Source organism: Felis catus, chromosome D1 (assembly GCF_018350175.1).
Source record: "Felis catus isolate Fca126 chromosome D1, F.catus_Fca126_mat1.0, whole genome shotgun sequence".
NCBI lineage: Eukaryota > Metazoa > Chordata > Mammalia > Carnivora > Felidae > Felis > Felis catus.
The window spans coordinates 19,298,853-19,370,941 of record NC_058377.1 but is presented as its reverse complement, the minus strand read 5'-3'; the positions used below and the strand labels follow the sequence as shown (position 1 = coordinate 19,370,941).

Sequence of the window (72,089 nt, the reverse complement as noted above, 5' to 3'; positions counted from 1 at the left end):
GTAAGATTGGGTATAGTTATCTTATTGGCATTTTAGGATTGAGGTTTTGTTTAATTCGCGTACCCATGCTGTATTTTCGTGCTCTGTTTCTTTGGGTTGGATTTTGTTTTACCAAAAACGTGAGACTTTGAGGGATTCAGCAGATCAGTTCTCCATCGCCACAATAATGCTGCGTAAATAAACAACACAAAACCTCAGGGACGCACAACAATAAACATGTTTAGCTCGTGAGTCTGGGGGTCAGTGATTTAGAATGGGCAGTTTTTCTGGTCTGGGCTGATCTCATTCATTCTGTCAGCCATAGGACGGGGTCTCTAGGATGACTGAGGCAGTTCAGTTCTGTTCCATATGACCCCTCTTCCAACAGGTTATTCCTAGCCTGTTCTCCTGATAAAGGCAGAGGAACAAGAACAAGAAGGAGCCAAAAGGCTTAGGTATTTTGTGAACTTCTGCTTGCTTTATGTTTGGTAATATCTCATTGGGCAAAGGAAGTCACATGACCAAGCCTGGAGCCAGAGGAGGAGGCACTACAAAATTTCTTGGCAAAGGGCAAGAACTCAGACACACACAGCGAATTGGGACCATTTTTGCAATCACATTGCACTTTCTTGGATTCAATCAAACTGAAAGTAATTGTGCACCCTGCATTCTTGGAAGCTCCAAAGATCGAGGGCCATGTTTGTGAATTCACATTTTGGATTGGGGGCTAAGCTGGTCTTGGTCTGAATGTTATGTATATCTCTGTTAATGAGATGTGCTCCAACCAACTTCTGTGGGCAATTGCCAAGACACTGCAATTGTAATGATGTGGGGATCGACTAAGCTGGAAACAAGCTCGCAGTCATTTCATGGTGATAACCAGTGTCATGAAAGATGGACATTTTGCTTGACCTAGGGCGAACTCACACAATCTACACAGACTGCATGGGTGGCAAAGCAGCACTAGAATCCAAGTCTGTTGACCAGGATGGGGTTGCTCCAAGCCTAGACACTTTTAACACAACATGCAAAGATGTAGTCAGAAGTGCTTAATGGGTTATTTCATCCATGTTATTACTTTCTGGTGTTTTAATATACAACATCTGTAAAAGAGAATGTTTTTTGCACATTTTAGCTCTCTCTCTCTACTTCTCAGCTACACTAAAAAAGAGGCGAGACCCCTGTGTCACCATTTTGATTCCATGCTCAGATATTTTCATGGTGATTTACGGTGATTGTTACGTTACTAAGAGGTTCAAGGATAAGTAGCTCCAATTTGATGATAAAGCGCGGCTAGCAATGTTAGTTTTAGGCCACCCTGAAAGTCTACACTAGAACTGGGAGCGATTCTAAGCCTCCAGTACAGTCTTCATTCCTTCGTTCACTCATTCATCCTTTAGAAAGTCCTCTGGCCTTACTCTAGAAGACATTGCCATGACTTTGTTACATTTATAATGAGTTTGACATGAAACACAGGTATTACCTGTATCTGTATTGGCTAAGAGTTTGCGTATTAAATATCTGCAGCCACTTGACATATGAAGACCTACTTAGTGCTGTTCATACGTTTATAAAGCTTTTTTAAAAAAATCAAGTTATCTTCCTGTATAAGGCAATAAGATCCTCTCTTTGCAGTGGTCAATAAACTTGAGTGGTTTCACACAGCCATGGTTACCCAAGGGCCACGTAGTATTTGGGATCATGCTTTGAAAACAAGCTAACTTTCATATGATTGAATTTCTACTGACTTAGTAATAAGGTGATACCCACCTGAATTTACATAATATCCTCTTTGCTTTCAGAATAGCTGTGGTGTCTAGGAGGGCATAGTGTTGCGTGTTTTCAGCCAGTAGCCCCCATGATAGGACAGGCTTTGGGAACTGCAAGGAAAATACATTATGTTGGAAGACACTTTAGACCCATGTTAGTGTCAGTTTCAGCGTTAAGAAATGGGTAAAATATTCTTCAAAATGAATCCTTTCTTATCTTCATTTTTGGTGAGTATGTGTTCTCTCCCCCAGGGGAGCTCTTTACTGACTTTTATGTCTAATAATCATTCTTAGTCCCAGAAGCCCTAAATACACTGTGATAGAATACAAATAACCATGGTATCTTCTGAGAATTAATTTTAGGATCTAAAAGGAAAAAGTAAAGAGGTGCAACATGCTACATTTTTATCTTTTTTTTTCAACGTTTTGATACATTTTTAAATATCATCAACAACTTATAATATTTCTATGGGTGGTGTAAATGTTACTCTAATTTTTTCATAATCTGGTAATTGAATCCAGCTGTTTGCCGGCACTCTGATAAACTTCAAAACATAAATGTGTTGCTGGCACCTTGACCTTCTTCATCAATCAAGGAACATTTGGCTGACACAATTTAAGGAGACTCCGGCCAGTCAGAATAGTGAGTTTATAAACTTTTCTGAAGACAGGTCGTTTGTACTTCTTTATTTGCAGGCGTCAAATCCTTTTTGACTTGGTGGATTAGTAGAGGCATTTAACTAGTATGAATTGATGGCATTGGTCCCCCTCCTTGTGCTGGGTAAGTGTATACTTCCAAAGATGTTTTTGGAAGGACAAGCCCTAGACTTCTCCAAGCTGGCTTTGGCTCAGTGTCTTTCCTAAGCTTTCTTGAGACCCAGGGAAATGAATAAACCAACGTTTTCTTGTTCAACTAAATATGTATATTTTCTAGATGCTTCATACAAGTTTGGACTGCAATATCTACCTCATTGCCATTCTTGTCCCACTGGACAACTTTCCCTTCACCTCTTGCCCTCCAAATTCTAACCCCACTGTAATGCTTGTTTTTCGATTCTGAGTAGAACCAATCTCTGGTGGTCTTCATAGCCTATTTCTCTAACAGTTATACTTCCAAGTTCTATTGAAAACTTCCTTTAAATAGTATTTATCAAACTTTAATTAATGTGAATCCCCTGAGATCTTGTTAAAATACCAATTCTAATTCAGTAGGTCTGGACAAGGCCTGACATTCTGCGTTTCTAACCAACTCTTATGTGAAGCTGATGCTTTTGGTGTATAGGACACACTCCTGGGTAGCAAAGTTCTACATAATCCAGTGCTTCCGAATCCCAGAATGTCCAGGCTTTTAAGCTAAGGGTAAGAGATTTGGAGACAGCTTTCCATCTTTAGATAAATACAGCAGTTTCTCCTTAAAAATATCTTAGCTCCTTGGGGCACCTGGGTGGCTCAGTCGATTAAGCGTCCGACTTCAGCTCAGGTCATGGTCTCACGGTTCGTGGGTTCGAGCCCCGCATCGGGCTCTGTGTGCTGACAGCTCAGAGCCTGGGGCCCGTTTCAGATTCCGTGTCTCCATCTCTCTCTGCCCCTCCCCCACCCGCGCTCTGTCTCCCTCTGTCTCAAAAATAAACATTAAAAAAATATATATATATATATATCTTAGTTCCTTTCACCAACACAGAACCCAAGATGCAGCCCTATGACAGTTGCATCTTGGAAATAGGGACTCTACGACATTGAGCCATAGTCCTAAAGATTTTTGCATTGCAGTGATCATTCACTCAGCAGAAACATCTTTGAAGAGCACGTGTAAAAAGAATTCAACCAGGGACATGAGTGCAGGTATCAAACCTGGTTCCGCCATACTCCCATCATTTAAACTTTCCGACTTTCAGTGTCCAAACACCTAAGGCCATGGGGTAGAACCAGGTAATTTCTGAGATACCTCTATGATAGAATAGACTGCAGTTCTGGGACTGTCATTCAGGGATCTTAGATGGCAGTGACTAGACTCTTCTCCGCCTCCATATCCTTCTGTTTTATAACGTGGCAGGAGATATTCCCAGTTCTGTCTCTGTGCTGTCAAAGGGACATGAGCACCATGGTAATGGCCGGAAAGTATGGTCACCACAACAAGCTGCCAACGCTGAAGGCCACATTAAAGCGATGGTGAAAGTAGCCTAAGCAAACAGTCGCTATTAATCCTCTTGGTCCTTCCATGTTTGTAGATCACTGGGGTAAGAAAGAGAAGTAAATTAATTTCTGCCTAGTTAATGTCTACAAATGGGGTATGTTAAACCACTGACTATCATTTTCCAGTAGAAGTGATCTCAGTGGTGAACAGAAGGGGGGATGGCGGGCTATGCGAAATTCACGACCTCCTTCCCTGGTTCCTGTTTGTGCTCTTTCTAAACAAAAATTATGTGCTTCGTGCTCCACCGCCAACTGCGGTATGGAGCACACGAGAGCTTCTGTGGCCCTTCTCAACCCTTTTACATCAGTCACAGAACTCCCACTGTTCTGTGCTAATGCAAAATGCAATAACGTTTAGCATCAGGACATCTCTGAGTCAAGAGGTTAACGGAAAACACATCTCCCATTGTGTTCCTGCGGCTCTGATACTGTTAATGGCGAAAACACCATGGAGACAAATAGATCTCTCTTTATTCAGGAAGCTTTGAGTGAAGAGAAAATATATATGACACCTTTACAACATGAGAGCCCTCTCTATATGGTGCATTAAGGAAGGGTGGGGGGGGGGAAGTCCACACAACATCATGTTTGATGTGGCTTGAGACTCCTCTAGATGGAAAATTCTGTCTCCTCCATTTTCTTTCTGTTGCTTTAGTAAATAGTTACTGTTCTGGGAGGGGGAAGTGAGATTTAACCTTTCAAGAAACAAATTCAGGGTAAGAGGCTTTATGGGGTGGTTTCTAACATGGGACCAAAGAGACATGGCTGCCTCTTTCTTTCCTATCCTACTTTTGTGCATCTTGCCTTTATCTGTCGTATGCTTTAGATAGACTGTGGACCAATATGTGTATGGAAGGGATCGAAAGCAGTAACCAGCACATTGTAATTATGCTGAGATTTCACTTGAAAATTACCTGAAAGTAGATTGTTTTGGATGGCCATATAAAGATCGTATGTAAACATATTTTTATGGTCTTGTTTTCCATTCACTTGAGAATGTCTCTCATGAAATCTTAGTCAAGGTCACTTCTTGTTCCTGTAGAACATTTTATCCCCAGTTTTATTGAGATATAATTAACATACACCACTGTGTACGTTGAAGGTGTTCAGCATAATGGTTTGGCTTACACACACATTTTTAAATTTTTTTTTTTTTTGAGAAAGAGAGAAAGCATGAGTGGGTGGAGAGGCAGAGAGAGAGAGAGAATCCCAAGCAGGCTCCGTGCTGTCAGCACAGAGCCCACCGTGGGGCTCAGTCTTGTGAACTGTGAGATCATGACCTGATCCGAAATCAAGAGTCAGACGCTTAACCAACTGAGCCACCCAGGAGCCATATAACATATGTTATACAAATGATTACATTGATAAGTTTAATTGGCATTTATTGTCTCATACAGGTATAATAAAAAGAAAAGCAAAAAACAAAAAAAAAAAGAAAGAAAATTTCCTTGCAAAAAACAAAAAAAAAAAAAAAAAAAGAGAAAATTTCCTTGCGATGAGAATCCTATAGAACTTTAGAAAGAAATTTGTTCTGTAATTTATGAATTGTCATCAGATGCTAAAATTAGGATGTTCCATTTCTTGAGTATTTAAAGACTTCATTCCCTGGTAAAAATATTCTGGTTCAGGAATCCATTTAAGGGGTTATCCGCACAGTTTAGGCACCCCAAATAATTATCAAATTTTCTGTGTTATGTGTAGTCTTTGAAACGTTTGGAGGGTATATGTTATTGATTACCACCCGATCCTGTCGGATGACTACACTGGCTTTGGTAGGGGGTGGAAAGAGCGACATGAGCTTTCAGATTTTACACTGAACTGGAAATTTTTAGACCTGTTTCCCAACCAGGCTGATACATTGCAATACTAGTACTCTAATTGTTGATTCAGTCACATCAAGGGCAGCCAAACTTCATGTAGAAAAGTTCACCAAGTCCAGGAAGGAGGGAAAGGAATTCCAGAATGACTCATTGTTTAATGAATAAGGCCCCAAGTGTTCTGTGGTTGCCATTTTTAAACTTGAATAAAATGTATAGAATTCAAATCATAGCTTGAATTCCGAATTGGGGCAGATTGGGGCTACAGTGTTATAGTGATACGCTGCTTCTAGTCAACTGCTAATAAGCAACTTCAAAACATAAATGGGCACTCGTGATCTGTGCTCTGAATCCTCTGAAGGTTTAAAAGTCTTTTAATCTATTTGTAGCTTTTTATTATTGAGTAATGAAGTGCTGCTAAAATACTGGAACCAATATGCAAAACACATATTAAATCAAGCATCATTCAAGGAGAACAGATCCCCAAAGACTGAACAGAAAGGTACAAAATGAATTTATGGGAAGTAAACTTTTGTGGGTGGGAGGAGAGAAAACTTTATTACCTTTCATGACCAAGAAGCAGAGTTTTCTGGTTAATCAACGGGGTTTTTAACCAAATTGTCATATATAAGGGACACGAATGCCAGTTTAAGAAAGTAAAGGTTATGTTCTGCTTAAAGCTAAAACGGTTTTAAATCCAATGTCATATTTCTTTTAAGATTTGTGAGTTATTTCGTGTCTCAGCTCACATTCTACCTATGATTTATCTTTAATCTCAATTACTCTCATAGCTCATGCTTTGAAATTACCTTGTGCTTCAAGACCAGCACTGCAAAGCTAAATTTATGTTGTATCGTTAGGTGACAGAAGTGCCAATTATAGACCGGTTTGGCAGAATACTGGTTAAACTAGAGTTTACCATTTACATTCTGTGGCTTACGTTGGAAACTCAGGTTAATATCGACTGTGATCTCATCTAATGGAAAAGTGCCCAAAAAATCTGTTGCAAATTAAACCCTACTCTTTTTTTTTTTACCATTGTATTTAATTTATGTTTTAAATTTATATCCAAGTTAGTTAGCATATAGTGCAACAATGATTTCAGGAGTAGATTTCTTAATGCCCCTGACCCATTTAGCCCATCCCCCCTCCCGCAACCCCTTGAGCAACCCTCCGTTTGTTCTCCATATTTAAGAGTCTCTTCTGTTTTGTCCCCCTCCCTGTTTTTATATTATTTTTGCTTCCCTTCTCTTATGTTCATCTGTTTTTTATCTTAAAGTCCTCATATGAGTGAATTCATATGATACTTGTCTTTCTCTGACTAATTCCGCTTAGCATAATGCCCTCTAGTTCCATCCACGTAGTTGCAAATGGCAAGATTTCATTCTTTTGGATTCCCGGGTAATACTCCATTATATATATACCACGTCTTCTTTATCCATTCATCCACCAATGAACATTTGGGCTGTTTCCATACTTTGGCTATTGTTGATAGTGCTGCTATAAACATTGGGGTGCATGTGTCCCTTCAAAACAGCACACCTGTATCCCTTGGATAAATACCTAGTAGTGCAATTGCGGGGTCGTAGGGTAGTTCTATTTTAAACTTTTTGAGGAAGCTCCATACTGTTTTCCAGAGTGGCTGCACCAGTTTACATTCCCACCAGCAGCGCAAAAGAGATCCTCTTTCTCTGCAACTTCGCCACCATCTGTGGTTGCCTGAGTTGTTCATGTTAGCCGTTCTGACAGGTGTGAGGTGGTATCTCATTGTGGTTTTGGTTTGTATTTCCCTGATGATGAGTGATGTTGAGCGTTTTTTTCATGTGTCAGTCGGCCATCTGGATGTCTTCTTTGGAGGAGTGTCTATTCATGTCTTTTGCCCATTTCTTCACTGGATTATTTGTTTTTTGGGTTGTTGAGTTTGGTAAGTTCTTTATAGATTTTGGATGCCAACCCTTTATCTGACATGTCATTTGCAAATATCTTCTCCCATTCTGTCAATTGCCTTTCAGTTTTGCTGATTGTTTCCTTCGCTGGGCAGAAGGTTTTTATTTTGATGAGGCTCCAGTAGTTCATTTTTGCTTTGGTTTCCCTTGCTTCCGGAGACGTGTTGAGTAAGAAGTTTCTGCGGCCAAGGTCAAAGAGGTTTTTGCCTGCTTTCTCCTTGAGGATTTTGATGGCTTCCTGTCTTACATTTAGGTCTTTCATCTATTTTGAGTTTCGTTTTGTGTGTTGTGTAAGAAAGTGGTTCAGGTTCATTTTTTTGCATGTCGCTGTCCAGTTTTCCCAGCACCCCTTGCTGAAGAGACTGTCTTTATTCCATTGGGTATCCTTTACTGCTTTGTCAAAGATTAGTTGGCCATACGTTTCTGGGTCCACTTCTGGGTTCTGTATTCTGTTCCATTGATCTGAGTGTCTATTCTTGTGCCAGTACCATACTGTCTTGATGATTACAGCTTTGTAGTATAGCTTGAAGTCTGGGATTGTGATGCCTCCAGCTTTGGTTTTCTTTTTCAAGATTGTTTTGGCTCTTCAGGGTCTTTTCTGGTTCCATGCAAATTTTAGGATTGTTTGTTCGCACTCTGTGAAGAATGCTGGTGTTATTTTAATAGGTGTTGCATTGAATATATAGATTGCTTTGGGTGGTATTGACATTTTAACAGTATTTGTTCTTCCAATCCAGAGCATGGAATATTTTTCCTTTTTTTTTGTGTCTCCTTCAGTTTCTTTCATAAGCTTTCTATAGTTTTCAGTGTATAGATTTTTCACCTCTTTGGTTAGATGCATTCCTAGATATTTTATGGGTTTTGGTGCACTTGTAAACGGGATAGATTCCTTGATTTCTCTTTCTGTTGCTTCATTGTTGGTGTATAGGAATGCAACTGATTTCTGTGCATTGATTTTTACATCCTGCAATTTTGCTGAATTCATAAATCAATTCTAGCACTTTTTTGGTGGAATCTTTTGGGTTTTCCATATAAAGTATCATGTCATCTGTGAAGAGTGAAAGTTTGACCTCCTCCTGGAAATTAAACCCTACTCTTAACCAATCTCCCAAAATATTTAGTTCTGAATGCAGCATGTACATTATCCTGTGAAATTGTGTGGTTCTAAATTTAGCCACCTCTGATGGCTGTTTTCGGCCTTGTCAGATCTTCTCTCAACTTTTTTTTCATCCTGTTCTCTACACTCAGAGATCGATCTTCAGGGGCTGCCTCAACAGTCCCTTTGGCCCTCTGGCTTCTGGATGTGTTTGTTTGGCCAATGGGGAGGCACCAAACAGGAGACAGAAGGGAAAGTGGAGAGAGAGGTACTTAATCCCCCTGCCTTCCTGCAGGCCTTGGGGTTGACCTGGCTTCATTCCTTACCAAGAATGGGGGCCGCTCTGACTGACATCTCTAGTTCTCAGTCTCTCGCTCACTTGCTGTCCCTCTTCTGATAACCACTCCCCCTCCACGTCCCCTCGGGCTGAAGCTTGGTACTGACTTACTTTCTCCTGCTGTTAGTACTTGGACACTTACACATCTTCAGTGTCTTTCTTAACTCCGCCCAATCTTTGCAAATAATCCTTTCCCTAAACCTCCCCCAGTTTCCCCATCTGAGTGCGCTACTTTCTTGTGTGGACTCTGATTTTCTAGGTAAAGTTAACATAAGCTAGGTAACAGAAATTAGTCACTCCTGTGTGGGAGATGAGGGATGGGAGAGTAGATATTTATCTTTTCCATAATACTGTAAGCTCTGGAAGGGCAGGGACCATATCTAAGACCTCCTTTATAATTCTTTACAACACCTGCAAAGGGTGCTCACAGTGCATGCTCAGAGCATGTGGAGAATCTTACTGAGTTCCACGGAAATCCTCGAATTTGTTATAGGCTTAAATGGAACGTAAGTCCTTGGCTTAGGATGTAGACTTCAAGAAGTCAAGGACCACACTATTTTTTTAAACGGCATTTATAATATAATCTCCCATGACACAAATATCAAACCCACCCTGGAAATTCTAACTCCATAAAAATAGAAGATGTACACCATGGGTTATGTTGGTTTGTGTTTAGTAGATGAGAAATAACTCTAGTTAAAGCATTTGGGTCTAATTTTCCTTTTACAGCACCAACTCACCCTTTACTATTTGTTAGTTTTCCTATTTGTGCTATTTTTTTATGTGTTTATTTATATGGCTTCCACCATGGTGTCGACACTAAAGAGTAGCATTAGCAATATTCTGAATATGATCCGGGTGGAGGGAACATTTGGATGTGTCTGAAATAGGATTTAAGAACTTGAGGATAAAGGGAATATTTACCAGAATAGGTATCTTCACTATTTCTTTGGGGTTCATTTTACCGATTTGCCCTTTGACTTTTACCATAATTCCAAATCTCTCCATACTTTAAATTTCAAAATGACTCCCAGTTTCATGAAATGTAGCCACTGGGAATGGAAAACACTTTGATCTTTAATGTAGTAAGTTTTTGCTGGTATGGGAGTCTATTGTTTTTATTTTCTACTTTGAGCAAATCCATGCTTTAATATCTACTTGCTCTGAAACTTGTGAAAATAGATTAGGAAAAAGTTAAGAAGAACTTGCCTTTGGACTTTCTTTACTGAAAGGAAACTCCCCAGCCAGTTCAAAGAGCAGATCCCTTACTGTTCATATTTTGCAAACAAGAGCATTTCTTCAACAAATGGAGGCAGTTGGAACATTGTCAACTCAGATAAGTTAAGCTTTGTGTCTCCCTGGTAAGTGAAACTGTTTAATGATAATTTTACTAGTCCACTTGGGAAGTGACCGAAGCACTATTAGATAAGTTAAGATTTTTAAAAAGCCTGGAAAATACTTTGCCAACTGTTTCTTCTTGGCCTCTTGGCAAAGATCAACAGTTACGTTCCCTATCTAGGGACTATCTCTTATGGGCCAGACCGGATGATCTAATAGGTCTTTATAATCTCTAAATACTGTGACTTTTATCCCCAAGTGAACTACACAGTTTATTTACATAGAAACACATTCACAGGCTTAAGGAAATGCAGTATGACTAATGCTAAGGAAAGTGAGCCAGAATGACTCAAGTGGCTTTTTTTTTCCAAATAGGATAAGTAAATTAAAATCATAGACATTCTCTCTAGTTCCCTTCCAGCATCTCAATATGTAGATTTTAGATGTCAGAATTCCCCAGTAGTGAATTATTTTTCTGCCACCAGCAAATTATAAACATGTTGTCCTGTTAAATCAGTAAACCTTTGCCGTACTTCTCAAGAAAGCTCTTCAATGGAGATTTGGTTTAATTGTTGTTTTAATTTTACATTCTATCTCAGGCACATGGGAAATTAAAAACGTTGGGAAGGATGGAAAAATAAAAATTGCTAGAAAAATACAAGCATGATAAATAAAGCATAATCATTGTGCATTTCAACTTTATTAAGAACGTGTTTTTGTGCCTTGAGCTACATTTATCAAGACAAATGAAGCATTGGGAGGAATCTCGATTTTTTAATAAAAAAGTCGTTTCCTCGGGATTGTGTTGGCAAAGACCATGCTTTTAAGGAGTCTCCCCTCCCCCCAACCCCACCTTTGTGTTGTACAAATTTTTGATGCTTTCTCCATCAGGTGACACTTTGAATTGTCTATCTGGGACTAAAAATCAAACAGTTTTATTGTTTTGATTTTTAAATCAAATCTCCATAGATGACACTGGACATCCTTAATAAATACAGGGACAGTCAAGAGGTCTTACTTCCAGAGGACTTCGAGCTTCTCAGCTGATTACTTGCCCAACTTACTCTGGCATACACAGGTGAAAAGAATGTGGACATGAGATACCGAATAAGAAGGCAGATGACAAGACCCTGGTATTACCCATGAATTGTGTGCCTAAGCCAACTGGGTAAGCTTCAGGCCATTCTTTGCTTTCCGGGGAAGTGTCTGGATGCTGATCCTTTCTGATAAAAACGGGTAGTAGTGAGGAATTCTGTCCGGGGGCTGGATGATCAGTCCCTTCCATTGTGCTTTCTGCTTCCCCAGTCCTGATTTATCATTTGGAAGTCAGTTCTAGTTCAGCACTGAGGAGAAAGGCCATATAAACACAATGCATTACTCTCCGACAGCCTGTAACTGACTACACAATTGATTAGGTTGCTTATCCGTAAACGAAAGCATTTCTTAAGAGGTGATCATTTTTCTACGGGTTCTCTTATATAGTATATGCTACAAGTTCCAGTAAGTCACTCCCAGCCCCCCACTGCGTCAAGTGAAGATATCTCTTAGGTCACTCCCACAATAAATTCGACATGAAATGTGGTGTATATTCCTCATCCCGCAGTCTTATGGTTTAAGCGAGAGTATCACTCTCCTGAACATAGCTCATTTTACTAACTTATCTCCGTTTGGTGTCTCATCACATTCTACCATGATTTATCTTTCCTCTCCATTACTTTCATAGCGCATGCTTTGAAATTACCCTAAAACTTAGATCCCCGCTGAGGGCCGTGTTCATGGTGGAAGATGCGTTTGTTTGGACTGTTGGTGTCCTCCGAAGTCTAGCTCAAAGGTCACCTTCTCTCTTTCTGTTTCCCACTCACCTCCCTCAGGCAACCCTTCCTTTTGTGCTCAACTAACACTTTGTTCAAACAGTTAGCATACCATTATATGAGTGTTACACACGTCTGTTTTACTGAGAGCTTTAGTGAATCCTTTGATGGGACAGACACCATTTCAATCACCCTTTTATTCCCAAGCAGACACATAATAGTTGCTTAATAAGTGTTGGCTCACTTGAACCAGATTTTCTTTTAGTAAACAATGTTGATAGGCCCGTGATTTAGGGAGTGGTAAACTCAGCTAACATTGGCACCCCACGTTTCCGTTCTGTTTTGCATTCTGGAGCATCTAGGGATTTTTTTTTTCTTTCGTTCTGCTGTTGTTTCAGTGCACAAGATTGACTCTGAAATACGTTTAATAGCCAAGTGAAAGTAGGATGCGGTTGAGGCTTGGCTTTTGAAAAGTTTCCTCAGAATATTGGGAGTTCTCAGAAATGTAAGTGTTCAGTAAACTGTGGCTGCATAGAATCAAGCCCAATGCGAAACATTAATGCTTATCAGAACGCGATTGACCAAATTTTACTACTTAATTTTTATTTCTGAGGGATCACATGCGATTTCCCTGCAATGGGATGAGACTTCCAGGGGAGGAAATCTTCCTTGATGAAATCTACCCTTTTCTGCATTGTTTATTGAGTGCAAATAAAACCATCATGGTCATGAAGATGATGAATGGCTTTGCTTTGATGTTACTAACCTTCCACAGTTGTCGTTGCTTCCTACTGAGCCACATTTCTACTATAGTTTTTGAAGTTTTTTAAACTGAGGAATAGATTTTATGATGGTGGTGGCAGTGATAGTGGTGACAGTTATTTGTTTTGTTAGCATTCATTGTCCAAATGGAATAGACAGTAAATACTGAGTTACCTTTTTCACTTACCAAAATTAAAAAGTCTTTCCAATCAAGTGACATACTATTACGATACCAACTGCGTCTAGCAATGTCTATTCAATTTAAGAATTCAGTGAATAAATTTTAATACATCTCTCTGTCTGAAAGGATTTCAGTACAGCCCTGCCCAGAGAGTTGTGACGATAGTTAACCACTCATTGGTTTTCCCAACCAATTTCATTTCACTTTATCAAATAATTGTTAATCTACTGATCTTCTGTTCTCTTTTCTTTTATGTCTGTTTCAAGTTTTAATTTGTCAATAGTTAATCCGTAATTAACACCAATGATATGGGCCATTCACAATGTGTTGTATGTGCTCAATCTTCTCTGTTATACATAAATTATATATATGTATATATATATGTGTGTGTGTATATATATATATATATGTATATATATATGTGTGTGTGTATATACATATATATGTATATATATATGTATATATATGTATATATATGTGTGTGTGTGTATATATATATATATGTATATATATATACACACACACACATATATATACATATATATATATATATCTCTCACATTTATTCATTCAGTTATTAAATAGTGCTTTACTGAGCATTTATGCTAGGCGCTGTGGTAAATGCAAGATAGATGTGATATTTCCTGCCCTCAAAGATCTTGAAATGTAGTGAAGGGAATAATGTAATTACAAAATAATTACTTCACAAATATAAATGCATTACATACAATTCCAAAATGCTGCAGTGAGTCAGAGGAAGAGGATATTTCCAACTGTAGAATCAGTAGGAGGCTGCATGAAAGATACGTATTTTGTGCTGGGCTTGACTAAGGGGTCAGATTTTGAGGAACAGAAATTAGGGACAAAATATTCCTGATGGAAAAAAATGTGAAGAAGGGGCTTAATTCGCAAGAAGTGGGACCCATTTGGGAATGGAAAGAGTCCATTTGGGCTTAGACGTAGTAGAAAGAAGAGAAGACTTTACAAGCAATCTGGAATCAGTTCACGGAAGGAGTTGAGTGCCATGTAAAGGTGTTTGGAATTTTGCCAGGTAGCTATAGGGAGCAGGTAGGTTGATTAACTGTCCACTTTAAGATGATTAATTAGCGTATAAAGTGGACAGGACAGGGAGTGGGGAGACTAGTTAAGAGCTTATTACCATAGACTCAGGTGATCCCTGTATCAGTCTGAACTAGAGTGTTGGCAACGTGTACAGAGAGGAGGGAATATTTGGCATATCCTGTCCGTGCAATGGGGATTCAACAGTAGATGAGTAAGAATAAGGATGACAAATACTTGCCGAAGGTTGATTAAGTAAATTAATTTATTTTGGATTTAAACAGTATGGCGTTGTGCATTTTTACAGCAGTATTTGGCAGGCCAGGATAGACGCAGAGGAAACAAATGGCGATACTCAAGATCAGAGTTTGGAAAATGAAAAGGTATAAAAGATCAGAAGATTAAGATCCTGGGGTTCTAGTGAAAGCATCACTGAAATGTCTTCACAAATGTTACTGACTAAATAGAGATAGTTTAAGTACAGCTAGAAGACAGTGATTAACTGAGGGGATCAGAAGGAATTTTGAGGTTTCTTCTATCACAAATAGAAATTAAATACATCCAACACAAGTGAGGAGTGGATGTGCAGTAAGTAAGAGATTTCCTGAGGGTGGGGCCATTCCAGATGATGATGAAGTTCAGGTTATCGCCATGTGTACTGTTGACTGTAGTCATGGAAATGAAAGGGGATAAATATCGTTAGACTTTTTTTTTTTTCAGCGTTTATTTATTTTTGGGACAGAGAGAGACAGAGCATGAACGGGGGAGGGGCAGAGAGAGAGGGAGACACAGAATCGGAAACAGGCTCCAGGCTCTGAGCCATCAGCCCAGAGCCCGACGCGGAGCTCGAACTCACAGACCGCGAGATCGCGACCTGGCTGAAGTCGGACGCTTAACCGACTGCGCCACCCAGGCGCCCCAAATATTGTTAGACTTAATGAGGCCAGGGTACTAGAAAGGCCCTCAGACAGCAAGGAGGAAAAGGTAGTAAGCTGAAATAGAACTGAATTATAGAATTAAAACACCCCCAGACAGAATGGAAGTTCAGAGAGAAATCTCACGAATTGTCTCCATCTCTAAGAAAATTGTGCCCAGAAAACTGGGCAAGTCTTAGTGAAGAAGCCCCATTCTTTCTGCTGGGCTCTGATGATTGAAGAATCCTTAGTTACTTTCTAATTTTTCAAGAATTCAATTTGTCATTTCTTTTTTTTTTATTTTCAACGTTTTTTATTTATTTTTGGGACAGAGAGAGACAGAGCATGAATGGGGGAGGGGCAGAGAGAGAGGGAGACACAGAATCGGAAACAGGCTCCAGGCTCTGAGCCATCAGCCCAGAGCCTGATGCGGGGCTCGAACTCACGGACCGCGAGATCGTGACCTGGCTGAAGTCGGACGCTTAACCGACTGCGCCACCCAGGCACCCCCAATTTGTCATTTCAAATGCAACTGTTATTCTCTTATTCACTTAAGGCAGAGGTACATAAGTTCACAATCACTCGATATGTTTTAGGGTACAGTCGATGCTCACTTATGAATTCCATATTTTCAAGTTTGCCAACTCACTAAAATGTAGTTATTTGTTAAACCCAAATTAATACTAGCAATGCTTCTGTGGTCATTTGCAGACACACACACAGCATCGAAAATTTATGTCGCCCATTCACATGTTCCAAGCTGAGGTCAAACAAGGTGACCTCCTTCTGCCTTCGTGTTTCGGCTCTCATACTGTGTCCTTTTTAAGATCTATTTAGTGCCACGTTTTCCCCATTTGTGCACTTTTTGTTGATGATGTCAATGTTTAAAATGGCCCCCAAGCCGCTGTGTAGGTCCTAAGCACAGAAAAGCTGTCACGTGCCTTTTGGGGAAAATACACGTGTTAGATAAGCTTCATTCAGTCATGAGTTACAGCTGTTGGCTGGGAGTTCAATGTTAATGAATCAACAATATATATTAAATAAGGTGTCTTTAAACAGAAACACACATAAATCAAGGTTATGTATTGATCGGCTGATGAAACCATGACCAGAAGCTTGCAGGAAATGCTCCTTGTACTTCCACTGGGAGCAGTTCTTCAGTATTCACTAATTCAGTGTTTGTGGCACCTCTACAGACATAACTACCGCAAATAGCGAGAATCAACTGTACCTTGTTTGTGTTAAAGGTAGCGGTTTTAATTGTTTGGATCCTCACTCAAATTCTTTACCACTAATGACCATTTCCTCTTCAAAGTGCATAAGCTTTTCATAGACGCTATTCTCTGGTTAATTGGTTGAAGAAAACCAAAATGTGATTTGCTTAAATGTTTTATTTCGAAGGAATTTTAGACTTACTAGACAACTTACAAAATAGTACAGCGTTTAATCTAAATTTCCCTAACGTTAACATTTTTTGTAACCATCGTATAATTGTCAAAACTTGGAAATCAACATTGTTTTAATAGTACTAACTAATCCATAGACTTTATTCGCATTTCTCAACTTTTCCCTTTAACGCCCTTTTCCTGGTCCAGGGTCCACACTGCATTTAGTGTCACGTTTCCTCAGTGTCTTTCATGTTGTGAGAGGGGTTCAGTCTTTTCTTTGTCTTCTATGACCCGGATATTTTTAATGGTTACTACTGGTCAGGTATTTTGTAGACTGTCCCTCAGTTCGGATGTTTTCTGATGATTAGATTGTGGTTACTTCTTTTTTTTTTTTTTTTTTAATTTTTTTTTTTTCAACGTTTATTTATTTTTGGGACAGAGAGAGACAGAGCATGAACGGGGGAGGGGCAGAGAGAGAGAGGGAGACACAGAATCGGAAACAGGCTCCAGGCTCCGAGCCATCAGCCCAGAGCCTGACGCGGGGCTCGAACTCCCGGACCGCGAGATCGTGACCTGGCTGAAGTCGGACGCTTAACCGACTACGCCACCCAGGCGCCCCTGTGGTTACTTCTTTTTGGCAAGAAGTCCGCAGGAGAGATGATGACATCATATCGGAGCCAATGATGTCTTCCTAGTCTTTCTAGTGATGTTAATTTTGATCACTTGGTTAAGGGAGTGTCTGCCATGTTTCTCCACTATAAAGTTACTATTTTTCTCTTTGTTACTGTATTTCTCTTTGTAATAAGACTTTTTTTCTTAATGTTAAAATTTTCTAGAGTACGTTTCACTCAACCAGCAAGCACTCATCAGTTATCACTCATCAGTTCAGTGCCGAGCACAGTGATGAGTGGGTGGCTTAATTTTTAAACGGTATCCTTTTGTTCACTGGGGACTGACGTCTAGTTGGGGAGATAGGTATGGCGCTCATCAAACACACACAGTACAAGGAAAGAAATGGAGAACTACATTGTGGCAAATAGTATGGCACAGAATAGAAAGCTGTAGGAGTAGGGGAGGTACCTTGTGGAAAGTGGGAACTCATGCCGGACTTTGAAGGGAGGATTTTCCTAGGTAGAAACTTACAATTGTTAATTCAGTGAAATATATTGAGTACCTTAGTTCCCTGGGAACTGTGCTAGAATCTGGAACTATATAGAACTTCGAGGAGTTCCCAGTCTAGTGAGAAGGACAAGGCAGAGAGAGGTCTGAGCGGAAAGCGTGTATGATCAGTGTTGTATAGAGGTGGGTGAGCACAGTTCAGTTTGTTACCGGGGCTAAGGGGGAGCAATACTGCACCTCAGGGGTTAAAAATCGACAAACTTCAGGTTGTCTAGACTCTCCACACTCTAAGAATGTAAAAAAAAAAAAAAAAAAAAAAGTTCCTGCCTTGATGTCACTGTCTACTACTTGAACACCTTTAGTCATAGAAGTTAACTTCCGAATACATCTCATTCCACCAGTGGGTCCAATTCGTCCCTCTGTTGCTGCAGGGAATAATTCTATTCCCTTTTTTAAAAATGTTTATTCCTTTTTGAGAGAGAGAGAGAGAGAGAGAGAGAGAGAGAGAGAGAGAGAGAGACACCGAGCACCAGCAGGGGAGGGGCGGAAAGAGAGGGAGACACAGAATCTGAAGCAGGCTCCAGGCTCTGAGCTGTCAGCACAGAGCCCGATATGGGGCTCGAACTCACAGACCGAGAGATCATGACCTGAGCCGAAGTCGGACGCTTAACCGACTGAGCCACCCAGGTGCCCCCTATCCCCTATTTTTTTAAGGGTAGTCCTAAAAGAAAAGACATTACATCTTTTCTTAATGTCCCCTTTTCAAGAGAAACATGGATAAGTCTACATACTCTATGCGATTTCTAGATCCTTCACAACTCAGTGTGTTGGCTGGGTTCGTATTTAAACCAAACCTTAAAAATAATCCATTCTCTTGTACCCTGTTCCTCACGTTCTCACCCTTATGCTGGTCTCCTCCCCTGGAAATATTTTAAAAGAATTGTTATGTGAGGTCTCCCCCACCCAGTTCAGTTGGAGTTTTGAATCTAGCATTCAGAACTTATTTATTTCTGTCACATTCGGTGCTCTTCATTTTGACCTCTTGCCGGAGTTCTCTTTGAACTTTGATCTTGTTGGCTGGCATAGCTTTTATTTCCCCTCACCTTTGATATCGGAAGATTTGATAAGAATATAATCTTTTTTTTCCTTCAAGGATTTAATAAAATAAACAAGACAGGGTCAAGAACAGAGCTCATGGGCAAACCATGTATGTCTGGTCATTTCACCGTATAAAAAGCTCCCACCTTCACTGTCAGGAAGCTTCCAGGTCTCCCTCTGCAGGGAACACGTGATAAAGGTCATGCTTGTTGGCAGCGTGGAGCCTGACCCAACTAGAGCCCAAGGTAACGTGTTGGCCAGCAGTTTCAAATCAGGTTACGCTTCAAGGAAGATGGGTTACATTATGTCATGTCCTAAAAGCCAGGAAGAGTCATTATTGCTAATGACAGTGATTCTCTCGTGCTATGCTGCTTGTGAGGTTTTCTTAGATGCATGGTCTTACAGATACGAGATGGCATAAGTTGCCAATGAAGACTTTGGGTTAGAGAGTGACACAATGAAAGCAGAACTTAAATGGAGCTCCAGGTGGACCGGAGGGGGAAGAAACCGGAGAGAGGGAGGCCAGTAGGGAAACGGCTGGAGTTACCCAGGAGGTGAGGAGGCGAAGAACTTGGTCAAAGACAATAGTGCAAAGTGGAGAGGAAGGAACAAATAAAAGACCCGGGTTCACAGAAGAGCGACAGACTTTGTAACTTTCGTAAAAAGCGATTTGGGGGGTGGTGGTGGGAGGTGGGGCGGGGGCCAATCGAAGATAACTTTCACATTTTAAATCTGGGAGAATGATGGCTGGAACCAATAAGGAGAATCCTGTTTAGGGGAAAGTTGGGTTTCCTGTTTTTGTGTGACTCAGTGGTGATGAGAGGCAAGAGTATCTCAGACGGGAGCCTAAGACTATAGAGTCATCATCCACTAGCGTGGAGAGAAGGGTTTCTGTGGAATGCTTCCTTTGTGGTATGGCAGAATCATAGGACCACAGTAGCTGTCAACTCCCCTTGGTTTTCTGGCTCATCGGTGGATGGTTGCGAAAGCACCAAATACCGTTTCTGATTAAAACAAGGATCCCTTAATTTTGCAGATCCTCTTAATATGTTGCAAATGGTAAATGCGGTTATGAACATCTTGGAAATGGAAGTGTGCGATGATAGATTATGTCCACGTCATAGAATGAGTCCTGGGAATAAAATCTTGGAAATCCTATTCTTTAACCATCAGCAAATATTCTAGCAAAGCAATCCACATACTTCCAAATCGAACATTCTACTTTCTTCTTTCAATGAATGTTCAATTTGTCATCTCTCTACACCCACTGAAGTACGAGTGCCAAGAGAGAATGAAATCATATTAACTTGAAGCCCCATTAATCAGCCTTTAGAGAAGACCCTGTTATTAAGTTCTTGCTCATCATCGTCACCAGACATTCATTAAGCACCTGACTGTGCTTATGCACGAGGCCAAAGTCACATAGGCTTGCCCTCCCTGGAGACCCTACACGCAAGAGCAAGGGAGAAAAATTGGTAAGCTGGCCCCATAAAAGGGCTAAATGAGCCCCTCGTCAATTACATCAGCAATTCCTCAGCTACCTGATTTTATCAAGGAGCAAGGTCTGCCGCGGAAGTAAATTTTTATAAGAATAAAAGCTTACCTACCTGGGCATCACAACACTCTTGCCTGCTTAGCCTTTTAAGGCAGTCTTCTGCCCCTAACCCACTTGGTGGCTAAGGGTCACCCCTTAGCAGAATGGGCCATTGTTGAATTCCACACTCTCATCAGGTCTTTCTTCGCTTTTTGCTTTTTAGTCGTCTTGGTATTGACGGTTGGCAGTTGCCCCTCCTGCTCTCTTGTGCTTGCCTCTCAACTGCTTCCCCATGCCACCTGCAGCTCCTTTCTCTGAAACACAGTCGGGCCTGGCGAAACAGTTAACCAAAATGGCGGTACACTATAAGTGAAATGAGTCACCACGCGGTTACGAGGGGGGCTCTAAAATCAAGGCGTCGTGTATTGTGGAGACATTCAGCTTGCCACGCTGAGTGTCCAAAAGTGGGTGGTTGGCTCACTGCTGTCTCCCAGGGTGGGCGCCAGGAGGTCGAGGTTGACCACATACTGACCGACTCAGAACTGGTGGGCGGGGTGCGTTGCTCTAGGTACAGTATAGATTATTAGGTCACGAGTTAGTATGTGTTTTAGGGACGGAAAGCAAAGTCTCGTGTCTGCAAAGTGGAGAAAGGATAAACTTTTCTGTAATCGAGCAGCGGCAAGAAAAATTTAGCTTACCGTGGGATTATAAAAATAAAAATCAATATTACGCTGCCGTATTGGGTGTCTTCTTCCAAGTATACGCATATACACACACCATTTTGTCAATTTCACTGGTGGCCATTTTATTAAACCAGATAAAGTGGTGTTCGTTCACTAATGGGAATGCGTTGTTTTCAGTGCTTCTGAAGAGTATTGTCCCCGGTAACCATGGAACAGCGCTCTGAGAGCCAAGCACTGAAGAGTACGCTAGACACACAGCCCTAGGGCAGAGACAGAAAAGGGAAACAGTCACTTTGAAGATCACAACTATATTTTATTATTGAAAGGTTACGAAACAGCACGATTAGCTCAGAGCTTCAGGTTTTGTGTTAAGCTTTTGAGGATTATTTGTGCGTCTTCCTAAGTACCTAGGTGGGGGGCACCTGGGGGGCTCAGTTGGTTAAGCGTCTGACTCCAGCTCAAGTCATGATCTCACAGTCTGTGAGTTTGAGCCCTGCATCAGGCTTCGTGCCCGCAGCCTGGAGCCTGCTTCGGATTCTGTCTCCGTTGCTTTCTGCCCCTCCCCCACTCGTTCTCTCTCTCTCTCTCTCTCTCTCTCTCTCTCTCTCTCTCTCTCTCTTTCTCAAACATAAGTAAACATTAAGAAAAAAATTTAAGTACCAAGGTGGGCTTTGCATATGTCAGGTGATGTGTAGCATTCTTTTCTTTCTTTACTATTTTTAGCTTTTTCTAAAAATGAACATGTGGCCGTACTCTTCTCTCTCATACTATTTTAGAGGAAAAGTATTTTAAGTTTCAAATTTATGATAATTTCTAGATTGGCTATTTAAGAAAAATTTTTTTTAATGGTTATTTATTTTTTAGAGAGAGAGAGACAGAATGCGAGTGGGTTAGGGGCAGAGAGAGAGGGAGACACAGGATCAGAAGCAGGCTCCAGGCTACAAGCTGTCAGCACAGAGCCCGACGCGGGGCTTGAACCCTCGATCCGTGAGATCGTAACCTGAGCCGAAGTCGGACGTTCAACCGAATGAGCCACCGAGGCGCCCCAAGATTGGCTATTTTTTTAAGTTTATTTATTTTTGAGAGAGAAAGAGAACACACAAGGCAGGGAGGAGCAAAGAGAGGAGGAGAGAGAGAATCTCAAGCAGGTTCTGCACCATCAGTGCAGAGCCTGAAGCGGGGCTCAAACCCACACACTGTGAGATCATGACATGAGCCAAAACCGAGAGTCAGACCCTTAACTGACTGAGCCACCTGGGCACCCCTAGATTGGCCATTTTAAACTGATGCACAAATAGTTTGATTACAACCGTCATTTAGATTGCCTTTAGTAATATCAATATTAAGATAATCTGGGGGTGCCTGGGTGGCTCAGTCAGTTAAGCATCCAACTCTTGATTTTGGGTCAGGTCATGATATGACAGTTCCTGAGATTGAGCCCCACGTCTCTCTAACCCTCCCCCATTCATGCTCTGTCTCTCTCTGTCTCAAAAATAAATAAATAAATGTTAAAAAAATTTTTTTTAATAAAAAATAGAGAATCTGTTATGCTTGCAACTTAGTGTTCGTATCCCCATTAGTGACCTTTCCATTTGTCTTTAGTAGATCTGTGCAGAGAACCTGAAAACATAGCATTCCCATTTTATACATGGTTGAACTGGAACCCAGAGAGGACTAAAGACCCAGGCTCACCCTGGGATATGGATAACATGAGACCAGTGCTGTCTGGAAGGAACCGGAGAAGAAGTTCAAAGAAGCAGGAAGGGTTTTCTGACAGCAGACTAAGGTTCAAGTACAGAGGAGTAATTCACAAAAGACGAACAAGTGGGAGCCAATAGAGTCTCAGGTTCTAAAGGTCAGGTGATAAACGAGGAGAAGTTAAGCAAAAATGAACATCAGTCTGAGGAATGGAAGGTGTCCTCTCTGTCCAGTTTTATGTTGTTTGCTGGCACAGGTGGTTCTGGGGCCTCAGAATTTAGTCATGGCCAGGTAGAAGTCCGAGGATAAATCCTGCCCCTCAATGAGACAACAGAGAAACGCACATTGCCTCTTAGTTGGTTCTATGTAAGTGGCACCCTGAAACTGAACTTCTCTTTCGGAGTCCATTGCACAATTCCGTCCATAAACTTATGAGATGGGTGGCAGTATTTGAAAAGCCTTTCTCTCATCTTAGCAAAATGGTTTCAGGCAAGAGGGGGGAATTCAGTTTTAAAGAGGATCCCACTAACACCGTGAGAAGACAAGACTTTCTAGAGATCCTTTTAGAACAGCTCCCCTGTTCTTGATATAACATCGATGCAGATGGTCCAGTATCCAGATCTAACTTTGCATTAGAACAGGAGGCCATCAGACTTTATCTAGAAAGGGCCGGAGAGTAAATATTTTGGGCTTTGTCGGCCATAGGGTCTGTGTTGCAACTACTCAATTCCACCATGGTGGAATCCCGCCATTTTTCATTGTAGTGAAAAACAGCCATATCAAGAGTAACCAACGGGAGCAAGAAGATTCTAGTGCAACAGGAAGCAGGATGGATTTGGCTCAAAGCCTCTAGTTTGCTCACCCCTAAACTAAAAGAACAAAATTTGTGGGGCACCTGGGTGGCTCATTCGGCTTAGCGTCCAACTTTGGCTCAAGTCATGATCTTGAGGTTCATGAGTTCGAGCCCCGTGTGGGGCTCTGTGCTGACAGCTCGGAGCCTGGAGCCTGCTTCGCATTCTGCGTCTCCCTGTCTCTCTGCCCCTCGCCCGCTCGCACTCTGGCTTGCTCTCAAAAATAAATAAACATATAAAGAAAATTTTTTTAAAGAATGAAATTTGCTTACCAACAAAAATGTATTTAAAAACAACCCACATCTCCCTGTATGTCACGAAGAGTGTACAACAGAACGTGGAGAAATAAAGCTCATCGGAGGTTTTCAATCTCAGAATTTCTCAACGAGTATAACTGTTCTCGTCTATAATTTGCCATTTCTATCAAACGGTCCTATGAATCAACCAGCCTTTGACAGTGTGATTATATTATCCATTTTATTTTGGGGACAAGGGATGCCTGCATGCTCCTTACTAAAAGAGTCTGGTTACTTCTTAAAGACAATCTCCTAGCAATTTGCCTCTTCTAAGCAACTGGGTTAAGGAGCCTCCTTCTGCCTTAATTTTCTTTAATCATATGCCCTCGCTGTATCTATTATTCTAGTTTCTCCTTGAAACCTTCACACTGGGACCACATTTACCCATGACTTGTTTATCTTTTATGTGTTTGGTTTTTGTTTAGACAATAGTTTGCTCTCCATTGACTGCAGTACTCAAAGCAGTGGCATAGAAAATCTAGAAACAATGCATAATCCCCAGTCACTTCTATTGTGGAATGCTTTATGTGATTTTTTTTTTAAGGAACACATTTACTTTGGTAATTGTATCCTGCCCAATCTAATATTAAAATCAACTCTAGGGGTGCCTGGGTGGCTCAGTCGGTTAAGCATCCGACTTAAGCTCAGGTCATGATCTCATGGTTCGTGAGTTCAAGCCCTGCATGGGGTGATCTTGAACCCTGCTCCGTCCAGGTGAGCCCTGCTTCTCTCTCCCTCTTTCCCCCTTTCTCTCTGCCCCTCGTGGGATTCTCTCTCTCTTCTCTCTCTCTGCCCCTCGCTCGCTTGCGCCCTCTCTCTCCCATAAATCAATAGAGAGATAGAGAGGGAGAGAGAGAGAGAAAATCAACTCTAATTTCTGGAGTACTTCATTGACCAAAGCGACGTAAAAGTACGTCTCTGACTGGGAAAATCGTTTGACATGGAAAACACGTATGCAGATAATAAGAGATTTGAGTATGTGAACAAGCAAATAACAGTCGAGATGTCAATCAACAAATATGTTTGGAAGCCCCACTGTTTCACGCATATGTAGCATGTACTGGAATATTCCTGGGGACTCTCGTAGGTATTATTTTAATCTTTACAACAACTGTATTGTGGGGATATTGTTACGTTCATTACGCAGGTTTGGCTTTGAGAGGTGAAACGACTTCCGCGGGTCTCAGCAGGATGAAGGACTGGGATTTCTACCTAGTCTTCTGGTAGTCGACCTGTAGCACTCTCAAAACAGCTGCCTGTGGGCATATACTGAATAATTCCATGCAACTCAGATGCATCGTTACCCTCCTGATTTCTGGACACCGAGAGGACCGTAGATAAAATACAAGACAGGGTTGCTGCCTGGAGGGAATGTGTAAACTATTTTCCGAGATAAGGCGTAGATGTCTTCTATGTGCCTTGTTCCTATGCTTCTCTCTGCATGCCCTGTCTTCCCCCCTGTCCAGCTGCTATCTTTCTACTCCGTATGTGTAGCGAATTTATTGAGATATAATTTACACGCAGCAAATTGTATCCATTTAAAATATACAGTCAGGGGCGCCTGGGTGGCTCAGTCGGTTAAGCGTCCGACTTCGGCTCAGGTCACGATCTCGCGGTCCGTGAGTTCGAGCCCCGCGTCGGGCTCTGTGCTGACGGCTCAGAGCCTGGAGCCTGTTTCAGATTCTGTGTCTCCCTCTCTCTCTGCCCCTCCCCCGTTCATGCTCTGTCTCTCTCTGTCTCCAAAATAAATTAACGTTAAAAAAAAATTTTAAATATACAGTCAGTGAGTTTTGACAGACTCACATCCACAACACAGCCATGACAATCAAAAATCCAGAACATCTTCATCACTTCCACAAGTTTCTGTGTGTCCCTTTGTGGTCTTTCTCTCACCCTGGCCCTAGGCACACTCTGATCTGCTTTTTGTCTCTATAGATTAGTTGGCAATGTCTACAATTTTACAGAAATGGAATCAATATAGTATATACTCTTTTGTTTCTGGTTTCTTCCATTCAGTATAAAGATTTTGAGACACACCCATACTGTTACATGTGTAAGTCATTTGTTCCTTCTTATCAGTGAATTAATTAATTTCCACACAGAGCCCGATGCAGGGCTTGAACTCATGAACCGTGAGATCGTGACCTGAGCCAAAGTCAGATGCTTAACCAACTGAGCCACCCAGGTGTCCCCCTTCTGGACTCTTGAGGGAAGAGTCTGTCCTATGCCTAGCTTCTGGAGTCTCCTAGGTGTTCCTCAGCCAACCTTTCTGCCTATGTCTTCACATGGCCTTCTCCTTCTAGGTCTCAGTGCTGTCTCCTTTTCCGTCTCTTACAAGGACTCTGTCATTGGACTTAGGGGGCAGCCTGTTGCAGGATGACCTCATCTCAAGATCTTTACCTTAATTACATCTTTAAAGGCCCCTAGGTCACATTCTGAGGTTCCAGGTAGACATATCTTTTGGAAGTCACAATGGAACTCACTCTACGCATATTTTAGAAAATTTCCTCCTAAATATTGTGTTTTATGATGCTGTTATAAATGGTTTAAAATTCTTCATTTCTAATGATTTGCTGCTAGTACCTAAAAATATAATTAACTTGGATATGTTAATCTTGTATTTGCTAGAGAATAATTTGCCAAATGCAATTATTCTGGCCATTGTTATAGAGATTATTTTAGGATTTTCTACTTAAACAAGCACACCAATTACAAAAAGTTACATCAGTTACAAAAAAAAAAAAAGCCATGTTGGTTTTTCTAGTTATGCCTTTTCTTTTTCTTGCTTTATTACAATTACTAAGATAGATGTCCAGTGAAATGGTGACTAAAAGTAATTAGAGCAGGCCTTTCCCCAATATTATGGGGAAATGATTTTATAATTAAGCATTAGGGATTTTGTTTATAATAAGTTTTTGTAGGATGTGTGTTATCAGATTGAGAAAATTCCTTTTTTATCCCTAATATGAGAGGTTTTTTAATAAAAAAGAGTATGAATTTTTTTCAAATGATTTTTCTGCATCTATGGAAATAATGGTGCTTTTTCCCATATATCCTACTAATATGATGAATTACTTTGATTATTAGATATAAATCCATCTTATGTTTCTGGAATAAATCCTAGTGGGAGACAATGCTCTTTAATATGTTGCAAGATTTGATTTATTACAATTTTGTTAAGGATTTTTGCGTTTATGTTGATCAGGTATATTGGTCTGTGATTGCCTTATAATTTATTTGCCCAATTTTGATTTCAAAAAAAATCAGTGAGGGAAGTATTCCCTGTTCTTCTATTTTCTGGAAGAGTTTTGTAAGATTAGCATCATTTCTTACTTGGATATTTGATAGGAATCACCAGTCATACCATTTGGACCCGGAACTTTCTCTGTGGGAAAGTTTAGATAATGAATTTAATTGCTCTTAGAGATACGAGGCCATTTAGATTTTGTTTCATCGGTGTCCATTTGAGTAAGTTGTATTTTTTAAGGCATTTGTCCATTTTATCGAAGTTCTGACCTCGTTATTTTTAATATGTCTACCCTAGATATCTTCTCCTCTTGAAACTTTCCCTGACCCTTGCAACAGAAGTGATTTCACATTCTTCGTGCCATTACTTTATCTAGTAGCCCTTGTACTCCCCACTTTCCTATGCGGCTGTGTGCCCATATGTCTCTTCTTATGCTAAGTGAAGGGCCTTAAAGTTTCACGATTGCATCCTCTTTATCTCTGAGTCTCTGCCACCTTGTATGGTGCTTGGCACATAATAGATACCATCTACCGCCAATGTTTCGTCAACCTGTTCCACTTATCATGGTCTGATTTGTAGCTACACATGCATGTTTCTGACTTCCTCAGTAGATTAGGAGCATCTCTTGCAAAAATGGCAAGTCCATGTTCATATTCCTTCCATGTGTTAGATTTAGAATAATTTAACCTCTAAAATAACACTAATCTTACAAAACCCTTCCAGAAAATAGAAGAACAAGGAACACTGCCCCACTCACTTAAAAAAAAAAGTTTATTTATTTTTGAAGGAGAGAGAGACAGAGCATGAACAGAGGAGGGGCAGAGAGAGAGGGAGACACAGAATCTGAAGCAGGCTCCAGGCTCTGAGCTGTCAACACAGAGCCCGACGAAGGCCTTGAACTCATGAACCCCAAGATGATGACCTGAGCCAAAGTTGGACGCTTAACTGACTGAGCCACCCCAGGGTTTCTTCCCTCACTCATTTTTAATCAAAATTGGACTATTAAATCAATCAAACTGTATAGAAAGTCAGTGTTCTATAAATGCACAAAATAGGTTAAATGGAAATCAGGAAAGCATGCATCAAAAAAAGGGAGAGAAATAAGGAAACTAACATTGTTGAGTGCTTACTATAAGCCGGACATTGTGATAAACAATTTATATTCCTTATCTCATTTAACCTCAAAATAAATAGGCATAGAAAATACAATCATCCCCAATTTTGCACGTCAGGAATCTGAGTTTCCAAAAAGTGAAGTACTTTGCCCAAGTCCACAGAGTTATTAAGTGGCAGATCTGGGCTTCAGATCCAAGCCTGAATGATTCCATTATCCATCTTATTGGTTTCAATTATACTTTTGCCCATTTGATTTTCTACAAGGCACTTGATGGATTTTTTCCCAGGTTACCTCTAAATTTTGCCAGAGTAGAATATTATGTGCCCCCCACTTCCAACTGAGTGTTGGAATTACTGTAAGTTTAGAAAAACACCCAAGTATTCCCTGAATACTTGTTCATATATATATATATATATATATATATATATATATATATATAAAATTTGTTTAATGTTTATTTATTTTGAGGGAGAGACAGCGTGCAAGCCGAGGAGGGGCAGAGAGAGAGAAGGAAACACAGAATCAGAAGCAGGCTCCAGGCTCTGAGCTGTCAGCACAGAGCCTGACGCGGGGCTCGAACTCACGGACCATGAGATTGTGACCTGAGCTGAAGTCAGACGCTCAGGAGCCACCCAGGCGCCCCTCTTGTTCAATATATCTTGATAGTAGATATATGAAAGACCAGATCCAATCGCATAGCCTCTCTGCTATTGCTAACTAAGATGCTTCTACCTTAAGTCTCTTGGCTCTCAACACAATAGTACTCTACAAATCACCTAACCAGGGTTCTCATGATAATCAGGCTTTTCCCAATGAGAAATAATGACTAATGCACCATTTTCCCAATACATTTTAGCCAAAGAACTAGGAAGGGGAGGCAAGTTTTTCAACAATTCCAGCCTATCAGTCGAAGCAAGATGTTCTGAGGTCTTCCCAGTGTGGAAAACAACTACAACATAATGGCATTTGTTTATTTATTATTTGTGTACAATACCATGGTCAGGAACTTGCCGTTTCACCAGGGAAATTATTGCAATACATCTTTTTTTTAATGTTTATTTATTTTTGAGACAGAGAGAGACAGAGCATGAATGGGGGAGGGGCAGAGAGAGAGGGAGACACAGAATCCAAAGCAGGCTCCAGGCTCTGAGCCATCAGCACAGAGCCCGACGTGGGGCTCGAACTCACGGACCATGAGATCATGACCTGAGCCGAAGTCGGACGCCCAACCAACTGAGCCACCCAGGCACCCCAGCAATACATTTTGGGGAGATGACTTACTTCACACTGATCATTCCCTGTAGTCTGCCATGGGGAGGTTGATACTTTCATGCATTATAAGCACCAGTCAAAGTAGCTGGATAAATTTTCTCTCTTGAAATTCTAGTCTCGGTTGGAATGACTCCCTCGGGCATCCACAGCTCTAGGTTCTTGCTGACTAAGAAATGAAGCAAATACTCCCAGGGGTGTTCACATTTGGGGAAAAAAAAAATCTAAAAAAAGTATCCCTGCTGTTTAGATGTCAGAGATCAACATGGGGAGATTTCTTACCTTTAGGTAGAAGATAGAGCTTCTTTGTAGTCCGAGCATCAAACTTGAGAGGACATCATCAAGACTTTGTATTAATTAGTAATGTTTATTCACAGAAACCTAGATCAAATGATATTCTAGGTGGAGGCAGGTTAGAAGAGGTTGGAATGAATACGTGAACCCTTGGAAGCTATTATCGGCTGAGGATTTTTGATGAGTTGCCACTTGAAATCAAGGAAAATACCAAGGATAGTAGGAGTTGAGAAGAAGAGAAGGGCAGGATGTAATCTTTCTTCTTCCACTTAACATTGTGCATAAGGAGAGCCCAGTCTATATGAGCTGCCCTATAGAAACTTGCTGAATGAATGAATGAATGAATGAGTGTTTGATTCTGAACTTTCTTACACTGTAACTTAAAATTATGGTGGATGCGTTGTGTTCCATTTGGGTGTTGCAGGAAGCCAGGAGGGACCTTTCTATTTGATCTTGGAAACTGAGAGTGACTTTGTACTGCCTGGTTAGAACAAGCTTCTGGCCATTATTCCATTTATCCAGCGGCAGAAGGGACCCTCTTGCCTGTCACTAGAACACAGTTGCCAGTTTCAACAAAGAGCCTATATTGTATTGCCTAAGGAAACAGTGTTTCCTCTTACAAGGTACAATCTTGGCTCCTCTGCCACGAGGGGGGGTGTTCTTGAAAATGTGCTCCAGAGACCTTCCTATTTAACCAGGATGCAAATTGCATTGCTACATAATTCCCCCTGCTGAGGCCCTATGAAAGGAAGAAGTTGGGACAGATACAGCAAGATATTAGGGCAGATTTCCCCCCATTCTTCCTGCTCTACTGCACAGAAGTGAACTTGATTTCAACAAGATGACCCAATTCTTAGCATGCTTTTCTACCCACTTTTACCCATAACGCTTCCAAATCACTGTCTGATTCACATTGTGCAGAGAAACCAAATGGAAAAGAAAAGATAAACTGGCCACGAAAAAGTAAAATGGCATTTAATTAAAACTAAGCTTCCAAGTTAATGAGGGGGGGGGAGTGGGAAATGGTATTTTGTTAAAAACACACGCACACACACAAAACAAAACAAAAGCTCTGTGATTAAACCTCAGGACAGCATAGCACATCACTACCCTTTTGTGGTTTTGAGTGCCTTTTATTTGTGCACTGGAGGCAGATATTTGTCATGTTGTTAATAATTGCTCTACTAAATTGTACCCAACAGTGTACATCACCGTAACCTTGTTTATTCGCAGACCTTTCATTTCCTTCCTGTACTTTCCTTAAGCTTGTTTCTGACGGGTGATGCGTTCACATGCGTTTTCAATTTTAAAGAACACAATCCGTTCATTTCACTAGGCATCTTTATTTGCCTAAAGTGGGGGAGGAATCAAATCGCAGTTGTGTTGTAAATAAGTCCATCCGCTTCCTCCCCTTTGCAGAAAAAGCTGGGGGTGGCAGCAAAGAGAGCCCAAAGAAATAGAAATTCGACTAGGTTTTTATGAACTCAGGCCTTAGAGCAAATAGAACTAAATCTGTGGAGTTGGTGGAGGGAAGTGACAACAATGCAAACGGTGTTTTGTTAGAGCTTTTTACTCTAAGGCATTCCAGTGTTTCCCTTCTCTTCCTTCCACTACCCTGACCCCACGCCAGCCCCATGGTCAGAATCGAGGGCACGGGGCGCTTCCGAAGCCAGAAGGAGAACAAGAATGAGGCTCTGGGTTCATCTGTCCGGGTCACCGTGAGAGGTGCAAGCAGAAAGGTAGCCGAGAGGGCCTCGTTTTTTGACCTCTCGAAAGCTGCCATCAGAGAAACTCCTAAAGAACTTTCTGATTTTTTTTTTAATTTTTTTTTAACGTTTTATTTATTTTTGGGACAGAGAGAGACAGAGCATGAACGGGGGAGGGGCAGAGAGAGAGGGAGACACAGAATCGGAAACAGGCTCCAGGCTCTGAGCCATCAGCCCAGAGCCCGACGCGGGGCTCAAACTCACGGACCGCGAGATCGTGACCTGGCTGAAGTCGGACGCTTAACCGACTGCGCCACCCAGGCGCCCCCTTTCTGATTTTTAAAATACTGAATCCTAAAAAAAAAATTCTTTTAATTAAATAAGATACTTAATCTTGTTGCGAATCTTTTGAGGTAGGAAAATGTGATGAGAAATAAACGTTCGCTGTATTCCTATGCACTGGGTAGGCTCCTGGAAACATTGGAGGGATTGTTCGCCAGAAAGCCTTGGCAGTTTTCAGAGCTGGCTGGCCAAGTCATGAGAGACGAGGAGAAGTGGTTTGTGTAGCATTGAGTCCAGCATTGTGTGCAAAACACAGGTTTCGATGTAAAGAAATCTGTTGCACAAAAACCTTGGAGAACCTAATCCTCCCTTGTCTTTACAAGTACTCTCTCCTGCTTCAAAAAAAAAAAAATCTTTTTTAGAAAATCTGAAAAAAATATAAGAGAATCAACGTGGTCCTAAAGGAAGTGTATCTCTTTGTTTTAATTTTCTTTTCTTTTTGCTTTCACATTTAAGAGTTAAGACAACATTTCAGCAGAGAAATGTGGAGAAGGGTAAAGGGAAATCAATAAAGTTATTCTGTGACTTTTCCCAGGAGGCGGCTGTGTTAATCGAGAAAGGCCTGCTTGGCTATATATCAAGTCTGAGGAGAGAGCAGGAGTTGATTTTGAAACAGATTTTCCCAGCTAGACTGAAGGAGATATATATATATATATATATATATATATATATATATATATATATAAAATATACTATATATATATACTATATATATACACTATATACACTATATACACTATATATATATACTATATATATATACTATATATATATACTATATATATACTATATATATACTATATATATATACTATATATATACTATATATATATATACTATATATATATATACTATATATATACTATATATATATAATATATATATAATATAATATACATATATGTACATACATACATGTGTGATGTTTACAAGAATGGCATGTATCTGCATTACACTATTCTATACATTCTAACATATATGAAAAGTAGATTTAAAATTTAATTTAAAAAGTAGATAAAAATAATTGCTTTAGATAATGAGTGATACCAATATCAAAAATTCCTCTAACCGTCGTTTCTGCATGGTGATCTAGGATCGTTTTACACTTTATGAGTTTCTCTAGTAAGTTCTTCGACTCCCAAAGAAGGAGCGCGATGTACAAAAGCCTAAGGTGACAGATGGAAGGGATGGAAACCGGATAATTTCCTGACGCAAGGCCAGTGGAAGTGTCGTGGACCGTAGGGAAACTTCTAAAGAGTCTCTCTGGGTTATTCATGTGGTCACTTTCTCTAGTGATCGGTGCTATAGCAGGTGTGATTTCAGCAGAGCTTTTGAAAGCCAAGTTGGCCAGGACACTACCCAGTTACGCTGGGTCACAGCACCACATTCTCGCGGTCACTGGAAGCAGTGGTGGGTTCTTTCTGAACAGATTTGGGCAACATAATTGGGTGGGAGGCAGGATACCTGAGTGTCAGGCCTGACTTCATCTTCACAGTGATCTTGGGTGAATTACCTCTCCTTTCTGGATGTCAGTTTCCCTTTGTATGAAATGGGATGGACAATTCTTGCCTCTTCTGGACAACTTTCTTATTGCCTAAGAATCTTGTCAAAACTTCTTTGATCCAGGCAATGCTCAGGAGATTTGGGAGACCGTTAAATGGGGATCTCCTTTTCATGACCCGATCTGCTGTGATCAATTCCTCCATTCTGAGACTCTTCACGTTTTTCTTCTTTCATTTTGGACGTTCGGATTCTATATTGTTTTTAACATCAGCTAAGATGCTCTATTTATTTTCAAAAGACAAATTCCGTCTGTATCATAACTGTTAAGAAAATAGTTTTGTAAGAAAATGGAATCTAGACAGACAGAGGGACTGTGCAGTTCTAGGATTTTCCTGGAGGGGATTTAAAAGTTCATCTAGTCTCATCCTCTCATTTTATATTCAAGGAGGAAGCTAATGATCCGAGAGGAAAAATGTCTTGTCCAAGGTTGCTATGACAACATTTTTTTAAACTTTTAAAAAAAATTTATTATTTTTTAATTTACATCTAAATTGGTTAGCCTATAGTGAAACAATGATTTCAGGAGTAGATTCCTTAGTGCCCCTTACCCATTTAGCCCCTCCCCCCTTCCCACACCCCCTCCAGCAACCCTCAGTTTGTTCTCCATATTTAAGAGTCTCTTCTGTTTTGTCCCCCTCCCTGTTTTTATATTATTTTTGTTTCCCTTCCCTTATGTTCCTCTGTTTTGCCTCTTAAAGTCCTCATATGAATGAAGTCATATGATATTTGTCTTTCTCTGACTGACTAATTTCACTTCGCATCATACCTTCCAGTTCCATCCACGTAGTTGCAAATGGCAAGATTTCATTCTTTTGGATTGCTGAGTAATACTCCATTGTATAAACATACCACATCTTTACCCGTTCATCCATGCTGTGACAGAATTAAGCGGAGAACCCACATCTCTTTAACTTTCAGTTCTATATTGTTTCCATTAGTTCACGTGCCTCGAGACCACTATAATTAGAAACAGTACCTGAAGTTCAAATAAGCAGTCCGGACCAAGATTTGTCAACCTTTGGCTTTCCCCAGGGCCATATTCTAATTCTCTGTGCATAACCTGACCAATGTGGCATTAGCATCCTCATGGAGGATGGATTCATGGTTGCCAGAGCCTCTTCTTTGTCCCCTCCTGTCCCATAAGACCCAGCCTAGACTCTGGATCTAATTGAACTCCTACTTTTCCAAGCTTACTTTGGACATGGTTGCATTTGCACTTTATCTGACAGCTCTTAAATTTTATCTTTAAGTTGACTTTACATATTTTTTTAAATTTTTATGTTTATTTATTTTTGAGAGAGAGAGAGAAACAGAGCATGAGCGGGGGAGGGTCAGAGAGAGAGGGAGCCACAGAATCCGAAGCAGGATCCAGGCTCCGAGCTGAACTGTCAGCACAGAGCCCCAGGCAGGGCTCAAACCCACAGACCGTGAGATCATGACCTGAGCCGAAGTCGGATGCTTAATCTACGGAGCCACTCTTGTGCCCCAACTTTACACATTTTTTATTCGACCTTTACTGAGAGTTTACTGTGTGCCAGTCATGGGCAGTGGGCCGGAGATCCAGAGCTGGATCCCACAGTCTCTTAAGTACAATCACGGTGTAATAGGTCCTGCATGAGACATGCTCATACGAGATGTGCTGTGTGGCGGCGGGAAGCGATGAAGAAGGAGAGACTGGGATCATCTGAAGAAGTCCAAGAAGGTGCTAGATCTGGTGATAATTGCCTTTACTCTCTCCTCTCCTTCTTTATCAGAGCCAAGAAGTTAATGTTAGACAATAGTATTTTCCAGAGCCATCTCTGCCTTGTGTTCAGCAAAAGAGAAGTAGCATGTAGGATTTTTCTTTTACTTCCTGGCTTAGATATTCTCTCCTTCCTCCATAAATTCTCTGAACAAAGCAGGTTTCCTGATACTTCAGTCAATTCCTCCTGTGCTACAGAAAGCAAGTCCTCTGGGCCCAGGGATGCACACAGATGTAGATTCGTTGGGGGAAGACGATGTTATTCACCAATCATTTCCTCTCCAACTTTAATTTTTAAATCAGTTCTCTTTATTTACTTTGTTTTTAAAAAGACCTTGACAGGTTGACACCTAGGTGCTTACTAGAAACACCCAATAGCTCTGTTAACGTTTTATAACAGAGCCCCTAGCCAGGTTTTGTTTGTTTTATTTTCAAAGTGCGTCTCCTCCTTCCTTACCTTAGAGTTGTTCTCATTTTCCCATCAATTTGAAGACATGGATTTGGGGTAATTGAGCACATGGCAGGAGAGGAAAATCATCAATTGAAGACTGCTTGCCTATGCGTAATCCGTTGATTGGTCTGTGTTCATAACACTGGGACCCTAGATTATATTAAATTCCCAGCACAGGACAGACAGAACAATAATTTGTAAAGCACCTATCATGCGGCAGGCACAGCACTAACCATAGTAAAATCATAATCAGCACACTTCACGCAGGAGGTATTAAGTATCACGCAGAGCTAAGAGACCCACGGGCCCATAAACCGAACAATTTTCCAGACTTGGGGTAGGTCGTCATAATATCACGGTGAATCTTTGAAGACTTAAGAATGCCAGAAAGTTCACTTAACCTCCCTTCATTTGGGAGTGCAGGTTGGTTGCCAACTCCAGTTGGTTTACTCTGTACCTGCCTGGATTGGAGAGTGTGCAGTCCAACATTCCTGAAGGGCAAAGCATCGGACCCCGGAAGGCTAGCGTGGCTCCCTGTGACAGAGTTCCCTGTGGTCTTCCTTTCATTGCTGTTGGAAGCATGGAGAAACTCTTTGATGAGTGTTGAGTGCGCCACATTTAAAATCTCTGAGTTAGCAGTTTCCACCTTGAGAATATTCCTGGGTTTCTCCCCCAGAGTGCTCCCCATGCATCTATCTCCGTTTGAATCTTAGCAGGAAGTCTGGGGCTGCCACGGCACCTCAGTCCCCAAAATGTGTCTCAAACAGTGTTTCTGTGTTCTTTTAAGTTTATTCATTCTGCACACTCAGTGCTTTTGAAACTCCTCCATTTCACAAACACTCAAGTAAATGTAATTGTATCTTTTTGAAGCTCTTCCTTACTGTGCTGTCATTAGTAAATAATGGGGGGTAGGGGCGCCTGGGTGGCACAGTCGGTTAAGCGTCCGACTTCAGCCAGGTCACGATCTCGCGGTCCGTGAGTTCGAGCCCCGCGTCGGGCTCTGGGCTGATGGCTCGGAGCCTGAAGCCTGTTTCCGATTCTGTGTCTCCCTCTCTCTCTGCCCCTCCCCCGTTCATGCTCTGTCTCTCTCTCTGTCCCAAAAATAAATAAACGTTGAAAAAAAATTTAAAAAAAAAATGGGGGAAACCAGGCGGCATAGGGTATGATTATTAGTAACAATACTTTGGATTTGCACAAACTCACTCTCAACGAACCCTAGGCAGTTCCTACACATTAGCTCATTTTTCCTCACCACAGCTGGGCCGGGAGACCTAGATTCTATTCTTGGTGCTTCAACAACCTTCTTGGGAAAAGTATTTAGCCACTAATTGCCTCAGTTCCCAACTATGAAAAGGGAATAATGATATTAGGATATTTGCCTCTCCCTGTCTTTATCCTAGACCTTTAGAACCTAACTAGTAAAAAAAAAAAAAAATGTTTTTAATCTGAAGAGCCTAAAAAGTCTAAAAGAGGAGTGTGGCTTGACTTTATTTCCATTAATGAAAAGGTGAGATACAGTCTTAGGAGTTTGACTGGAAACCTTGAAATCTGAATTGTAATCCAGTATCTGCTTCATGATAGACCACTGCTTTGGATACCTCTCTCCTTTATATTGGAAAGCACTTAGCGATCCAGCAATGGTGAATACTATAAAAGGGGACTGATCTTCTAAGGAGCATTAATTTGGTCAGCAAAGATGTCTCTATGAACCATGGCATCAATAAGACTGAATTTAAGATGAGAACACTCTTGGCTTCCAAAGCCTTCCCCTCCCCCCACCTCTCTCCTTCTCACAACCTCCTGGCTGTGTAGCTGTTTCAAATATATAGACAAATAACTCCAGCCCAAGTCCCTGGCCTATATCTTTGGTCTCCTATCATCTCTAGACTCTTGGCCTGGCAATCTCCATCTTCAAAAGTTCCAGGGGCAGAAATAAGCCTTTTTGCTTGCCAGCCTAAACCTAACGACTGAATGGCAGGGAACCTAGACCAAAATAGAACTTGGCTCTTAGATGATATGCGTCAGCCAAGAATAATGCTTCTTTTTTAACGTCAGGCTCAATTCTATTAGTGCACAGGTAACAGGGATCTCATCCTTTAGAAGGGCCTTGATTTTCTCTATTTTCCACTCTCAGTTTACCCACTTATTGTACAGGAGTGAAAACTCCTCTCTTTTACCTGCCTACATCCAAAAGGCTACTGAAATGTACTACTTACAAATTGGTCAAGTCAGACCCCAAGGCGGTGGGCCATAGAGTACCTTCCAGAGGGCTTCATAGACAACATGGGCTCGTCAGATAAGCGACAGTCCTTGTATGGAGTTAATCTAGAAGCCAAGAAAAGTCCTCTGAAGCTCACCCAATGAAGCATAAGGAGGCAACAGAATTAGAATACATACTCATATCAAAAAATATTATTAAATAATATGCTGAAGACTTCTCTCACCATTGATTTCCCCTAATATCCTAAAAGGCTAAGGAAAGCGAAATAATATTTTTTTTTTCTTTTTTACTAGGCAAAAATTCAAGTCTTTAGCCTGACATTACTTAACCTGACACTTGGAACTCTTACAGATTTGGGGTATAAAATCTGCCAGATGACTCCTTTGGAGACCACTGGAGCTTAGACTGCTTGCACCAAACGCTGCTCCCTACTGGCTCAAAGTCTCATTGCTTCCGGAAAATGGTTTTGCTGATCAATGCAGAAGGAAGCTTCGTCTTCCTCCCCTTCCTGGGAATATCTTTTTGTCAGTTAATGAGGGACTCTTGCTGAGGGAATTTAGATCGGTCCCATCTAAAGTATGTTTAGAGTTTGGGGGCTGGAGTCGGGGGGACTGTGGTTATGCATCCAGCTGTCCCTTGAGAGTCACGGTCAGCCACCAAGGATGCATCTTTAGAAACTTGAGTGGTGTCAAAACTCTGAATGTGCATCAATGCCTGTCAAAGGACGGATTGAGCGCCATCATATTCTCCCCGCCCGCCCCTATCGCCCGGATGAGGTCTCGGATGGAAGCTAGCCTGCCAAGGATACCACTTGTACACGCTTCAATACTCTTTCCTTAGGCAAATAAGGACTTGTGAAACCTTTTTTCAGAATACATATTATGAAACTCTGGAGCCTTTCGGTCATATGGTCACGAACGATTTCTAGCTTCTCAACCTCTTTTTTTCTGAAATGAGGGCATCTGAGCTCGGTTGCTTATCTCAGATCTGGACTTACCCACACACTTTAAAGTGCAAGAGATCTCCCTCCCTCCCTGCGTGTAGCCCAGAATAGGCCTTCACAGCCACGTCATCCTGGACACTTTATCACTTGATATTACCTCCTAATCCACAGATCAGTGAGATTTCAGACAGAATCTGTCTGGCTCTCAAACAGAAACAGCATGACTTCAGAACATTTAGAATGAATTAAGCAGACCAATTTGTTATTTTTCGGAAACACAAAGGTGGCTATAAGTGGGACCTCAGCCAGAGTATGGTCTTAGAAAATAAGGTTGCAGTTCACCCTTTATTGAATGTTATTTTATGTGGCATCGTACTAAGCGTTCTTCCGAGGGTTATTTAGACATGAGCTCTGATCACTCAAAAAGTTACAATCAAAGCCACATCAGCATAAACGTTTATTAAAAACTTCTGCTATGGGGGTACCTGGGTGGCTCAGTCCGTTCGTTAGGCATCCAACTTCGGCTCGGGTCATGATCTCATGGTTCGGTGTGTGGGGTCCTGCCCCACGTAGGGCTCTGTGCTGATGGCTCAGAGCCTGGAACCTGCTTCGGATTCTGTGTCTTCTTCTCTCTCTGCCCCTCTCCCGCTCGCACTCTGTCTCTCTCTGCCTCTCAAAAATAAATTAATGTTAAAAAAAAACTTTTGCTATATATCAGGTGCTGAGCTATATACCAGAAACACAATAGCAATCATGTGACAACCACCCTCCTCGTTCATCTTGGAATTTGGAGCTAGAGACAACATAGTCTATGGATAGTGCCAACACCAGAACATCGAGTTCTTTCCTGTAGCTAACGGACTTATACTGCCGAGCACAGTGCCTGACATACAGTCAAGTACTCAATAAATATTCCTTGGCGAAAATGAGCTAATGAAAAGAATGAATACATGTTAAAGTGGAGTAAGTATAGACTGCTATGGAAACCACATCGGAGGAGAAACCAGGCTCGTGGGAGGGGATGAACTGTGTGGAAAGTGTCATTTACACGGAGACAAGAGTCAACACAATGATCTAAAGGAAAGACCGGGCTCATGGAGTTCGACCTGGTTCGGATCCTAGCGCTGCGCTCAGAGCTGGGCAGTTCCAACTATCCCAAACCTTTGAAAACACTGATGGTGGCTTGGGAAGACAAAATGAGATATTATTTGCCTGTAAGTGTCTGTCACATCGAAGAACTCAAGAGCAGCTAGTAAAAGGAGTAACAGAGAACAGAACTGCAACGTTAAAGCAAGAAAGACCTGAGGAGTAAGGTTCAGAGCACAAACACTTTGAGGGATGGATGGCAATGACAAGCTTAATTTAAAGTCACGGTGGCAGCAGGGAGAGGTGCTCCCGAAGTTCTTAGCTTCTAAGCCCAGACAAGGCTGGGGGAGGGTAGGTGTCTTACGGGATTTATCTTCCTCTTCCAATCCGTCTGAAGGCTTTCAAATTCAGCTTTTAGCTGCAAAGCACGTGGGCCCTGCCCGTCACTGTTTACGGTATGGTAAATGCCCTTTTCAGATCATCAGATCCTCTTAAAATATTGTGACGTGTCGAAGCTCGAGACAGACCATGTATGTGTATATGTTTATATACAGAGACATAGAAATACACACATACAAATATAACCCTTTTCTCTAGAAGGCCTTGCAATAATTAGCTTCTGTTGCTTTTATCTTAAATACCCACAAATATACCAGACCCCTTTCTTCTGTGCTTCCTTCCCTACATGTCCATCAGGCCCTTTCCCACTGCATTCATATAGTTAGATCAGCGCGCGCGCGCGCACACACACACACACACACACACACACACACACACACGCACACACACACACACAAACACACACACACACACCTGTTATCTACCAGCTTCAGCTTTTTTTAGGTGAGCCTTTGGGAAGTGCCCTGATCTGAACTGGATTGTCAAATATGTTAATATGGGGGCGGGGAGGGGGGAGGGGGAGGAGAAGATGCTGGCAGCGGACTTTGGGTTTGGGTTTTGGGTCCGTAACAGGAGATACAACTATAGTTTGACATGCCCCCCCCCCCAAAAAAAATGTCAGACAAGAGAACGCGAGAGACCAAAGAAAGGGAAAGGTGGGGGCCAAAAATGAAAAAAGCTGCTGGACAGGAGAACATTCTAGACATAAAAATTGGAGGAGGGGAGAACTAGAGGTGTTTCGAATGACAATGGGGGAGGGAAAGCAGTTGGCTGGGCCTTTGAAAAGGTGCCAGGAACCAAGAGCCAGGGGCAGTGGCAGAGGGGAAGGCCAGGTAGGACAATTAAAACGGAAATCTGGCTCCTCACAGCGCAGCTTGAAGCGGGGCTACAGAATTTGCTGCAGTGGGAGGTGGGGCCAGTCTGGCACAGTCTGTGGGTTTGAAAGGAGCTGGGCGGGTTGGGGAATGCCAGTCAGCCTTTGTAGTTCTGGGCTTGGGGAGGGGGTGCCGAATCCTGGGCTTCAGGTCAGAAGCCTGGCTAGGGTGGCTTTGGAGAAATTTTCCCTCTGCTCCCAAACTCTTAAAATGCGCTCATCACTTCACTGGCCTCCAATCACAGCGTAAACACGTGTCCTGGAGGCTGTCCTCCAGGAGAGGTTCCAGCTCTGGTACCTGTTGGCTGACTGATGGGGTCCCTCTCCTGTCCGATTTCCCTAGATACCCTAAACGGGGCTGAATACGATATCTCTACATATGTCCCTTCATCCTGCCCAAATGCTTCACATCTCCCAGACTCCTAGGGTTAATCCCAGGGACAACCTTGCTTTGAAAGAAAAAAATGTGGTGAGCCTACTAGAAGATGTGGAACTCAGAGGCCTCTGTCTGTCCCTGCTTCAGCCAGACCCCAGACAGCCGGCTCAAGGAGATGGACATTTACAGAGAAAGAAGCAGTAAGTTTATGTTTGTTGCTGTTTGTTTTCAAGGCTTGGTCTCTCTCCCCAGAATTAAGGTCCCTGACAGCATGAAGCTTTTTCTTTTTTCTTTTCTTTTCTTTTCTTTTCTTTTCTTTTCTTTTCTTTTCTTTTCTTTTCTTTTCTTTTCTTTTCTTTTCTTCTTTCCTTTCCTTTCCTTTCCTTTCCTTTTCTTTTTTCTTTTTTCACCCCTCTCCTTTCGTTTCTTTTCTTTTCTTTCTTTCTCAGCAGAAGTAAATGATATCCCCTTCCCATCTTGGGGGATGATTCAGAAAAGCAATCGAATTAGAAAGGGCTTCTTCACTGGTGTTCCTGTCTTGGGTTAAAAATATCTGAAGCTGATTTGTGCGTGCTTATTCTCAACACTGTAATATTTTAATGTGTATCTGCATTTGTTCAAGTAATTTGTAGTGATTGTTCTTCTGCAGAATAAATACTATATATCTGGCTGATTGGTTGTCATTAGGATGAATTTGTCCCGGCACTTGCACGGATGTCTTCTTTGAGGATTTTTGCGCACATTTGCTGCTCATCAAAGGGAAGGCTAGAAGGACTTTGGAAGGAGGGTGTGGTCGGGCTGATTCAGCTTCCTTCCAGGCCCATCCCTGACTTCTCTCTGCTCCTCCCTCTCCCCATCTCCTACCCCGGCTCCACGCATCCTTCCTGAGCCAGCTGTCAAGGAAATGGCATATACCTTTCTTTTCTATCACCGCCTGTGTTAGACGGCTAGGTAGGCGACCGGTCCCTGCAAACAAACTCACTGCATTTGTTATCTGAGCGTATTTTTCCAAAGCAAGACAGACACCGGGCTATTGAATCTACTCCCTAAGCTCCTCTCACCCTGGGATTCTTAGCCAACACAGTAATAACAATAATAATACTGTGCTTAGAAACTCTCCAACACATTTCCTCTCTGAGAGTCTTACAGATGTTAACTAATTAATTTTCACAACGCTCCGTACGAGAGAGGTAAATATTATTAACCAGGATGGAATATACATATGTACATACGCGAAGGACAGCAAAACAGTTCACTTGCGTATCATGGTTCACTTGATATAGTAACTGGTATTTTTAAAACACCCATCATAGATACAATAATTAGAGATGTGCTTTTGTTAACAAAGCCACTACCCACTTCTAGCGTACCCTTGGGTACTAAATAATTACCCACTTTGTGTGGTTATCTAGCTCACTAATTACCCACAGAAATTGGGGTCAGGCGTTAACTGCTTGAAGTAAGGATCCTCCAAAGACGTCGCTGAGTTGTGTAGAGAACACGATGTGTTCGTAGCAAAACTTTCGTAACTCATACATTTGTATATCTTTGTAAGCAGAGTGAATACAGACAGGGGCGGACTCGCTGGGCGTGTGACAAACCGCGCTGAACTGCGGCTGCACACAGAGAGAGGTTTAGGGGAGTCTCAGAATTCCATTCTCTGCTTACCTTTCCTTTCTGAAGATGGGGGCACTGACATGATTCCCATAATCTGGCCTTCGTGTGCAAGCACACTGAGACAATTGACGACTCTGGTTAGGAATGATTCATCTTGGCGTTACAGGGAGGCACCCAGTGAGTCAAAGATTTTTTTCTTTGACAGCTCCACCCTTTATGATTATTCTAGCATGTCTTTTTTTCTCATCAGTCTAGTGCAAACACACTATTAGCCAAATCTGAAAAAGATTCTAACCCAGTCCCCAAGCCTGCCAACCATGTCTTTCTCCTTCCCAATAACGACACACACACACACACACACAAAGTATTAAAGGGAATCCAATGCTATGATTGTAAGTCTGTCTGGTTTTTTTTTTTTTTTTTGCCTCTGTTTGTTCTCCCCCCCCCACCTCTCCCCTCCCCTCCCTTCCCCTCCTCTCCTCTCTTCTCCTTTCCCTTCTTCCTCTCTCTGGGTCTCCTCATGTGTGCTTTTTCTTCTCCTTTTCCTTGGCATCCAGCTGCGTTCCTGCAGGTCTCCCAGTGAGAGACAAAGCACAATGTCTGAGTTGAGCACAAAGAAGCCACCTTTAAAAAACATCGACTTAGAGGAAACCTGTGTCCTCAGATATCTCCCTCCCTTCCCTGCTATTTACGGAACCCAGCGTTATACTTAACACAGCACTGCCTGTTGTCTGCATGATTCCGGCCAGCAAACTCGGGTGGAGATGGCAATATACCCACTGTGTGTGTAGATAGGTAGAGACCCCGATTTTCAGGAGCTACCTGCTTTCCAGGATCGATGTGTAGCCGAGCTCCGAAAACGCGTGCCACCAGAAATGATGGGAGACACTCCCCTACTCAACTCAAGATGTCTTTCATTTTTATCTTCTGCCACTTTTTTGTCATCTGAATTATTGCTTATCATTACCAAGGGGCTGTAGGCTGATCAGTGGAGTGTGCGTGGATCTGATGGACATTGGAGGAGAAATACTTCAGAAAGAAGGACAATGTCTGCGGTAGAAGTAAAGGGGTAGGAGAAGCCACAGTGAGTGATGAGTCCATTGCAGAAGCCAAGTGGTAAATCAGTGCATATGGCAAAGATAGTCAAGGAGCAAAGCCTGCCGCTGGAAGGAAAGAGATTTTTAGCGTTGTCGTCATCTCATGCCTGAATAGAGTGCGTATTTTAAATAGGGCTTGGAATCTCTGCTCTTCGTGCCTCTAAACGCCGACTGCAAGGAAGTATTTGGGGGCTGTTGACTTTCTGTCCGTAAAGAAAACCCAGCAAGGCTCACAGAATTCTCCACCTGCACGCATACAGGCATAGGTGCCCTAAATGCCCGGTGGGATGCGGAACCATTAGGCGGAGAACTGCGCCCTGGTCTCCTCTTCTTCGCTCCTTTCTCTCCCCCCCCTCCACTCCTCCCCTTTCTTTTACCCCTTCTAGAAAACGTGATACCTGATCTCTGGGTCTAGCAGGCTGAGGGGTTGTTTTTTTTTCTTTTTTTTTTTTTTTTCCTGTATTCGTATAATACAATGTCTGGCCTTCCCCCTGACCTGCTGGTGTATTTTTGGTCTCATTAGCAGTCAGGGAGATGCCTTAGTGCATCCGGGGCTGCGAGTCAGGGATGAGACACTACAACGGAGAGAGAGAGAGCGAGCGAGCGCGAGAGGATATTAGAAGGGAGGCTTGTCTCCAAGATATGGAAGGAAGTGAGAAATGACAGGACCGCAAGCTTTGTATGTAGGAGCCTGGCAGGGCGGGGGAGCGGCGGGGAAAGCCAAGTGGATTCTCAGAAAAGGAGGGAAGCCGTAGATAGAGCTAACGGTGATTAGAGGGGGGATATTGATTCCTTATTCTGCCAGAGATTTAAGCAGGCATGCGAGGAATCTGAACCATGGTTGGCAAAAGGAGCCTCTGTAACCAGACACTCGGGCTTTCCAGGAGCCCAGGGAGAGAGCTGAGAAGAAAGGGGGCAGTGTGGTCTAGGAAAATTCAACTTGTCGCTGATTTGTGCCTGATGCTTGCTGTCCGTCAGCAGCCTCCCTTACAATCTTTTTTTCTCTCTCTCTCTCCCTTTTTTTTCTTGCCTTCTCCTTCTTCACTGAAGCCTAGGGGAGCCAGCAAAGATTAAATGTGCTTTCTCAAAGGCGGCCACTTCACGCTGCTATGTCGAAAAGGCCATTATTATTATTATTTTTAATAGTAAAAGAAAAAGGGAGAGAGAGGTTGAGACAGGGAGAGAGAAGCAAGGTAGGTTGATGACGGACTAGCCTTTCTGAGAGGAAAAGGAAAGTGAGAGAGAAAGGAGAGACCCTGAACTGAACGGAGGATTGTGCCTGCGAAGAACCTACAGAGGTGAGAAAAAAAAAAGTTGTCTTGGAGATGGGGGGGTGGGGGATGCTGAGTAGACCCTGTACAGAGGGAAAAGAGGCATCATTTAGCTGTCTTGCTGTTATGATTCTATTTTGGAAGAGTGGGGGAGAAGAGGGGAGAGCCTGGAGTTTTAACGGTTTCTAGTTGCATATGGAAACATCTACCAAATATTTAGCATTTTTACTAAGTGCCCGGGGCCCCTCCAGTGTCTTCCTTGGAGGGGGCTGCTTTGTCATTCTCTTTGACTAGCCAGCCATCTACCTTGCTTAGGCTGGAATAAAGGAAAAAAAAAAAAAAGAGGAAGGAAGGAAGGGAGGGAGGGAGGAAGGGAGGAAGGAGAGAAAGAGAAAGAAAGAAAGAGAGAAAGAAAGAAAGAAAGAAAGAAAGAAAGAAAGAAAGAAAGAAAGAAAGAAAGAGAAAGAAAGAAAGGGAGAAACACAAGGAGGAAGAAAAATTTTAAGAGTCTTTCCACCCACTTCCCCTCCCTTTCCTTTCGGTTTTGGAGGCGGCACAAGAACCCCTGGCTTGGGGAAAACTCAGCTTCCAGGCAGATGGGAACAAGCGACTATCTCTCAGGTACAGAACCAGTAGCTTCTGCGACAAGAGAAGGCAATTATGCTTCTGATTCCTCTGAAATATTGGCAAGAGGCTCCAAAGGTTCCGCGGCGGCGGGAGTGGGGCGGGGGAGACGGATCTCCCCAGCCTGCACCCACCCCTTCCCCACCTCGCCTCCCAAATGACAGCCTGGTGCTGGCTCTGGGTGATTTGGCCTTGGCCTCAGCCAAGCAGCTGATGAAGACGAGGCCCCCGTTTGCAGGACTGGCAAAGTGCACGCTAAAGAAAGAAGCAAGGAATTTTTTAAAAGCAGCTCTTGGGAGGTTTCTCATTCTTAAAAAAAAAAAAAAAGAGAGAGAGAGAGAGAGGGAATTAAAAACGTTTTTTTTTCACTGAATATTTTCAAAATTTGATCAGTCCCAGTCCCTCCCTCCACTTGCACCAAATTGCCTTTTTTTTCTCCCTCGTCAAAGCATGAGCTACAGAGTTACAGTCTCGAGATTTGGTGTATCGCTTCCTGCCCCCGCCTCCCTCCCCGCCCCGATGTCGGTCCTCTGTTGAAACACCTCGCCCAGGCTAGCGCACTGCGAGCTCCCATTTACCCCCCTTGCTCGGAATGGTGTTGCACGAGAGCTGCAGCCCTGCTCCGCTTCCAATGGGTGAGTTTAAAACGCTATTCGTATTTGTACTTCCACGGCCTCCAAGCCCTGTGCCTCGGGTCTTCTCCCTCCGAAAACCTGATTTTCTATGATTTTGCATGCGGCATGCTTGCCCAGGGGGAAAGAGATGCCTCCTATTTTCTTTACCGTCATTTGTGCTAGTTGTAAGTTAAAAGCTCCAAAAGGACATTTGATCCTTCTTTTAGACCTTGGTTTTGAAGACAGGGGCGTTCCTGGGTCTATGCATATGATTTTCCTTGTAAAACTGGATTGCCCAAAGCGTCAAAGAGTTTTTTTTGTTTTGTTTTGTTTTTTTTCTCTGATATGCTCGCGATCGTATGTTCAGGTACGTATATGTGTCCACAGAGAGTGCGTGTGTGCGTATGAATGTATCGTATTTACGTGGGCTCTAAATTTTGTGACCTGAGGAAGCTTCGAGAGTGAGGGAATACCCTGCCACCTGTTTGTGGCCTTTTTGGTCATGAACCTGGAACAGAACCTGGCTGTGGTTCTTGCTTTGCCTTGCTTTGTCTCAAGAAAGAACAATTTTCCTGCGCTCCTCTCAATCCCTGAGACCCTAACTTGTGATGTTTACCGTTTAAATCCACGGGTTAGGCTCTTGGGAGCTGTGAGTCGTGCTTGTGCATCCTGGAAATTGGGTGGAACTTCTTTCTTTAAAGCAAAAACAAAAGAAAAGAAAGTTTGTCTGAACTGACGGAGCACGGCTCAGAGGTTTTCATTGTTAGATGGGGTCAGGTGAGCCGAAAGTGGCCGCTCTCCTGGATTTCTGGTGAAGGAGGTATACATTCTGTTAGAGGAGCGTGTTGGCTGCTGTGCGTACGAATGTGTATCACTGATGCCCAAGGCTTGGGGAACTCATCTACCGTGGTCTGTTTCTTGAGAGCAACACGCAGTACTATCCGAGCGTAACAAGAACAGCTCAGTACCTGGTGCTTGACCTCAGAACATAGCAGCTGAAGTCCCAGCATGCCCCGTGCCTCCAACTTTGAAACTCAACAGTTAATCTGAAAATCACGTCCAATTGAAACGGGCATGTGGACATGTTACACACTCAGTCCTCACACGTATGTGTCACATATACGGCCGGACAGTGAGCACACAGACGCAGATGGGGGCAAACCAGGAGTTTGGGCTAAAATAGTAGTAGGCTAAAAATTCGACTCTTGCTACATACGCTACAGGGAGGATGAAATTGATGGTGTTCATGAAGATTACATCTGTGGTACTTTGCGAGATTTTAAAAATAAGAGAGACAGAGCCTGCGTGCTTGGCGTCCGTTTTAAAATGTTACGCGCTGTGAGTTCAAGGGTAATAGGCGTTGGAAATATATTTTCTGAATATATGAAAGCAAAGAAATAGCAGCATGCGCACAATATGCAATTATTGTATCTTTTAGGAGTAATCAAGGGGTGGAAAAATTTATCAGGATTTAAATGTAATCCAACAAAGTTACTTATAACACCAAACTGTACCTTTAAAATAATCTTAAGGTAATTTGTTAGCATTACCTCGTCTGCAGTTTTCAGAAAAACGGAACTTTCTGTGACAGAATAATTTTAGTGCTTTAGATCTATCTCCTAGTTGAAGAAGAGAAACATTAACTTACCTTTTCTTTGTTGTGAAAAACTCCCATATACAATTTTATTTAGACAGTTTTGGTATTCGTGGGCCAACACTTGTCTTGTATTTTTGGGAAACACCTAAATCACCCCTGACTTCAAATGCTTTCTTCTTTTAAAGACTTTGTATTGGCTGTAACCTCATTTTATACGTGTAGTCGAAGGTTAAGGAAACTGTTCTTTTCCTGTGTGTGTGTGTGTGTGTGTGTGTGTGTGTGTGTGTATGTATGGGGTTTTTTTTTTTTTTGAGTGTTTATTGCAATTTCAGTCATTGACTCCAAACCGTAGTCAAGAAACCATTTTGTATCAGAAAACTGAATCGAGAAAATGAAGCGTGCAACAATTGCACTACGTCTTTTGTTGCGACCTCTCGTGCAGTTGTACTATTTAAATATTACTTTCCAGCCTTGGGGAGCCTGAATGGGCTTCAGAGAAAAGAGTTATTTGATTTTCAAGTCACCTTCGGTTTCTCCACAATGGATTAATGATTTTTTCCCCATCGTAAGCTGGTGTGTATGCATAGGTATTTGGAAATTATGGAAAGGGATCTATTTAACTTAAACTTATGGATCTATATTACCACATGATGCATATCAAATATTTGCAAAACATTTGGTGCTTTACTAAGTCAAAATCTATCTGCAGTCAGTTCTAAAAAGATAGACTCGTGGGCCAATAAAAACATGCTGGATATCATTCTTCTATGATTTTAAATGGGAACAGGATAGTAATTTAATACAAGTGATACAGTTTGTATTCCAAGGCTCTCTTTTGGTTTTTGTTTTTTTTTTTTTTTAACATGTTTTCAAGTGGATTGCTCATGCCCTGAGGTTGCCATCACAACTGATCACACGGGCATTTAGCAATGCACAACGACGCACAGGATTTTGAATTTCAGCAGGGGACTGCTCGAGTGTAAGGGCAGGTTTCTCAACACCCCTTCTTCCTCACCGAGCCCATCAGCGAAGTTCAGTGAAATGAATAACATAATTGGTGGTTGGTTCAATCACTACCAGTCTAGACTAGCCCAGACGCATCAATTAGAGAGCGCTGTCTTTTAAAGGGGGAGTGCAACCGAAACAGGCCGGGCATTATTGATACCGATCTTTAAAAGTGCAAATCCAGCTTGGCAGATAAAAAAAAAAAAAATAAGGCGGGGAATTGGGGGGGGGGGCGGTTTGCGTTGCAGGAAGAAAAGAAAAAGACGTGAAGTGGAGCTTTCGGACACAGAAGGACAGGAAGCTTGAGAGAAAAGGAGTGGATAATGAGTGAAATGCAATGCAACACCTCGTTGGAACACACAGTTACAATTCAGTTCACAGGGCATCCTGGTTCACCATATTTTTAACTAGATTCTCCCCCTCCTCCTTTTTTTATTCCTTTTTTTTTTTTTTTTTTTGCCTCTGTTTCCAAAGAAATGCCAGCTCTACACCAAGGCAGTTGGAAATTTAACAGCTTTAGGAAGCTCTACTGAGAAGAAGGCCAAGTAATACGAACCAGCCAAAACTCCTTTTGCAACATTTTTCCCCAAAAGAAAAACACACAAGATGTTTATTTTTGAGTCTCTAATTCTACCTTTAAAAAAAAAAAAGAAAAATCAACTGTACTAACGACCAGACTCATTTTAAATCCTGCACCTGGGAACTGATTTTATGGGCAAGACACCTTTAGGTAAACAGCTCATAGTTTTCTGTTGAATACAGTAAAATGATGAAGAATGTAACAAAAGGCTTTGGTAATTTGGTGGTTGGTGGGGGGGGGTTGATGGATAAATACCAGATGATTTAGAAAGCGTTAGGAACACATCAAGCCCCAGGGAAAGAAAATGTTTGATTGGTATTAATTAAAACACTGCTAATATATTCTAATAAAATCAAATTTAACATTCTAAACTAATCCGCTTGGTATGTCAAAGGAAAAGAAAAGTATTATCTTATTTGCATCTCTGCCATCCAAACGCATTTGCTCATTCAGCAGAATTAATTTTTATCACCAGCCTGTTTAATCTCCTCACAGATTTAGTCAAACTTATTCTTTCAAACTAAAAGGGATCAGGGGAGGGAATCCATGGAAGGTATTGGGAAGACTAGCGACTGTATTTAGTACTGGCTTTATATTTTACCGCGTCCTTTCCTCTTCATTCCCTGTACTGGGGTGTGGAGGAACCCACGATGCTGCAGGGTGGGGAGGGGGGGTGAGGGATGGTTAATTTTCCTCCCTTTCTCTTCTACCTACTGGGTTATTGGGGAATTTCAGTTGCCAGATTATTTGAGTGGCATTTATTTCCACGACCGATGTTGCTCCGTTGATTAAGATCTCATTTATTTCTAATTTCAGAATCTATTTTGTTACAAATTCGTGATGCGTTGGGGGGGGGGAGGGGGGTTGGAGAAAAGGCTTTTGCACTACATGCCAATTTCCTCTTCTCAATTCTTTGCAACTGTAGTCCTCCTAGGAGAAAGTGGGGAGGTGGATGTAAAATTCTATTTACTAAGAGCTGAGTTCTTTGTTTCCTTTTTAAGTCGGAATGTCTGCAGCAAAATGTATATTTTCTGAAATGGCGAGTTTTGTGCTCTTGATTGTTAAACTCTCACAATGGATAAAACTGTCCCCAAATGACATCACGGCCAAAATGTTTCTCCTCTCATTAGCCTCTCATGACTACGATATCCTATGGAAAGATGTGCCCAACACAAAAAAATGAATGGGCCGTAAATATGGAGGGCCGCGTTGGCGTCTTTCAAAAGTGGGGGATTTTGCCCACTTATCAAGGGGATGGAAACTACCAGACGACAGTCCTGATGATGCTGCCTTTTTTGCTCCATTGCCTTTTTCAGTTCTTCAACGCAAAAGAGCAGTCGCAGTTCGGTTTCACATGTATTGTTCTATAATCCAGGCAATAAATGCTAATTAGTAATGCTCAAGGATCCGACCATTCAGAGTAATTATCATAATTTACTTCTTCCTTGTTAAAGACATTCCTTGCTGATTAAAAAAAAAAAAAAAAGATTAAATCGTTTTACCATTGCACTGCAGTGGAAATGCAGTGGGGAGAGGTCCAAGGTATAGTAATATCATCCTGGCTGCGTTTGAAGTCGCCGACATGTGCCTTTTAACTTATTCCAAACGGAATTGCAACTTAATTGCTAAAAAGAGATTCATGTAAATGCATAAAGTTTTGCATGGGCACCAGGAACGTATGATTTTATTTTACAAACCCCAGGCTCCTCCTTCCCGGCCCACCCCCTTTCTAAAACCACTTACTGAGTAGAACAAAGGAAACTGGTTAACTATAGAGGCATCATTAAGTGTGAACAGCAGTAGCATGATAAAGTATGTGATATGACAACATATTTCATTGCACAAAAGTGCAGATAATTAAATAATTCAATAGTAACCCTGACTAATTAGCAGAAAGATCTTCAAGGAGGAATCAAGAAAATGGATCCAATCAACTCGAATAATACGCTCCACTCTCCAAGATCACAAATATATATTTGGTTATTCGATAATCGATTGATTCATACAGAAAGATGAGGACAAAAGCCTGTTCCTCAAAATGGAGCTTTGATCTGGCCTCCTTTTTCGGACAGATTAATCGTATGTTCTATAAGAGTGGAATTTAACGGAGGGCCCTCTGTTTCCAATCAAAGATATAATCCGCTATTCAGTTGCCTATTTCTCTTTTATCAGGTGCTCTAAAAAATCGTCAGCCCCTTAGCTTTTTGTATCACTGCCTCAGACTCTACATGGGAAGCCTCCCCCACGTTTTGTAATGAGGATTGTGTTTAAGTTTGTTTCTTCTTGCTGGAAGCAAATAAGGATCCTATGCACAGAAGGCAGAGGATAAATAACCATGCTGAATATTATGTTTGGTGGAATCTCCCCCCTCCCTTGCCTAATCTATCAAGGTAATATTCCCAGTTTCATTGTTCATTGGTCCTTTCAGGGAGAGCTTCAGCTTTTACTTGAGGGTTGTAAGCACATTAGAGGAATCATTCTCTCTGGATACTATGGAGAAGGAGCCACCTGCAAGATGTTGATGCTGTTATTGAAATCTCAAGTGGAGTCAGCTTTCAAAAAATTAGATATTAGATACATCCGATATAATTTGCAATGTGTAATTATACTAATGTGCATATAGTTGTGTGTGGCTTTACATGTTGCCTACTTGAGATTCCCGCCTCCCCCCCCCCCCTCCCTTGGGTATTGCTCATCATTTGAAATGGCTCCTGACTAGAATGTTCTTAAAATCAGCTTTAAAAAAAATTCCTCGCTAATTGATCTAAGAGAAAAAGGGCTCCACGGTCTGTGTTCCCATGCAAGAATGAATGGATGTGTGTGACCTTGATGTTGGAAAGTAATGGTCTCTAAGAGGGTTATCATTGTGGACATTGGGACTAGTTGTAAAATATTTGCTACTCTTTACTGATTTACTCTTCATCCAGACTGGGGACAATTTGTGAAGTGAATGGAGAATATTAGAATGGTAAATCTTACTCGTAGGAAATCCATTTCCTTTACTGGGATGAGATAAAATGCCAGGGAAATGGCTTTAGGCAGAGGTAATAATTTGTTGATTTAATCAGAGTAACCAAAATCATAACGATAATAACTTCTTTTCCATTTTTCCTCCATTTTGCATGGCACACGATGAATAACTAAAACTCTGCCTTCGGTCATTTATGCACTAACCTCAACTTCCCTTTTGGTGTCTCGACGTGGTCTTCTGTTGGACTGAACACCCCCTCCCCACCAAGGAGCTGACCCTCGAAGATCTAGCCATTAAGGAAAAAGCCAGACAGTGCAACAGTGAGTTTGGTCAGCCTGGTGCGAGGCACTTGCTCTACGCTCCGTAGGTGAAGGTGCTCTTGATGCAAATTTGGAGAATCATTACCATCAGATCACGGAGGGACCCTGAGCGAGGCTACGCAGACGTCCCGATTTATGCTTGTATGTTCGGGAGACAAAAAGGAGTCCGAGGGAGGCTCATGTTGAGATGATACAAGAGATTACTCATTCCAATTAAGTAGGCAGAGGCCCCAAAGAAGGCTGATTTGTTAAACATTTGACTCATACTGGACACCAAAATACGGTGGCTCATATTTTTATACCATTTGTTCCTCAACAGTCATTTTAATAATGGGGCCCATATCATGAAGGAGGCGCTCTGCATGGGCCATATCTATGCAACACCAAAGCGATGCGTTGTTTTACTTCTCGTGTGCTCACGTATACAAGGACTTGCCCTTATTAGCTACCCCCAAAACTGTGCCAAGCGTCCGTCTTGACTCTAATAGCATTTTAATGTATTCACAAGTGAGTCCTGCACACGTGTGTCAGGGGCTTTGCGACCCCCGTCCCCAACGATGTTCACAAAACACTGAGTTCTAAAATACAGACCTCTGTAAGATACATTTTCAATTACTCTTCCGGGATCAGTTGCTGCATGCTTGCTCAGCACAGAAAAATACCTGTTAACAATATGTCATACAGGGTTATATTTCAGGTTTTAGGGAAAAAAAATATCGTCCCTGCTATCTAGAGACCCATCGTCAACATATCCAAAGTGTTCAGGGCAGATATGTGGCAGTATATCAGTGATACGTGTTAGTGTATCTCTTTTGCCGTGCCTAACTCATTATGCACCTTCATTGTGCTGGCATAATGAAAAGGCTGACAGTAAGGGCTTTCGTTACATCAAAATCCACCTGCAAAGTATATTTCATTCATAATAACTTTTGCAGAATAAGAGAAACACGAATACAGCTCTTCCCGAATATCCTTATCTGCAAAACGAGTGGGTTGGATGAGTCGGTCTCTAAATGTTTTTGCAGCCTTAAGGATTTTTGAAGTTGCTCTGAAGTATAGAAATAGAAAAACCATTCCAGGACCCTGGAATCCAGAGTCTGTTTTTACCAACAGTTGTCCTTTAAAGTTATATTTGATTCCACCTCCAGGTACTTTATTTACTAACATCTTTTGCCTTGCTGCTAAAACAGTAAAGTCTGAAGTTCATTTTCAGGAAGGGCAGAGACAAAAAAGAGGAACAGCTGAAGAATGAAAAAAGCTACACAGTGGGAGAAGGAAATTCTTGATCTGACTTCTAAGCCCATGTCCTTCAGCATTAACACAGAAGAAACCCAGACAAGCACCTGTCTTTCTATTTTAAGACCATAGTCTTTGGTCCTTCTGCCTTCATTTAATTTCTTGCAGCATGGTTTTGTTTTGCCCCATTGGGTTGACGGCTTTGAGTTTCACATTTCCCTTTCCATTCGATTTATCTGAATCATGTTAATATTCCCTTCAAAACCCACAAAGTCACATTAACACGCCACGTTTCCCAAATTAAGTCTTAACATGTTCAGGACCTCCTGAAAATTGCCCTGCCCTATTTTCTAGAGCCACTCCGGATGTATAATCTCTCCTTGAATTAAGCAAGCCTGCTCTTCCTGGCTTCCCAGTCTTTGAATGAGCTCGCACACTGCTATTCCTCCCCGCACACTCTGCTCTCCACCACTGGTACCTTTCAGCAACCTTTCTCTTCTTTCTTTCTTTCTTTCCTTCTTTCTTTCTTTCTTTCTTTCTTTCTTTCTTTCTTTCTTTCTCTCCCTCCCTCCACCCTTTTTCTCTCTCTCTCCTTTCCTTCCTTCCCTCCTTCCTTCCTTCCTTCCTTCCTTCCTTCCTTCCTCCCTCCCTCCCTCCCTCCCTCCCTTCCTTCTTCAGTCTCTCCCTTCCTCCCTCCCTTTTGTTCTTCCTTTCCTCCTTTCTTTCAGTGGGCACCGTATGTCGTGCTCTGAGCCAGGCACTAGAAATACAAACACAAGAAACTGACATTAACTCCTAACAATTTCAGTGACTTCATTCACCCCTGCGTTGCTAAGCACTTCTGTATCCACAATTATTTTATTTTGCCTTTGGTCTTTAGATTTATTTGAATTTGTCCTTAATGTCCTGTGTTCTTTTGTTGTTTTCCTACGTGTCCTATTTCAGTAAGTTGCCTGTTGGATAACCCTGAAGCTTTTCTGACGGAGCTTTTTCTCCCAGAGTGATTAGCGTGGGGTGCTCACACGCTCAAGCAATGCTGTTGCTTGACTGGTCCTTGAGCGACGTGAAGAGCGAGAAAGTGCTACGTCTTTCTGGTGATGCAGCATTTCACGTGGAGTTAGAAATAGCACGGCCCCCAAAGTATCGTTACGTTTACTTATTTTTATCGAAGAGTCAATGTGATAACTTTCTGTGACATGTTCTGTTATTTTTTTAGTTGTGTCGATGTTCCTTTCAGCTGGTCCTATAGCCCCCCTCCTCAGGAAGGTCTCCCCAGGGCAAGGACAAAAACTTCAGAGACACAGCTGCACTGATGGACGCTCAAGCCAACAATGGAGTTGAAACAAAGAAAGAGATCACCTGAAGACACCTTCCCTGCTAAGCAGCACACCCCAAATGGCGCAGTTGCAGGCAATAGAACTCTCAGAACAGGAGACCATGTTTTCAAGAACCAGACAAAATTTAACAGTGACATCTAGATTTCTAAAGAGCCAAGGACTTTCCCTTCCTCGTGTGTATTCCTCTGTTTGTATTTAAATTCAGTGTGACATTCATTTCTAAAATATTTTCCCGGGATGAGTATGCTCGTGAAGGCATTGATGGTTTTACAACAGAAAATTGCACACAGGTGTTCACGGGGTAAGGAACAACATTAGTGCTATAAGAACATCGATTTTTAGCCACACACCGTTTGATCTTAAGAGTGACCTGAAGGAACATAAAGTACTTTCGAAATACCAAAGTAGTCAGAGGCAATCCAAAGGATAACATAGTGGACATTATCCCACCTGACACAGACCAGTCAACCATTCTTTTAATCCAGCAAAATAGGTTCGCTGAGACATGATCCCTGCCTCTAAAGAGTTTAAATTTAATGAGACCGAGAAACACAAACTTTTGAAAAGATAGTAACCAATCAGGTGCATCGATGTTAAGACCACAGTAAAACTCAAGAGATAATAAGCAAAGAGTTCAGAGGAGGTCACCATAATCTGGGCAAACCTGGCCTGTTTAGGGAAGAAAGTTTCCAAAGGAGGAAAACACAAGATGAATCTTAAAGGATAGTAAGATTTAGGGGCACCTGGTTGGCTCCGTTGGTAGAGCATGCGACCCTTAATCTCAGGGTTGTGAGTTCAAGCCCCACATTGGGCGTGGAGCCTACTTACAAAAAAAGGGGGGAGAGGTATTAAATATTTAGATGAATGGAAAGGAAAGAGAGAGTAGATTGCTTTAAATGAATGCAATGTGAGCAAAGCCATGGAGGAAGGAATCTATGTGGTGAATATTGGGAATTATGAGTATACGTGTCTAGTTGACATTGAATGCCAGCATACATAGACATATACGGTAAGGACTTCGCACACACACGTCCCCTCTCCCACCTTGGGTGTCACCTAGAAATACCATCTTATTTTCCACAAAAGCAAGTGGGAGTGATTGGTGGTAATATGAGAACTTACGATTTTTCTTTTCACTTAATAACAATTAGTATTTATCGAGGTCTTAATGTATGTTAAGCATTTGACGTATGAACTCGCTTAAGCCTACAGCTCAGAACAGCCCTGCAAGATAGGTACGATTATCCCTGTTTGGAAGCTAACAGTTAATGAGATTAAGTAACTTGCCAAACTGCCACGCACAGGGTCCGCACTCAGAATTGTGACCTTAAATCTCATGATCTGAAGCACGAAGTCCCAATATTGTGATCAGTGTTGCAGTGTTACCACTTCCGTATTCCCCGATAGTTCTTTATGGTGAACAAATGGCTATGACATTCAGTTATCCCCTCAAATTTTTCAGTTTTCTGCTTAAATGACATTAGAACGATCGAAAGACTTTTCATGGGAGAAAACTGACAGAATTGGGGAAGAGAGCTTCTCAGCATTTTAGGGTGTTGTTTGTTTTTTTGCCAGACGTTGAGGAAACGGTTCGCCTTGTTCTGCACAAAATCTAAAATTCCTGAGGATTAATAAAGGAGGGGGGAAACTCAAAGGTCATCTGTTGCAACATGCTTTTCTACAGACGGCAAATCAAAGTGTGAGTGGCTTACAGGAAGCTCACACATTTGAGTGTGGCAGAGCTAGGTCCAGAAACCAGGCTGTCCAGTCTCCTCTCCGAGGCTCTTGAACTACCCCACCCTGCCTACATGAAGCATGAACTTGAATTTGATCAAGGAAAGTGTTCTGTCTGGGTGATCGGGGGGGGGGGGGGGGGGGGGGAGGGGGGACTGCGCCTAGCAGGTTGTTTCCATTTTGCACCTGTTTCGCTTCCCACCTCAACGTGAAAACTAGCCAGTTATGAACTGACATCTTCTGATGTAGACATTGTCAATGGTCCACCCCCAAAGAACACATAATGGATCAAATTATGTGCACCATGTCTCCAATGCTATTCTTAAGTTATTTGGAATTCTTAGTTCACCTAAACCAATCGGGTCTTCTGATGAGCATTTCCCGATTTTATGCGCAGTATGTATTTGTCAGTGCTTCTGCATGAATATTTATACACGACTGTTTCAATAGTCCTTATGTTTTTGAAAATATCAATGGTTATTTGCTATTTTAATCCTCACTTATCCATGTAACTAACTCAAGAATACTTCAGCCATAAAAAGCTAGAAGTGAGGAAATCTCACTCTTTTTCACCGGATCCTTCGCATTTAATTGGCATTTAGTAATGATTAATAAAGTGGTCAGCTGGATGACACAGTTCCCAAATGCAATTCTGTCTCGAAGGAGTCCGTTAAACTGCATCTACTTAAGGACACACATCTAGACATTTGGAAGCACCTGAATATTTGTGGTAAATTTCCACTTCAAAATCTGGCATTGCCAGACCTAGACCTCCTTGTGGCTCAGGCCGTCCCGTTTTCAAAATGATGATTATTGGCCCTGTCTCACACAGTTCTCATTAAGTGAGTAGCCAAGCACAAAATGTGACTTTGTTGACATTTTCTGAGACTTTGTCGTGTGTCCCTTGAATCCCCAAATAAAAGCAACGTTGCATCAACTGTGAACTTGTGTTGATTTCTTGGAAGAGCGTGCTCTCATAATTTGTCTGTTTTCACTAGTGTTTATCAAAGCTAGTTTCAGGATCCACGAGGAGCAATTAATCTGATGCGATGGGAAAACGTAAATTTAGAGACCGTTGCTAACAATCCCATATTGCCTTTCAATAAACAGCCCTGTCATCTACCCAGGTCAGAAAGCAAGGTGTGGTCCTTGTCTTTTCTCCTTTCAACTGCCACGGCTAATCAATCAGGAAAGACACGTACCTTTTCTCTTCTTCTGTTTCCAAGTCCGTCTGCTTCTCTTCATCTTCTGCGCGACTGTAGTTAAGACAGCTCTCGTGTTTCACCTGGACGATGGCGGCATGCCTCCAGTTTTTCCCTCCACACCGCCAAGCAGCCGCCAGGGAAATCTCTCTACATGACAAATATGGTCATATCACGCCACGGTTTCAAACTTTTCACGGCCTTCCCACTGCCCTTGGAATAGCGTGATACCTAAAGCCCTTCATGTTCTAGATCCTGGCCCCAACATTCCTCTCTGAACTCACTGAGTGACTGTCTCCCACTACTGGTCTAGGTTCCTTGCCATGCCTCTTTGCCGTTTCTTAACATTCTCTTTACCTTCAGGGCTTTCTCAGACACCTAAACCTTCTGCGTAGTACTTTTTCCGCTACCCTTTCCAGAGCCATCTCTTGTCCTGCTGGTCTCGTTCTGGAGGTCATTTCTTCTTGGAAGTTTCCACCCCTGTCATCCACTCCCCTGACCCAGGATGAGCTTCCTCAGGTAGGAGATTTCATAGCATTCTGTGCTCACTTCACCCAGATTATGATCATTTATGTGCCAGTCTCCTCCCTTTGGATGTGAAATTCTAGACCTGCCTTGTTGGGTAGTTGGATACGGTAGCCGCTTGCCACATGTGGGCTACATCAATTTAAATGAACTAGTATTGAAGAAAATGCAAAGTTAAAAATTCGGTTTCTCAGTTGCACTGGCCATATCTCAAGTGCTCGATAGTCAGATGTGGCCAGTGGCTACCCTGTTGAGTAGCACATATACAACAGTTCAATCATTGATAAAGTTCTATTGGACAGTATGGTTCTGAAAGACAAGTATTGGGTTTTGTTTGTCATTTCATCGCCTAGACTTGCAGCCTTTTTAAACTTGTATTTGTTTAGGGGCGCCTGGTTGGCTCAGTAGGTTGAGCGTCTAACCTAGGCTCAGGTCATGATCTCGCAGTTCGTGAGTTCCAACCCCGTGTCAGGCTCTGTGCTGACAGCTCAGAGCCTGGAGCCTGCTTCGGATTCTGTGTCTCCCTTTCTCTCTGCCCTTCCCCCCCCACCCCACCCCCCCGCCTCTGTCTCTGTCTCTGTCTCTCTCTTTCTCAAAAATAAATAAACGTTAAAAAAAAACAACTTGAATTTGTTTAAAATTCATCTGAACCACAGAGCAGAAAATTGAGTGACTGTTTTTTCCCCAATTTTCCCAAGGATGATATGTAACTAAAATGATACTATATGCATAGGAGGGAAATTAATTCATGACATGTTAAGACGCCCAGGATATAGAGATTTAATTCTAGCATAAAATCCTCGAGGAAGTTGACGACGGGCTATCCTAGTGCGTGGCGCAATGTAAGTACTTCATAAATATCTGCTGAATGAATGCATGACACATTTGGATTCTTAGGCATCTCATCTTCCTCATTTTCACCTAGCTGCATGGACTCATGTAAGAGACACGTCTTTAGATTCCGGAGGGCCACTTCTCAGGAGGATGTGGTGATAGATGAGGTCCTCACTTTCATCTCAAGGATAGTTGAACTGTAGCAGGGCCATGGGATTGCCCGTTATTTCGCTTTCCTTCATTGTTTACACTGGCAACCAGTAGTAAAGAATTGAGTTCCTAGTCAGTGAATAAGATCAAAGTGAAAATGATCAAAGTAGATACCAGATTTGATAAGCCCTCTTTCTCTTAGGGATTGGCCAAAGGGCACAAAAAATGTTGATCCTTTCCTGAGCACCTACTATGTCTGAGACATTTTGTGAGGTCCTGAGGATGCAGGAAGTGACAAGACAGACACCGTTCCTATGCTCAGAGTGAAGCATTAACGTTATTTCAGTTCCTCTCCCTGCCTTGTACCCAAAGCAGGAGTTCTCAACATTGACTGCGTATTGTAACCACCTGAGGGGTTCAAAAAATACTGATACCGGGGGCGCCTGGGTGGCGCAGTCGGTTAAGCGTCCGACTTCAGCCAGGTCACGATCTCGTGGTCCGTGAGTTCGAGCCCCGCATCAGGCTCTGGGCTAATGGCTCGGAGCCTGGAGCCTGTTTCTGATTCTGTGTCTCCCTCTCTCTCTGCCCCTCCCCCGTTCATGCTCTGTCTCTCTCTGTCCCAAAAATAAATAAAAAACGTTGAAAAAAAAATTAAAAAAAAAATACCGATACCAGCGTCTTTCCCCCAAAAGGCTCTGAAATAACTGGTGTGGGGATGGCCTGGGAACCGGGAATTTCGTAAAGCTTCCCGGGTGACTGTCAAGTGCAACCAAAGTTGAGAACTATTGATTTATCGGGACATAATCTTGGAGGGAGCTCAGAGATTAAGAGCTTTTGGTATTGATAATTGATAGCCTATTTGAATCAAAAAGGGAAACTGTAAAGTCTTCTGCCTAACATATCTACATTCTACCTTTTATTCCTCAGAATAGAAGCTGGTACTTAAGAGTCACTAAGTTGTCTGGGTCAAACAGCCAGTTTATGACTTAGGTAAGACCCGATCCGTGCTCTTTGATAACACCATGCTCTTTCCGCTCCGCTGAGCTCTCTCAGGGAAACAGAAAATATCATCATCTTCAAGTCAAGAGACAACCAGCATCCACCACGGCCATAATTTTTTAAAGCAAGAATTGGAGTTGGACCAATTTGAATCCCATGGACTCACAGCTTTCTGCTCATCAAAAGTCAGCACCATAGATTCATTTTGTTAGAGTGCAACATCTTTTGGGGGGGGGGAAACATACAACATTCTATATATAATTGTAAAGAGAGAGTTCAGGTTCCCAGGGGCCATAACCACAGTCTCACAAATTCCGAAAATCAATATGCATGCGTTCAACTCCACATGTAACCAGGAAAGACATTTTGCCTTTAAACTTGAACTACTTAATGGCAAAAATGGTAGTAGGAGGAGAAAATAAGAGTGCATTGTGCTCCCACATTGTCTGTCTCCACCCACCTTGTCACAGGACATTCCACTGAGTTGAACGTTTCACAGCACAGGTAAAAACTTCCAGTCCGTCCCCATGAAAAAAGCTGACTTCAAGAAATAAGTACCATTAAAAAAAAAGTTACCCCTCTTAGCTACCACCCGGTTTTAGATTCGGCTCCCAGATCAAGAGAATCCAGGAACCAGAGTCCCCTCTTCTTCGTCCGTGGAAGACCACAGAGTGAAAAATGTGCCTTTCCATTTTTTAGGGTTGTCAAAATAAAACTCACGTTCCCATACATCCTTCGAAACATATTTCAGTGTTTGAGAGCCTACACAGTTGGGAAATTCTCTTTTATTTCGATCCCAAATCCCTCACGCTGTAGTTTAATCCCATTTTCTGTTGTTCCCTGTGGAGAGAAAGAACAGCTGGTCTCCGTTCTCTCTAAACTCAATTCCTTCAAGTCCTTAAAGACACCTACCACCCAGCCTTCTCTTCTCTGGAATAAATAATAACAGTTCCCATCAGGAAAATGTCTCTCTTGGATTGTGCATATTCGCTGCCATATCACATATATTCATGCTTCTCACATAATGTTCATAACCAAAACAAGCCAAGGCCAAGAGCAGAAACAAGCTAATGTATCATTGTTTTCATGAATGAAGTTACAGATCCAATAATAGATGCTGAATACATAGCTGTGAACGATAATCTTCCAATAATTATGTGCCCAAATTATCATAATTTCTTTTAGAAAGTATTGGCGATCTGTTGCTTTTGGAGAGGTGAATTCAAAATTCGGTGATTAGGTTTCAATTTCTTTCATGCAAGTTCTCCCCATGCCCTGCAATGGAATATTCCATTCAGCATTCCACAGCAGGAGCCACCATTGCTTTGACAAAAATAGATACAGTATTGGAACGTTCAGTCAATGGAGTAATCCAATTGTCTGAACATTCTTTTCTGCTTTGTCATTTACATTTTAATAAATCCCAGAATATGTCAAGCCGTGTCGAGTTGTACCAAGTGTAGCTAATAACATGCAGTTACCAGATGCAATGAGGAAATCGTAACATGCAAGTCCTGAAATGCATCAACATTTGGTTTGTGTATATTTTTAGGTTCCGACATTTAAATAGGGACACTCTTAAAAATAAAAATGGATATTTAGCAAAATCCTTGCTATTATCAACATTCTGTTAGTATATTCACTTTTCATAAAGGAAGCTATAGGGAGGGGATGCTGTACTTAATTGATCTCGGAATGTTGGCATCTGTTAACCACAAGGGTGACCCCATATCACCAGCAGAATCTGGAATGTTAAATCGTCATCTTATGCCTATTTTTCTCCATTCAGGAGGCTCTCCGTTCACTGCCTCTCCATTCAGGAGGCTCAAATAATCACATTTTAAAGTCACTTGACATTCCACGAGGCCAAGATTTGAGGCAAACCAGTCCTGAGAAAGATTGTGTGTGTGTGTGGGGGGGGGGGGGCGATTAGTATTATTGTCGATCACACATAACTTATCCCATATCTATATTGACCACTGACTATTTCAACACTTTGAGAGATTTATTATCCTGACGGAACCCCCTGAATTTTATAATAGGGCAGAGCTGTAACGATAGTGGAGTGGGTCTCAGCGTATTAGGGATCCCTAGACAGGTATGTGCCTGGGGAGGAGGGTTCTTCAAGGATGAGACTGTGTGGAGTCATGTAAGAGACACGTCATTATTCAGATTATTCCATACTAGCAAAAACTCAGGTGGGCTATGAGGCTAAAATTCAGCTCTGGTTATCTCCTTTGTTTCTAATTCCCTAAGTCACTTAAATTAGCACATCACAAAACTCTCATGTGAGGCTTCTTCTCTCGAACTTCTGATACATACCTTGGGTTGTTAGTTGCCAAAGGGCCAGTGTTATTTTCGGACATCAGGTAAATCTGATTAGTGTTATACTTCTAATAAACTCAACAGTTAAAAGGAACCAGTTGGTTTTTGCTGACGTAGAGAGCAGATTATATGCTTGCCGTAGGGACTGTGAGCAGTACACCCCCATGACCCCATGGGGTCAACTATGGTGTTGAGGAGAATGATATCATAGCTTAGAGCAGTGCATTGGAGAAAACGAAAATGTGTTGGCATTGCATCGCCCAAGTGAGGTCATCAGCATTTCCTGAGTCCCGGAGTTTTCTCTTACTCTGCCCACAGTGCGATAACTGATAGATTCAGGGGGAAAGTATGACCTAGCCAATAGTTGAATCATCACAATACCTTGAAGACCCCTAGACAAGGATCCTTTACAACTTTCCCGTTCACTTAGAATATGACCGAACACTTGCTCTCATAAAATACTACATGATTATAGAATAATGGTTTACAGCGTTGGATTGCACTGGATTGAATCTATCAACTAATGATCTCGGCCAACATTAGGGAGAATTTTAGAAGGTATGCTAGATAGTGAAGGTTGAAGGGCGCAGCTGACAGTTTTATTTTCTTGAATAAAGGTCCCTGTTCTAGATCGAACTCAGTCAGTAATTATTTCCTTCAAAATATCTGGAGATGACTTAGCTCTTCCATGAAATGAGACACTCTTCTTAGTTGACTTGTTCTTGCTTTGCAAGATCTTGAAAGTAAATGTGGTAAAATGTTTTAAGAAGTCCTTTCTACTTTTAATATTCTCTCCTTCTCTATTAACTTTTGACACTGTAACTACAATGTGTCTTGATGAGGGTCTCTTTGGTGTCATCTTATTTGGAACTCTCTGGGATTCCTGGATCTGGATATTGGTTTCCTTTCCAACTTAGGGACATTTTTAGCTATTATTTCTTCAAACACAACTTCTGGCCCTTTTCCCCTCTCTTCTCCTCCGGGACCCCTCTAATGTGAATATTAGTCCATTTGATATTGTCCCATCGGCCCCTTAAGCTATCTCCACTTTTTTTTCGTTCTTTTTTTCTTTTTTGCTGCTCTGATTGTGTGAGTCCCACTGCCTTGTCTTTGAGTTGACTGATTCTTTCCTCTGCTTTGCCCAATCTGGTGTTAACCACCCCCCGAGTCAGTTTAGTTACTGTATTTTCAGCTCTGTAACTTCTGTTTGATACTTCCTTATATTTTTCGTCTCTTTGTTGAAGTTTTCATTGTGTTTGTCTATTCTTCTCTTCAGCTCAGTGGGCATCTTTATGACCAATACTTTGAACTCTTTATCAGGCAAATTACTTATCTCTGTTTCATTAACGTTTTTTTCCTGCGGTTTTATCTTGTTCTTTCATTTGGAACACATTTCTGCTTCTTTATTTTGCTGGTCTCCCTGCGCTGGTTTCTCTGCCGTAGATGAAACATCCACCTCCCCAGTCTTGAAGGAGTGGCCTCGTATAGGAGGTAAACCTTGTTGTTCAACCCTACCTGGCTCTTTGTTGTCTCTCAAAACTTTGTGCTTGTCCAGGAGCCTATTATATTTTTAATAGCTCCAGAGCCCTCCTTTACAGAAAGACAGGGGAGAGAGGGGTGGTATACCTTAGTCTGCTGTAGGCACAGTGCCTGGGGATGGCATTCTGCCAAGAACCATCTCTCTGACTGCCACAGTCCTATGGGACCTAGGAATGCAAATCCCCTTGGCCAACAGCACCAGGCAATCAAGATTACATCCCACTGGCTTTTAACTCCCCAGGCTAATAGAGAAGAACAGGGATGCACATGTTATTTAAAAATTAATATGGTTTTACACGATGCACTTTTGATGTTTTCTTGGGCCAAATGTCCTTTTGGAATCAAGCTCTATAGACTTTCAATGATAAAGAAGCCACAAGGGCCATCTTGTCTATCTGTTGCTTAAATTGTCTCTGTTAGCCTATAACGGACTACTTTGTGGATCAGCAGTCCCACCTGTGGACAACTCAGATCGTTTAAGTACCTTTTCCTTACACTGAATCACAAGACACTCGTCCGTCTTTCTTGGACCCATGGATCATAGAGTGCAAATCCAGTTCTCTTCCACCTGATTGGTCTCGGTATCTTCTACTACAGATACCTAAAGGAAGAAATCCTGTGCTTTCTAGAATCTTCTTTTCTCTAGGCCACATGGCCCTAGCACCTTCCATTAGCCCTCCCGTGGCATTATTTCCAACATCTTCATCATTCTTGTCAGTCTCCACACTCCCGTTTGTCTATTCGCCATTTAAAAGGAAGAACTGCGGGGCGCCTGGGTGGCTCAGTCGGTTAAGCAGCCGACTTCGGCTCAGGTCACGATCTCGCGGCCCGGGAGTTCGAGCCCCGCGTCGGGCTCTGGGCTGACGGCTCGGAGCCCGGAGCCTGCTTCCGATTCTGTGTCTCCCTCTCTCTCTGCCCCTCCCCCGTTCATGCTCTGTCTCTCTCTGTCTCAAAAATAAATGAACGTTAAAAAAAAATTTATAAAAGGAAGAACTGAACACAATTTTCTAGCCACGCACTGACCAATGGAGAGCAGAATGGGGTGATCGCTTTTCGAAAAACGATTTTTTCCCCCAAGTACGAGGTTTCTATGAATAAAGCTTCATATGAATCTTCCTGGCAACCCTGTAGCAGTGTTGACCCATATCATCTCACTCTCTGTTAAAACACTTACGTCTATTTTGTACATGCTGCTGTCAAACACCATTTTTCTCATCCTTCGATTCAGCCCATTATTCTGTCTCATAGTATCTTTTTTTGATCTCAATTAAGATATCTGCTATGTTAGATATTTCTCTGAAAGTCATCATACTCGCATATTTGACTCAAACTTTCCCAAAGGAGATCTCAGGAAGCCTTGTCGAGTGACTTGTGGAAGTTAGAATTCCCAGTGTCATCTCCCAAAACTATCAGTCTAATAAGTGTCAAAGAAATAAGTGGAGTTAATCCGGCACCCTTTAAACATTTTGTTGTTGTTGTTTGGTCTCATATTTCCATTATTACCTTTACACGTTTTCTTAACAACTAGTGACGCTGGGAAGTAGCTATCTGGATGAATGATGAAAGGGAAAGGGAAAGTTGGTCTGGGATCAATATTTTGCATCAGGCAATCAAAAGAGGGACACTTCATATGTGAAAATTTGAGCGCACTAATGCATGTGTTGATTTTTTTTTTCAACGTTTATTTATTTTTGGGACAGAGAGAGACAGAGCATGAACGGGGAGGGGCAGAGAGAGAGGGAGACACAGAATCGGAAACAGGCTCCAGGCTCTGAGCCGTCAGCCCAGAGCCCGACGCGGGGCTCGAACTCACGGACCGCGAGATCGTAACCTGGCTGAAGTCGGATGCTTAACCGACTGCGCCACCCAGGCGCCCCTTGATGTTTTAAATAACTGGCTTTTCTTTGTTCTTGCTCTCTTTGGGTTGATAGACAACCTTCCTTGAGAGAGGAGCTTTTGGGTAAAAGGAAGTGGAAATCTTTTGTCCGTAGTATATCAAGATACAAATATGTCAACTCATCTTTGCGCTTATGCCTTCCACATAATAAAGTAAAAGTAAATGTGACCAAAAAATACTTGGTCCCTCACTGTAGTAACAATTCTCTGTAAGACGAGAGGGAGTTATACAAGGTGAGTCTGGCCTGGCACTTATTCAGGAGTTTGGCTACCAAAGTGCCTAAAGATGCATAACCAGGCATTTCAACTCAGTTCAAACTGTTCAAATGAATTAAAACTCACGATAAAGCAGTTCCACAATCTGGCCCCAGAGGACAGAATTCTGAGCAAGGCTCCAGTACACTGTGCTATTGGATGGTAATGTTATGCAGAAACACTGGAAGTCTTCATTCTTTTTCTCTTTCCTTCTGTGTGGAGACTGGGAATTCTTTCTCTGTACTCCATTTTCTTTCACTGTCTCCTTTTTTCTTTCCCCTTCCTTCCTCTTCCATCCGTCCTTTTCTCTGTGTGTCTTTTTCTTTCCTGTTTTTTGGTTGGCATTTCTCTCTCTCTCTGTCTCAAACTGATTTTCTAAAAAGTTATGGCTCTTTCCACTAATTATGGACTATTTAAGAATCAGTACTACTTGAGTTTGGTGTACGTATGTGGCTTTATTTCTCAGGCTACTGTTCCCTTGGGATTCCATCTTTGAATAAACATATGTTAACATTTAATCTAAGGATACCACCACATGTAGTTGTCAGGGGTCTGAACTTTCCATGAAAGAGAAGGAAAGAAAAAGAAAGAAAGAAAGAAAGAAAGAAAGAAAGAAAAGAAGAGAAGAGAAAAGAAAGAAAAAAAGAAAGAAGGAAAGAAAGAAAAGAAAGGAGCCCTCTCCGAATGGCTTCTGTGCTGTCTTGCCCCCAAGTTACTTTCTTATTTTCATCTATCACTATCTGGTAGCTTTGACCAGGGAAGGATCCACTCATCCCTTCTTTCCTGTTCCAAGGTTGACATCACTCATTTTCATTGCTCGCCTTGAGACTACTACTCCTATTCTCTAAACGGTTCTTACCCTGCAATGTGCATCAGAATCATCTCGAAGGGCTGTTGAACCACAGATTGCTGGGTCCCATCCCCAGAGTTTCTGGCTCTGTAGGTCTGGGGCAGAGACCCAGGACTTGCATTTCTATCAAGTCCTCAGGTGCTGCAGATACTATTAGTCCTGGGACCACACTTTGAGAACCACTGCTCTAATCCTAAACCATCATTTCACTCTCCTTTGACCGTTTCTCTAATGGGATAAATAATACCAGTTCCTTTCATCTTCCTTAGTAGCATCTACTTCTAGAACTTTTAATCATCAAGTGGCTCTTCTTTAAACTATTTCTAAATCCATATTTTGCTGGATGGCCAGAACCGGATGCAGACTCTAGCTGATCGGGACATAATAAAAATAACAACCCTTTATATTCCGATGATGGATTTCTCCCAAAGGGTTGGAGCCGTACTTTCTCATCTGTTATCTTGTGCGTTTGCATAATATCCATGCATTCTTATCTCATTTTGGTAAAAGAGCCATTTGAGGGAACATATATTGGGCAATTCCTTATGAAGATATGGAGGACAAGACTTGAACTCAGCTTTCCTGACTCCTCGGTCACAGCTCTCTTTGAATTCGTGAAGGATTTGTTTGATTCCTAAAATCTAAAATCCACTTCAGCTCGTGGGATCAAGATACCTATTTGATCTATTAATACACTGTCCAAAAAAATGAGAAAATTGCTTCATTTTGAGTAAAAGTTGTCATTGGCTGTTCGTACACAAACCAAGCCTAATTTAGAGAGTTGTATTCAACATGAACATTTAAAACTCTTTGACCTGGAGTTTCATTTTTGTGCTCACAAATAAAAGCTTTTAACTGTGAACCACCTTTGGCTTTCGGTTCACTAAACTTACTAATTTTGGCGTAGTCTGTCGCCCAGTTTTTCCTGTGGTAGCCAAATAGCCTTCTACCTGGTTCTGCAAATGGGTTATGACATTGTGTCATTGTTACAATCTTGCTATTCACAAGAAGATTGGGAATTTTTACTTTTGTCACTGATCTGGTTCTATGCGCTACATGTTTCCAAAACAAAAGTGGGAAAGAGATTAGAGGGAAAGCAGTTCTTCAACACACCAATTTCATTATTTACATTATCTCAAAGTCCTGTAGCTCGTTAAGCCCCATGGTCTTCTCTCGGCCCTGCTTACATCCTTTCCCATCTTCCCATCCTGACAAAGAAAATGAAGAGTCTCACTGTTTATGAAACAATAAAGCTGGATTAGATGGGTTTTTAAGGGTCCTATTGTTTGCCCCTAAACCATTGTTGCAAAAGTGAAAGGCTCCAACTGTTCGTCTGACACACAAATTGCCATCAGCAAGGTATTAGAAGGAATCTCATTTATTACCACCAAGGAAATAAATAACACCAATGGACCGAGTGTCTTTCATCCGAATTAGACTAACCAAATCAATTCAAATCATTAGAATACATTATTCCCAATTATATATAAATCTGCCTTGTAAACAGCCACTTACCTGCTTGCCCAGAGCGATGTAACGCTTTATGCTACACCCACCATTTAAAAAATTGTAGAATTGACTGGCAAAACATTTTAATGGGCTGCTACATATTTTGTACTTAATGCACTCAATAAACGTTAATTGTGGACCTACTACATTTTGGGAATACAGGGATGAATAAACATGAGTTTGGTCCTCAAAGTGCTCACCTAGTAAGGGGAAAGAGACATGTAAAGAAATGAATGCCCTTCTCTGGTTCTAAACTGCACTCAATTCCAGGAAAATCAACGGTCTGAGTTTCAGCCTGATTTATGCGTGGGTGAAAAAAAGATGAAGAGACTAGAGAAAATATCCAGAGGAAAGTAATAGATGAAAATTTACATAAAGGTTCATGTCCATTGCCATCCAATGACTTTCTCCAGTAAGTGCAGGTTTTGGGGTAAGCAAAATATAATAGGGAAGATGGGGCCATGCAGGTGAACATTGTATTCCAAAGTCAAATAGAAATGGTTTTTAGACTATCTAGAATGTTGTGATCCCATTCTGTCTGTTCTTACGGATAATTATGTACATTAAAAGTATTTGCAGGGGAATCCCTAGCAATGGGGAAACATTTATTCTTCGAATTATGTTTCTATCTCAAGAGAGTCCATTTCCTTAGGTAATAATACATTCTTTCCTCTACACAGCGAGATGGTTTGACTGACTCACATTTAGCTGAACACATGTCAAGGATACACATGGGTCCACCCACACTTTCTTTAAACAATGTGCTCATCTCCTTTAAACAGTGGCATTTGCCAACTGGACCTAGGCTGGACTGAGATCATGGTACTGGTGAAGGTGGACAAGAATTTGTGGAGTAAAACGAAGTGGTGTATTTAGAGACTGAATTTACAACCTTATGAATACAAAGTCCAATCCAGCTGACTGTAGAGCCTGATAATGAATAAGATTATCTTCTCAGTTTTCATTTTCCAATATCTTCTTTAAAAAGGCACAACCCAGGGTGCCTGGGTGGCTCAGTCGTCAAGCATCTGATCATAAGGTGATGATCTCATGGTTCGTGAGTTCAAGTCCCACATTGGGTGAACATGAGCCCCGCTTTGGATGAGCCTTGCTTCTTTCAATCTCTCTCTCTCTCTCTCTGCCCCTCGCTCACTTGCGCCCTCTCTCTCTCCACCCTCACACAACACACTAATTGAGATGAAATGCTGATCCCAAGGTGGATCAAAGAGATCGTCTTCAGACCTTTAAGCGAGAAGAGCTTCTATAGCCTGTGGGTGTCAAGTCTATTACATGTTCAGCTGGGGGACTCTGGAAAGGAAATGATAACCCTCTCTTTCTCCTAAAGTTTATTTATTTTTGAGAGAGGGGGAGGGGCAGAGAGAGAGCGGGACAGGGGATCCCAAGTGGGCTCTGTGCTGACGGCAGAGTGGCCAATGTCAGGCTGTCAGGTTCACAGGAACCATGAGATCGTGACCTGAGCTGAAGTCAGATGCTTAACCGACTGAGCCACCCAGGCGCCCCGAAATGATAACCGTCTTAATGCTAGTGCTGAGAAAAACTTCAGAGGTAGCTGTTGAACCCTAAAAGGGAGCCATACAGTAAACCAAGTCGCCTTTTCCCAAAGTCACTCATTTTTGCCTTTTTAAACATATAACTCGTTTCCATTTCCAGCCTTACTCATCATCTTACATTCTCCAAGATGTTTTGCAATCATGATGGTCACAATCGTCTTTTTGGTAGCTAATAACCACAAGTAATTCACCTTTCCTACTGATGGTTGTTGTTTAAAAGTTATGGTATCAGGAACTTTTACAGATTTGGTATCAGGCTCCGAAAATTGGCATTTCTTATGTGTGGGATCAGTTTGGGATCAAGGCATTGCTGAGCTCTGATTGGCCAATTTGCTTATGGTCTGATTGCCCATTACTATGTCAGTAATGCCCATTCACAAAAGCATGGGATGAGTTAATCATGCCCGCAGCGAGGCATGCTCGCGTGCTTTTTATTTTGTGTGTAGCTTATAATCACTTTTTCCTGCATCTGGCTAAATATCGGACCACGGAAGCTCTGCATATGCCAAAGAGCAAATGCTCCAAATATGCGCACATTTATCTTCATTGCCTAATCGCCCCTTTATGAATAAAGTATTTGCATATATAGTGACTTTGTGTGAGACCAAGCACTGTTTATTGGGAGCCAGTAGAGCTCTGATAGAATTGCCAGCATCGTTTGTGACGTTGGGTGGAATTTTGTCGAGTATTATCCCACTTAGTAGGGCCTGTGCCTGGCCCTTAGCTTTGTCACATGTCTCCTCTCTTTGGGACCTCAGGTTCAGCTCTCTGTACCTATCTAAAAAATAACTGATATATTACTGCTTCTTTAAGGTATTATTTAATAAGGTGGGTTCTTCCCCTGGGCTTTAGTGCTTTAATAAAGGAGCCTCGGACACGGAAATGACTTAACATCGCAGAGAAGAGTTCTCCCATGATAGGCTTTCTGACACC

General features: G+C 41.9%; 1 long non-coding RNA gene across 1 annotated transcript; it reads left to right on the top strand.

The window, feature by feature from the left end:
- Window positions 1–43,655: 43,655 nt before the first annotated feature.
- Window positions 43,656–58,445, top strand: LOC102899325. Its single transcript, XR_002736122.2, has 3 exons — window positions 43,656–45,510; window positions 46,557–46,742; window positions 55,647–58,445. It is a non-coding gene; the product is annotated as an uncharacterized LOC102899325 (long non-coding RNA).
- The last annotated feature ends 13,644 nt before the right edge of the window (window positions 58,446–72,089 follow it).